At 30.5% G+C, this 60,810-nt stretch overlaps 5 protein-coding genes across 8 annotated transcripts in view; 2 read left to right on the forward strand and 3 right to left on the reverse strand.

The window, feature by feature from the left end:
- The window catches only part of LOC109325568 (protein SCAR2-like), an 18,269-nt gene extending 17,109 nt beyond the window's left edge, over nt 1-1,160 (reverse strand). For all 4 annotated transcript variants that reach the window (XM_019557997.1, XM_019558000.1, XM_019557999.1 and 1 more), the window contains exon 1: nt 858-1,160. In XM_019557997.1, coding sequence (XP_019413542.1) covers nt 858-1,012 — 155 coding nt within the window. In that variant the 5' untranslated portion in view covers nt 1,013-1,160. The remainder of the gene's footprint in view (nt 1-857) is intronic.
- Nucleotides 13,935-16,350, forward strand: LOC109363409 (short-chain dehydrogenase reductase 2a-like). Its single transcript, XM_019609664.1, has 3 exons — nt 13,935-14,098; nt 14,634-15,152; nt 15,933-16,350. Exons 1-3 carry the CDS (start codon nt 14,010-14,012, stop codon nt 16,243-16,245), a joined length of 921 nt encoding a protein of 306 aa, XP_019465209.1. The 5' UTR covers nt 13,935-14,009; the 3' UTR covers nt 16,246-16,350.
- LOC109325684 (wound-induced protein 1) lies at nt 27,559-28,209 on the forward strand. The gene has a single exon (XM_019558186.1). The coding sequence runs from the start codon at nt 27,645-27,647 to the stop codon at nt 28,110-28,112; it is 468 nt and encodes a 155-aa protein (XP_019413731.1). The 5' UTR covers nt 27,559-27,644; the 3' UTR covers nt 28,113-28,209.
- On the reverse strand, nt 29,878-38,361 carry LOC109325683. Its single transcript, XM_019558184.1, has 24 exons — nt 37,917-38,361; nt 37,456-37,527; nt 37,320-37,363; nt 36,803-36,914; nt 36,644-36,715; nt 36,161-36,223; nt 35,959-36,036; nt 35,767-35,859; nt 35,495-35,614; nt 35,164-35,250; nt 34,795-35,004; nt 34,638-34,685; nt 34,150-34,404; nt 33,927-34,033; nt 33,234-33,478; nt 32,712-32,780; nt 32,554-32,618; nt 32,271-32,443; nt 32,056-32,134; nt 31,377-31,632; nt 30,872-30,917; nt 30,615-30,723; nt 30,183-30,245; nt 29,878-30,009 (listed from the first exon to the last, which is right to left on the reverse strand). Exons 1-24 carry the CDS (start codon nt 38,220-38,222, stop codon nt 29,929-29,931), a joined length of 2,853 nt encoding a protein of 950 aa, XP_019413729.1. The 5' UTR covers nt 38,223-38,361; the 3' UTR covers nt 29,878-29,928.
- On the reverse strand, nt 55,097-60,228 carry LOC109325430 (alpha-soluble NSF attachment protein-like). The gene is made up of 11 exons (XM_019557811.1): nt 59,953-60,228; nt 59,188-59,237; nt 59,016-59,088; nt 58,625-58,704; nt 58,287-58,438; nt 57,680-57,839; nt 57,550-57,597; nt 57,172-57,252; nt 55,980-56,106; nt 55,413-55,435; nt 55,097-55,275 (listed from the first exon to the last, which is right to left on the reverse strand). The coding sequence occupies exons 1-9, from the start codon at nt 60,113-60,115 to the stop codon at nt 56,026-56,028; spliced, it is 888 nt and encodes a 295-aa protein (XP_019413356.1). The 5' UTR covers nt 60,116-60,228; the 3' UTR covers nt 55,097-55,275; nt 55,413-55,435; nt 55,980-56,025.

Genomic DNA, 60,810 nt, shown 5'->3' on the forward strand with positions numbered 1-60,810 from the left:
ATATATATATATAAAAAAAAGCAAGTGCAACGGGAGAATCAAAGGAGACTACCCTGAAAAGGGACATGATTAAAATCAATTCAAAATTAAAATAATTATAGAATCAGTTTCAATTATTAAATTGCACGATACAAATTTTATAAAATAAAATAAAGTAATCAGAATATTATGAAAAGCTCAACTTAACCACCAAATTAGAAAGCCAATATCTTCTAACTCTAAATTCAATTAAAAAATCAATAATCAGTGAAATGACTTGAACTGCAAAATTACGATCATGCAATAACAAGACACAAGTTTTGGAGAGAAGAATAAGAACACGAACTGAACAAGGTAGTCTTTAAATACCAAAATTACCCCCAACAAAAAATATCTCAAATTTTTATTGAAAAATCACAATTATCTATCAAATTAGTCAATTTCACAACCAATTTTTGAGACATTGTTTCAAATGCAACACTCATTTCTTTATTTCTTTTCAAGGAACTCAACACCAATTTCAAATCATCCAAATCACACAAAAAAATTTGTTCATGAGAAATGAAAATTACTATTTAGGTAGGAAAAATATTCATAAGTACCAATTTAGTTAACGAAAATAAGGAAAAGCTAGAATTAAAATTTCGTCTTCACAAAAGTGTCCCAAAAAAGTTAACCAGCTAAAAATGACTAATTTGTCCCAAACTTAATACTTTTGATTTTCTATGTTAGGGACTAAATTGTCACAAACAAAAAAAATTGAGGCTTCATTCTTCACTCCAAACAAAAACTGAAACAGAGAGCACAAACACTTGAAGTTTTAGAAAGAGAAGAGAAATTTGGAGAGAGAGAAAATGAAGAATGAGAAGAAGAGTAACTGAGCAAGATCACCAAGCTGGCGCAAAAATCCGACGAGTGCAGCCATTGAAACACCTTCAAGTAGAGTTTCAGGAACATCGTATTCGGTTCCACGATATAGTTCTGGATCAGCAAGACCATACTCGCTTCGAATTTGGTATCTTGAAATCGGCATTCTTCAATTTCATGCAATTCACAAAACGGAACCCTAATTTTGAGTCTCTTTCTTTTTCCGGCGACGCTGCGTTTTACACCAGTGGAAGAAGTGTGAAAGAGAGAGAAAGAAAGAAGAGAGAGTTATTTGTGTTTATGGAAAAAATTGAAAATGGAATAATTAATTTGTACGTAATATATATAGAAGTGGAGATAGATAATATCTTGGCCTAATATTTTATAAAAATTCTACTATTGAAAATGAATGGTAGATTATGTGTCGATAATGTTTAAAACTCTTATATTGTCGATGTATATATCTTTTCTCTTCTAATATTAATTATTTGTTTGTATTATTTATATGGAGTTAATATATATACATTGACAATGTTAACTATTATTGACTCTTAAACAAAATAATATAAATCAATGGTGGATGATGTTTTCTGAATGTAAAAACTTTACACTCACGCTCCACAAGTATTAAACTCTAATTATATTTTAAAGTTAATAATAATCCAATATAAAGACTAAGAGAAAAAAATATATGGACCTAGTGTATGAATTTTATATATTGTCATTGAATTGTCCATTATTGATATTTAATCGTCACTGATTTTTTAGAGTGTATATATATAAATCTTTATACTGAACAATATATAGATTTATACTAAACAGTAATTAGTAAAAACTAATATGACACTGGGTGAATTTATTCAATTTTTGTTGGGTGACTAGAATAGAAAAAGGATAAGGATACATGTATTTGATATGATATATAGATTAAAGGTAAATTAAATATTAAAGGTAAATTAAATCAATAATGGAATACTAAATTTTTCTAGTTTAATATTAATTTCTCTAAAAAAAAATTATATAATCAATATATTATATATCGATTTATCTAAACTTTTACTAGTAATGGTTAATTAACTTTTACAATGTTATTACATAAATTTTATACTCTTAATTCAATACAAATTAAAATAGGAGAATAGATGATTTTGAATGTTTGAAGGACACACCTTATGGCGTTTATAATGTGGTATAGATGGCAAAACAAGTAAAGCTCACGAGTAGGACATACAAAATTTATTTTTTACATGTTTCATCCGACTCGTTTCACCTGCCATGCCTGTGAGCTTTTTTGTGGGCAATGTAGGCGGCCCGTGGACTTTACGTAATAAAAAATGAAAAAAATTTTAAATAAATTATGATGTAATGTGATTTAATGTCTCAAAAATTTTGTAATGTAATATGGTTTGTTCAACTTCATATAAAATATCAAAGTTTCCTTTTTAAAATTATCTTAAACTACTTTATTTAATTATTTCTTTTATCGTATTAAATTTTCTTTCATATTTCTTATCAATACCCTCATTCTCATTAGCCCGTTTTGAAAAGGGTCGGACATGTAATTTTTTTGTTAAGACACGGCAAAACGGACCGGATGGCTAGTTTTGCCATCTAGGTGGTATGGGATAAGGTTACTTTACTACTTTTGGAATTGGTGATAACAAATTAATAATAAACTAATTAGAGTATTACTATAATTTAACACAAAAATAATCTAAGCTCTAATAACTCCAATCTACCAAAACCCAACTTCAATTTAATATTCAATAACCTAATATTTCAAGTTTATATTCAACTCATGAACATGGCATAACTTTTTCCATTTTTATAAAGAACATAACATGACAATTATGCTTTTAGGAATTGGTAATTTTTAAATAATTCACCATCTAGCTTTTTCATTGTCAAGTGTCAACTAAGACTACTCTTGACTTAATGGGTAGTTCCATCATCAATTCTTATACACGCCTACACTAATTAATTCCCAATATTGATTTAGGTTTCACACACAAACATATTTAGTATAATATTTATTTGCATATCTTGAACCAAAATCTTAAGGCATTAGTTTCATGAGTCTTTCCTTGAATAGTCATAAGTGAGACACAACGTCTTGAACCAAAATTTTAAGGCATTAGTTCCATGGGCCACTCCTCCCCGTATATCCAATGTGAGACTTCACACTTGAATAAACCCAACACCATAAACATTCATCATTGTTCCCATTTTTTCAGGAAAACCTATGATCTTAAGATACATAAGCTTGTATATAATTTAAGCTATATTCATTAGTAAATCCCATGCATTAACCAGAAAATTAATAATAGCACGCATACTAATAATATTCTCACAAAGCAAAACACTGAACGTTGAGCTAAAGCTATAGATCATGCATGAAAACAGTTACATAATAGTATAATACAACCACATTAAGTGAAAATCAATGACATAAAATTTTATAAAAATTGAAATAAAATTTTATAAGCATGTGAATATTTAAGAAAGTTATAGTGTATTCAACATAAAAAAAGAGATAGAATAATTTGTCATATTCTATTGTATATTCAGCATGATAAAATAGAGTTGTCATATTTGCCTATCCTATCTTGTTCAAGACATAATAATAATAATAATATATCATGCCAACTTATTTTATTTTGGTCCTTATATTATATTATTTTTATCCTATATTAACTATAAAACCTTAAGAACTTTTGGGGTATGATGAGACAATGTGAGGGTATGAGAAATTCACCCATTGAAATTGTTTCCATTTAAAGTTGTTATTGTTAACAAAGTGCATTAATATATTACATTGTTTAAGGATTTAAGACACAAATCTTTACATTGAAAATCACAATATTTGGATTTTTAAGATATTAAATATATCATTTTTCCCTTTTTAGTCTAAATTATAAGTATCATCTATTAATGAGAGATAAGCTTGTTCTGAATAAGACTGTCTCTCATGAAAAATACATATGGTTAGAAATTTTTTATTATTATTATTATTATTATTATTTATATTTCATGAATCCTTTTTCTGGGGGATAAACTAAGATAATAAAAGATTAGTAAATAATAATTATCACATAATCTTTTATTAGCATTGCAACGGTTACAATGTAGGCATTTAATTACAAATAGTGATTATTGAAAAGGTTTTTACAATTTTTTTATAAAAAATGTATTAATTAATGAATAATAAGAAAAGAGAACTTAATTATAAAACGGAACCCAGGTATCCAACAAACGTAGGGTTCATCCATCTAACTAGTTAATTACAAGTAGTTTTGATAGACACAATTTTATTCTAATTAATTAAGTAAAACCATTATTTATAATAAATCTCTCCCCACATAATATTTAATACAACTTCATTCATAGACACTCAAAGCCAAAACTTTTACTTTAAGATATAAAAAAAATCCTCACCCTCTTGCAATTGAAAAGCGTTTGTTAAGGAATAACTATTGATAATGTCCTTTGATCTTAACTTGGATTTAAAAGCCATTGTGGAGCCTACAATTATTACAGACTATATCCGATGTTCCACTTTTTGTTCCACTCTATATACCATTAATTCTGATTGATTAAAAAAAATTATTTAAGTTAAAATTGTAATTATTAAATATTCTTCTGATCAATCATACTTCCTGACACATGAAATGGTACAAAACTGTATGACATCAAATATAATTCCTAATTCTTAAAGATGGGCATAAGACATGGAAATCTCTTCTTCTTTTTAGGTATATACATTTCCAATGAAAGATGGATAATTTGATTAAATTAATGGTTGATTTTATGAGATTCACAATGTTCTTATTATAATATAGATGGTTTATATGACTATAGTTTATGACTTATTATATGTATATAAATACAAGTATTCATTTAAATGTTTATACTTAGAGGTAATATTGTCAATTTCTAAGGGATAAGAAAGTTATATGTGAGATATACAATTGTTGCTTTAGTAAAATTCAATCTACTTCTTGAAGTGACGATTACATCTTAAATAATTCTTTTATTTTAGTGAATACATTAAATACTTCATTTATTATTTTATAAATGATGTTCTACATCTTTTACATAAATTAAGGAAATAATTGAAATCGGCAATCTTTAATAAATTTGTTATTGTTTTCCACTCCATGTACTTTATTTCACAATCATTATTTTTTCTTTCTCCACAATAATTTTTATAAAAAATAGTTATTAATTATTCTTTATACTCTAAGAAAGACAGTTAAAATTTAAAAATGAAAAAACTTAACTAAACAAATATGAAAACTAATAATTAATACACCCTTGTATATAATAAATATGATTATAAACATGAACACAAATTTCTCTAGAATGCTTCCTACATTTAAGTGATCGATACAGAATATTTTCCTTGCATTTTGTGGAAAAATATTTGCCTACCTTTTAAAGTTTCTCTTATTATCATTGAACTATTGAAATTCACACAGAAAGGAACAAAAGGGTAGGTTTTATTAGGTACATGTGAAATTAACATTGAGAAGCCCTTCCCAACACTATGAGTGGAATGTTTTTTTGTTTCCCACATGTATCTTCGCACTGGAGGTAATCCTGTCCGAGCCGGGAACATACACAGGTAAGTGGGGCTAACTCTCCCAACGGACATTTTTTCCATCCACAAGACTCGAACCCGAGTTCTTACTTAAGGGAAATCAAACATGTATTACTTGAACCAACACCCGTTGGTACTCTATGAGTGGAATGTGGACCTACCTTTTTGTTACCTTCACTTTTCCATTTTTCAATACCCTATCTCTCTCTTTTCTAAATTTTCCATCACATAAATTAAAGCTTATACACATCTAGTAAATATTAATAATAGAAAATCATTAATTGTTTCATTTGGTGTAAAGTGCAAGTGTTAGTTTGATCGGTTATGAATGTATGATTTTATCTTAAAATAAGAAAGGGGAGATAGCTTCCATTGTAACCTTTTGTAGTAGAAAAAATAATATATACAATTATACTGTAAAAGATTTTTACGATATTGTTGTATCATCTGTCATCAATATTTAATTATTATTGACTTTTAAATATAAGTATGCAAGTGAATAATATATAATATACTGATTATATATAAATCTTTAATTATCAATCCATAGTTATACAATTTCAAGTAATCTATCAAAATATTCGGCCTTTAATAATAGGTTTAATAATAGGTTAGGAGTAGCCTTAATCACGGGACAAAAGTTGCGTGCCCCATTTTTTTAAAGATAAAATTAAGCACCATAACTCAACATAATAAAAAAGATATATAATCAATGCATGGACCACCCTATTTGTCTTTTGATACTATACCCTCTCAATCAAAACATTTCCGAATAACGAGAGTTGATTCAAGTGGTACATGTTTGATTCTCTTTAAGTAGGGTCTCGGATTTGAGTCTTGTAGATAAGAAAAATGTCCGCTGAGAGAGTTAGCCCCACATACCTGTGAATGTTCCCAATTCAGATAGGATTGCCTCCAGTGCGAGGATACATGTGGGAAACAAAAAAATCAAAACATTTCCTAACATATATCATGTACTTAGGAGTGAAACTATTAAAATAATAGAGTTTAACTTCACTTTATAAAAGAACTAGCTAAGAGGGAAGGATACAAAAATGGACAACTTTAAAAGATAGTAGAGTATTTATGTGCATTTATTCTAAATTTCTAATATGGTATGAACATTTATTTTGATGTTGGACCACTAGTATACTTTCAATAAGGGTTGTGTTAAGTGATGATGTTGGGTCCAATAAACATTTAATATACCGTCTACTTGAAGTATTAAAGTTTAGTAATAATTTGTTACTATCACATTCATGTGTTTCTATAGAACCTTCTTGTAACCCTTTATATTTGTGGTACTATTTTAATTTAATCAATTTATTTTCTGATTAAAAAAGTATAAGTGATGTTGGAGTAACAAAATAATTTATAATGATTTGGATAGAATCAAATGAAATTTAATCAATAGACACATCATTTTAATTTATACACAGTCAGCGTAAGTCAGTATATTATCCACTATTTATTTGTGTTATTTTTTGAAGAGTTAATGATAATGGAAAATAAATGATGGATAATAGACTGACAGTATATAAAACTCTTATACTATCAGTATATATATTTTTTTCTCGTAAATAATTTGGTTGGTTAATTTGCAATCAACTAATACCATGTTTCACACGTTAGCCTAAAGGATTTTAATTTAATCACATTCAAGCACACAATTATAATTTCTATTTTTTTCTTCTAAAATATGAAAAATAAAATGATGTTTCTTTATGGTTGGTTTATATAAGCGTGTATAAAATGCATACAATGATGTAAACTTTGCTTGAAAGCTTTTTGGGAATTGCTTTTGGAAGTGGTGGTAAGTAATAGAGAAACATTTTTCAATTCTCAACAATATCAAGATCATTCACAACAAACTTTGTAAGCACTAACTAGGTAGACAACAATAAGTTAGTTGAATACTAATCAGAAAAAAAAATGTACGCATCGACAATGTAAGAGTTTGATATACTATCATTGCATTATCTATCAGCATATTTAATCGTCATTGATTTTTCTAAAAAAATAATTCAAATAAATGGTAAATAATAATATATTAACTTTGTATAAATCTTTATAAACAGTCTGTATATGTGGAAGTGGAGTTCCAAAAATCTTTGGTAGGTGGCCTTAAATATGTTATTTTCACCTGCCTAGGACTAGGTTTGGTATTTTTGGACCCACCATATGAACTATTTTACCTGTGTGTTATTTAGGATTTGGATTCATGTTCATATTATTTAATTTAAAATTCAATAAATATTTGGATCGTTCTATTTTTTTATGTACCACATGTCAATAATTCTATTGAGTACTCGTTAGTACTAGAGATGATCTCTAACTCAATTAAATTGTAATTGTAATTATAATGTATATTAATTTTCCAATAACATAAGGTTATAACTTATAATGATTGTGGTGTAGCCCGATGTTGAAATTGGAGTAAAGATCATCTACATTAATGAAGAGATAATAAATACTATTAAAAACAGAGAATATAATAACTTAGTAACACATTTTTATTTATTTATATATAATAGAATAATATCTTTGTCATTAAAAACATAAATAAAAGTCAGAAGCCCAAAAACAGGTTAAGCTTATTTAAACTTGGGAACAAGAAAAGACAAATATAAGTTGATGACTTTGATATTAATTTGAAGTCAACACCAAAAGATTTATTATAGCTACCATCAAAGCTTTAATTTAGTGGTGTAAGACTTCACTTTATCCTTAGGATGATTAAAAGATTAATGGTTTAATTCTTGTGAACAATACTTATTGGGAATGACAGTCACATATCTTGAAATAGATTAGTTCCTTACAAAAAAAGTGAGGAGATACGTAGTATAAAAAAAGAGCTTCTTATACCTTAGCCATTATTATAACTATACTGAATAGAGGATAAATGATCGGATACATAATTATTCTTCCTAATTATAAAGCATGAGAAGTTGAATAAGTAACAAGTCTTTCTTCAATTTCACTCTTCAATATAGCTTCATAAAAAAGGAAAAAATTACTTAACTTGTAATTAGTACAAATGAGAAAACTATAACCTGCTCGAGAAAAGCATGTACTTAAAAATTAATGAAAGTCCTTATCAACATGCACACCCTTTCATCTTATATATAAAACAAACAAAAAAGAATGTTTATATCATTATTTTTGAAAAAAAAACTATGTATAGGTAGAATCTTTAATTAACAAAAAATAAATAGAGAGTTTACTTTGATGCACTATTTCATTAAAAAACACAAGGGAATGGTTCATCCCATTACCAATAATACACACTCTTAATATGTTTCCATTGTATATGAAAGCTATCAAGTATTAACATAATATTAGAGGTGCTCATGATTTTAAAAATGTGTTATTGCTCTAAGTAGCAAATAGAATTGGAATTTCCATCCTTAAAATAAATATAATATGGTGACTATGGTTTGTGTTTGATTTAATTACACTCAATACTTATCTTATTTTTAAAATGTTACATTAATCTTCTTTTGAGATTTGGTGGTTATGACACCTACTTCTCCAAAGGAATGATTATAGTAACAATATTAATGGAAGAATTTTGAGAGCATCCACAATGGTAATCGAATTTTTATTGATTGAGTTTTAACTCTCAACCCATCATAAATATCAATGTTAAAGACCACATTTTCATTCCGACCCGACCGTAGCATTTCAGCTTTGACATGCGACCTTCCAGACCCATGAATATGTTGAGCATGTCACCGGTAACACTTTAGTCCTGACATGTGACCTCCACGGCCCATGAATACGCTGAGCGTATCACCCACCAGCTTAAATACTTCATGCAGTATTTTATTTCCCACAAAGGAGAGCCTCCCACAACTCGAACTCATCGACAAACAGTTATTAATTTTATGAGTGGCTACCATCATTTTTTGTTACTAGAGAGCAAAATAAATGGGATACGTGGATGCTTGGTGAGATCACTCTAGCTTTTCTTTCCTAGTTTTTTGAACTCCTTTTTGGTTTATGGGCTGCCTTTGTTTTAAAGCCCACTTTCTTGTTTTTCCTTTTTATTTCTCGCTTTGGGCTATTGAATAACTTGAGCCCAATACTTGTTAGTTACTCCTCTTTGAATGCATGTGAATATCATTGAATGCATGTGAAGAGCCAATTTAATATCAATTGAAATACTAATTTAATGTAATAATACATTTAATGATTAGGGATGACAGAAAAATCCATACCCGCATGTAAAATCTATGCAGATATGCGCATGAGTCACAAACGAGCACCTGTAGGTTTTACAACTAGGTTTTTAAAAATACGCATAATACATACAAGTGAATATGGGTATATGATACCTGTGTCAATTGGTACCCGCTATATATGTGCTATAAGTGAGCATGTACCCATAAACACAACCCATACCTATATGAACAGTTGAATTGTCATTAACACTTTTCAATATTAAAAAGAGTTGTTGAATTTGAATTATTGAATTTATGTGTAGAAAAATATAAACTTTTCTTGTAGCATACCACTGTAGTAAATTAGTCTTTTTTAAAGGAGTACAACATCATTATATGCAGAAACTTTCATATCTTGCAAAAAGCTTTACTAAAAAATCACCCGATTGGAGACACAAAATTATATTGAGGTGTATATAGCCAAGTAAGTCTTGAACCAACTATTGTTGTTATATAAATATATGGATAATTTCTAGAATGATTTGTTAAGAAAAATTAATTTTAAGATTTAAAGATATTAAGGCTATGTATATAAAGTAAAAAAAATGACACTTTAGGGTCTATTTAATTTTAAGAAATATTTCCTATTTTAAATTTCAACCTTATGAAAACATATTCGTCGTGATATTTTTTATTTTTAAAACCTTTGACTCTAACTCTTCACATCTTCACAAATGATGTTAGAGTGAAAATCATAATATGTAAAAGTGTTAACTAGGGGTGAGCATAGGTGGAGCAGGTTAAGGTGTGTCCCTTATCCGATCTTAAATGTTGGTTATGTCATTTTTTAAACTCATACTTGACCATATATCCGAAGCTAAACCGACTCTAAATATCGTGTGAATCAACTTTTAAACCTGAACCTAGACCCTAAATATCGAGTAGGTCAACATTTATTCTCAATATTATTTATTATTATGAATATATAATTTGACATATATAGTGATATATGTATATATACTATTAATCATATATGTATGATAAAAAAAATTAAAGAATCAATAATACTTTCAACCGAAAATGTGTCATTACTCTCTACACATTGGAATAAAGATACATACAAACATGATTGACCATGAGACGGGTCGGACAGGTCATGCTTGGTCCCTGCCCAGCCCTAGACTCATTAAAACCTGACCATATTAAAGCCCAATCTACTCACCCCTAGTACTAACTACTCATCATCTCAACCTAAAACGAGGAATTGAGATTTTCTCAGCAAGATAATTGTACAAAATTTTAAATTATTTAATTTAAAATAAAGTAAATATTTGGATTCTCAAAAAAACTTGTTTGAAATGTGTCATGAGTCAAAGTGAGTGACCCATTTTGTGCTCTATTTGTTTTCTTCCAAATTGGAGCAATTCCACATCCTAAAGATGACACAAAGTGGGTTACTCATATATAGGACTAACACCTTGGCACAAAATCAGCAAAAATGACAAACACATAAATATAGTAATTAATTAGCATGCAACATTTATCAATAAAGCTTCCCTATATAAAGTGTCTTGTTGTTGAGAGAGAAAGAAAGATATAAAATAGTATCATGATTCATGGGTTTGGCTTTTTTCTTATCGGTGGAGAGACAAATTTTGGGTTTGGTGTTTTGTGAAAAGAGTTTTGGAAAATAATACAAGTGTTAAAACTTCAAAATTGTCACCATCTTATTCTTGAAAATGTTGAAATGTTATTTTATCATTTTCAGAAATGAGGCTTTCACATCTTCTGAAATATAAAATGAGAATAAATCTCTAAACACTTTTCATCCTTATTTATCATTTCCAATGAAAATGGTAAATAGAAAATTGTCAAACCTATAGACCCTTAAGTTTTATATTTTCTTATGAACCATATTAAAATATACATAATATTATATATAAAATTTGTTGATAAATGAAAATCACTTAAATATTCTCTATACATCTTATAAAATTATTTTTCCGTTTTCCACACCTCTTTGTTAGACAAATATATAGATATAATATTACTCAAAAGAGATACTTATAAGGGTGAATATCAAATACTTTTTACGGTAAACATATTTTTTAATATGACCAACTGTATTCTTATATTTTGGGTAATAAATTAATCTCTTTTGAGATGTGTGATTGTCCATTCTAATAAAATTTGATTCATTTCAATTCATAATAAGAATTTAAATCATATCTTATACGGACATGAGTTGGAATCATGCTACAATTATGAGGAAATTATTGTTAAAATGTTAGATAATTTATAAGTACATACTTAACCCCTCAAACACTAAGGTATACCCTAATTCTGTTTAGCCCCAAAATCTGACTCACATAAACTTTTATTTACAATTCAAGAAGAATAAAAACTAGACTTAAAATTATTATTCATTTTTAAGTTACTATTTATATCTTTTAAAAAAACTATTCATTTCCTATCTATATATTATATTCTTTATACTTTATAATAGTAGTTAATTATTAAAAGAATAAAATATAATAATTTTTTATTTTATTAATAATATCTGTACACAATTAGTATATCATTTATCATTCATTTGTATTAACTTTATGTAAAAGTCAATAATAATTAAAAATGAATAGTACACATTTTTAAAAATAATATAGTAAAAAATCATTTCACATTTACTCTCACAAATACCCTCAATAAAAAAACATTTATTAGCTTTGTGTCACGAGTCCTCCTTGCATTGTGTCTCTTTTTTTTCCATGTGTCCTCTTATCTCTTATGATTTGAAATTTGTACATTAAAATTGTAACAAAAGATTAATTTATATGTACTAACAGTAAAAAGAAAATTACACTATCGATCCATTATTTACACTTCATATGCTAATACTACTTAAAAATAAACCGATCATATAAAAAATTTATACCGAGAATATATAAATAATAAATTCAGTAAAAAAAACAGAATTTTCCCAATGTGGATATTAATTCATATCAACTGAATTTCACATACCCAAAAAAATAAGGGAAAATTTACAGATGTGGTGCACCTTTTCGAAAAATTACAAAACTAGTGCATAAATCGGCAATGAGATTGTTGATTTCTGTAATTGCCGATTTACGTATTTTTTTCTCTCTCCTCCCCAAAATCGGCACTGGGGAGGGAGTTTTATTATAATATAATTTTTTTTAAACTCCCCCCTAAATCGTCAATGGGGGGAGTTTTATACTTTTTATTTTTTTTCTATCCCCTAAATCGGCAACCAGAGAGTTTTTGATTTTTTTTAACTTGTGGGAGTTATATTATTAGTTTTTGCGTTTAATTTTTCAAACACAAATCCTAACAACACATAACATAATAAATTTTGTCAACCCTAACCCTAATAACATAACACAGTAATGAAAAACACATAATATTTTTATGTGTGTTTTTCATAAACACATAATATTTTTATGTGTGTTTTTCATTATTGTGTTCTGTTATTAGGGTTGAGGTTGACAAAATTTATTATGTTGTGTGTTGTTAGAATTTGTGTTTGAAAAACTAAACCCTAAAACTAATAATATAACTCCCACAAGTTAAAAAAAAATCAAAAACTCTCCGGTTGCCGATTTAGGGGATAGAAAAAAAATAAAAATAAAATAAAAAGTATAAAACTCCCCCCACATTGACGATTTAGGGGGGAGTTGAAAAAAAAAATTATATTATAATAAAACTCCCTCCCCAGTGCCGATTTTGGGGGAGGAGAGAGAAAAAAATTACAGAAATCGGCAATCCCATTGCCAATTATACAAAGCTACATTGTAATTTTTCTAAAAGGTACACCAAAACCGTAAATTTTCGGTCAAGGTGCACCACATCTGTAAATTCCACTAGGATATGGACATGCATGAACAAAGTATCACTTCACTATAGTTGGTTCAAGTGGTACATGTTTGATTCCCTTTAAGCAAGAACCCGAGTTCGAGTCTTATGAATGGAAAAAATGCCCGTTGGGAGAGTTAGCTCCACGTACCTGTGGATGTTCCCGACTCGGACAGGATTGTCTCTTGTGCGAGGATATATGTGGGAAACAAAAAAAACATCAAAATAGAAACTGAATTATAAGTAATTAAATAAAAATATTGTTTTTAAAATTAAATTAAAGCTTTTCCAAGCAATAATTTTTACCTAAAAGTTTCACATTTATAAATGCAAAAGTCATAGCATAATCTTCTATATATGAAAAAGTTTCATCTCATCATTTTATGATATTACCATTTTTACATCTAAATCTGAATCATTTGTCATTTTCCTATATAAATGGATCTGGTTTTGCACTTGTTACACTCCAATCTTCAAATCTCTCTACTTTCTCTTTCTCTTTCTCTCTTTTTCTCTTATCTTTCTCAACAATGTTTGCAACTGAAGTAATCCCTGATAAACACCTTCAAAGAGTTCCTCTTCACTCATCAGAATCTACCTTTTCTTCTTCACCTAAAAGGTACTAACAATTTCTATACAATATCAATTATAACTCCAAAATCTTCAATATGTTCTTCCAAGTGGAGCATCTATAGAGCAAAAAAATGTCACCTTTTATATCTTTATAAAATTTAAAATGTCATATTTTATATGCATGCTCTATTTAGATATATGAGATTAAAGTATAATATTTATACACTGTCAATATAAATATTTATACACAGACAATACATCTATTATTCATTTATATATTTTTTTATATAGAGACAATTGTAGATAGTATAGTGACAATATATATCGGTGTATACATTTTTTTCTCATGACAATAATCATGCTAGATTATGCCAATAAACCAATATAAAGAATTGTGATTATTTTAAGTTCTTATGTGATATGTGATATTTGATTTTGTTATAGGTTAGAGCTCCTAACAATCCAAAAAGCCATATTTATATGTTTTTTTTTTCTTTACCATGTACTTATAAATTGGAAAAAAATTTATCAAATGCAAAAAAAAATTTATGTTCTTAAGAATGATTGATATATTATTATAGGTTGGAAGGAAAAATTGCAATTGTAACTGGTGGTGCTAGAGGCATAGGTGAAGCAACAGTAAGAGTTTTTGTGAAGAATGGTGCAAAAGTAGTAATTGCTGATATTAATGATGAAGAAGGAACTAAACTTGTAAATTCACTATCTCCTTCAGCAACTTATTTCCATTGTAATGTTAGTTCAGAAGAAGATATTGAGAATCTAATAAGTTTCACAATTTCTCATTATGGAAAACTTGACATAATGTTCAACAATGCTGGGGTGCTTGGAAATCAATCAAAGAATAAAAGCATAGTAAACTTTGACCCTATTGAGTTTGATAAAGTTATGAGTGTGAATGTGAAGGGTATGGCTTTAGGGATCAAACATGCAGCTAGGGTTATGATACCTAGAGAAGTTGGGTCAATTATATCAACATCTAGTGTAGCTGGTGTTATGGGAGGGCTTGGTCCTCATGCTTATACAGCTTCAAAGCATGCCATTGTTGGGATTACAAAGAACACAGCTTGTGAGTTGGGAAGGTATATATCCTTATAATATTGCTTGAAATCCTTTTTTTTTTTAGAGTAGAGATCTATTTAGGTTCCTTAAAGTTTTGTGTGGAGCAACTGATTTATGAAAAATTGAAAAACTCAAAATGGTCTAAAAAAATCAAGAGAATAAAGTATCTTTTTGTATCATGAGATAACGTATCTCCTTAAATTTATTTAGGGTTAGTTTGAGAGTTTGATTTTGGAGGGGAAGGAAGGGAAAGAGAAGGCTTGAGAGCCATTAAATACACTTGTGAGATGACTCACAAACCTTCCCTTTCTCTTACTTATCCTCCAAAATCCAACTCCCAAACAAGCCCGTGGTGTTTGACATGTGTCTTATTTTTCTTTTTATAATATATTTTTAAATAAAAATTGTTGAAGGAAGGGAAATAAGACACATGTCAAACACTAAATGAATTTAAGGAGATAACTTATCTTCTGGTATGAGAATATACTTTATTCTCAAAAATCAAATGTATGTGAGTCAAATTATCATTTAGCATATTTTATGACCCTGATAAGGACTATTGTAATTCACATTTTCGATCTTTGAGTACTAATATCGATTTTCACTTTTCTAGAAATTAAAGTAGTCCACTAGAAAATTTATAAGAATCAAATTGGTTATTCAAACACACACTTCTTAATTTTATTGGATTATTTTGAAAATTGAAGTTTGTTTTATTACTTTTGGTCCATAAGTCTATGATTTCAAGAGTTTGCTATGCAAATTAATTTCATTGATCTAACATTTTTCTCTCTCAAAAGGTATGGAATAAGAGTGAATTGCATTTCTCCATTTGGGGTGGCTACATCTATGCTTGTAAATGCATGGAGAACTAAAAATGAAGCACAAGATGATGAAGAATGTAACAATTTTAGGGTACCTTTCCAAGAAGAAATGGAGAAAATGGAGGAGTTTGTGAGAGAGATGGCTAACTTAAGAGGAACAACTTTAAGGCCTAAAGATATTGCTGAGGCTGCACTTTATCTTGCTAGTGATGAATCCAAGTATGTTAGTGGCCATAATCTTGTTGTGGATGGTGGTGTTACATCCTCAAGAAATTGTGTTGGCTTGTAAATTTTGTATTGTTCATGTTCCTTATTCTTCTTTATGACTTTCTATAAGTGTAGGATCAAACTTGTATAATGATTTTCTATCTATATAGTTGCAATAATTTTTTAATCACAAGTTGGAGATAATTTAGTTTAATAATATTGTATGTAATAAATTTGACCAATCTTCAATATTTATGAGTTTGTAATATCAAAGGTATACCCTCACCTTTTGAGTAAGTAACTAATCTTTTTCGGGGTTCGTGACTACCCCTCACAACAAGTGTTAATCCTTGGAATTGAACCATCGATCTTGGGGATCTAGTAAAACTTTACACCAGTAAACCAATACATTGTTGGTGCAGGTGGAAGCACACAAAAATAGATATAGAATATAAAAAATGTAAGTAAAATATGCGAGTTGCATTATTTAATTTGGGTATGAACTTCTACATTTATTATTATCTACTAATACTTATATTAATGACCGTATTAATCTTATATATTGATATATTTTATATAATAATAGTAGTAATAACATAGGATAGAGAATTTAGGGTCATTGTCTGGTTGAATTGTAGAAGAATATTATTTTATTCATTGAGTCTTGATATTGTTAATACGCACTTCATGGGAAACTACATTTGTTTGGACTCACGATGGCATACACGCTGTAATGGATCAGAAAAGATATATATGTCAATTATAAAGAATTTATTATTTTTCATATTATATGTGATGCTTGGAAGTTCAATAATATTATTAATTGATATTTTTAAAATCCTTCCATATTTTATATTCATGTAAGTAGTACGAAAAATAGAATTAATGATTGCACAATATATCCGTTTGGGAGTGTGAGTCGATGACAAATCAAATATTTATAGACATTAATAAAATTATCTGTGATAAAAATAAAGTTAATAAACATAATTATTGTGTTTCTTTATAGACATATATTTTTGTTCAATGCCTAGATATAAATAAGGAGGAACACGTATGATAGTAGGTTATGTATGAGAAGTGGATAGAATCACCCGTCCCAAATTGTGTTTCACTTCATGTCCCAAGCTAATTAGAGTGCTCAATTTTATTACTTTTTGCTTTTAAAATTTTTCTTTTATCCACGTGTCAATATATGATTAGTTTAAGACAGGAAATGAGACATTGGAGACAAATAATCTTCATTAGACAATGTCAATATTGTAAACAAATGAAGATCGTTGTGTATAAACTCAACCATATTTGCTCGAAGCCCAATATACTTGTAATTTTTTTATTATGACCTAAATTTGTTAAGTTTAAATTATAGAAATAGCTTTTCTATTTTTAGGATGAGACTATCTATATCCATTTTCTTCAGATTCTATAAGTTGGAACCTTACACATTAAATCGATCTTTTATTAAATTTAAGTTCGCCTTGTCTTTAAATAAAAAAGTGATTTTTTGTGATTTAGTGGATCTATCAACTTAACAACAAATTAAGGACATTTTAAAAATATTGTGAATAAAAAACAATAAATTTGAATGTATTGAGTTGTGAGCTTTCAAACAAATAAAGAACTAGTTATGCTTCAAGTTGAAAGGAATAGAATATTACCAAATTTGTCTGGGTAAAGGAGCTTTCCTTTGAATTTGAAGTGGGATATCACTACTCTAGTTTGGATTTAGGTCCTATTCGGTACCGGACAGTCGAGTACTGGATAAGATTATGACACGCGATAAAATTTAATTTTTAACGGACATGATTTTAAGTTATTTTTTAATAAAACAAAATTTTCTTACTCCTAATTTTAGTTTTGAATGATATATGTTTCCAAAAAGAGTGAATTAGTATATATATATATATGCAAATCAGAGTTTTTCTAATGTATGTGTTTTAGATGCATCTTATTTTATACTTACTTTTTTGAAGGAAAATAATAATTTGTGGCATAACTATGTTAATGATATATTTATCATAGGATTTCATCTAGTCTTTTATGATGTCATAAAGCTAGGATTTATCTTATTATGCACTACTATGTCACAATACTCTAAACACAATAAAAATATTATATTTTTATTTATATTTCTTTCTAGCTTGTACCCTTTCCTCAATAAAGCACTCCTCACATAACTCTTCTATTATGGATGAAAAAAATCCAAAAAAATACATTAATATAAGCTGTCATTGTTATTTTCTTCTCTTTTATATAAGGTTTGTGTTGTTGACCTTATGAATTCCATGGGAATCATAATTTGAAGTCAAATTAAATAGTAAGAGAAGGACAGCTAGGAAAGGGTGGACATAACATATAGGGCATTGAGGTATTTTAAAACTTGTTAAGCTCAATAATAATTCATAAATATAGGGCATTGGATCCTCTACACACCCACTAACTCCTTAAGTTCAAATTTGGTAATGATTTGGCAGTTCTAGAGGGTTTTTTAGGGTGCATATATAACATAGGTATAGATAGGAGGGAATGCTAATAAATGTCATGAAAATATTGTTTAAAAAGAAAAAAATTTAATTTCATAGAAACTTATTTTTGAACACATTGATGAGCATTTTTTTTATAAGCAAATATATTAGAATCAGGTACAAGAGGTGCCAACCCAATTACAACTTACAAATAAGATCAATACAAGAGTAAGGATCAATACACCATTGGGTAAAAGTGTATAACTGGTGGTGTTACATCCTCAAGAAATTGTGTTGGCTTGTAAATTTTGTATTGTTCATGTTCCTTATTCTTCTTTATGACTTTCTATAAGTGTAGGATCAAACTTGTATAATGATTTTCTATCTATATAGTTGCAATAATTTTTTAATCACAAGTTGGAGATAATTTAGTTTAATAATATTGTATGTAATAAATTTGACCAATCTTCAATATTTATGAGTTTGTAATATCAAAGGTATACCCTCACCTTTTGAGTAAGTAACTAATCTTTTTCGGGGTTCGTGACTACCCCTCACAACAAGTGTTAATCCTTGGAATTGAACCATCGATCTTGGGGATCTAGTAAAACTTTACACCAGTAAACCAATACATTGTTGGTGCAGGTGGAAGCACACAAAAATAGATATAGAATATAAAAAATGTAAGTAAAATATGCGAGTTGCATTATTTAATTTGGGTATGAACTTCTACATTTATTATTATCTACTAATACTTATATTAATGACCGTATTAATCTTATATATTGATATATTTTATATAATAATAGTAGTAATAACATAGGATAGAGAATTTAGGGTCATTGTCTGGTTGAATTGTAGAAGAATATTATTTTATTCATTGAGTCTTGATATTGTTAATACGCACTTCATGGGAAACTACATTTGTTTGGACTCACGATGGCATACACGCTGTAATGGATCAGAAAAGATATATATGTCAATTATAAAGAATTTATTATTTTTCATATTATATGTGATGCTTGGAAGTTCAATAATATTATTAATTGATATTTTTAAAATCCTTCCATATTTTATATTCATGTAAGTAGTACGAAAAATAGAATTAATGATTGCACAATATATCCGTTTGGGAGTGTGAGTCGATGACAAATCAAATATTTATAGACATTAATAAAATTATCTGTGATAAAAATAAAGTTAATAAACATAATTATTGTGTTTCTTTATAGACATATATTTTTGTTCAATGCCTAGATATAAATAAGGAGGAACACGTATGATAGTAGGTTATGTATGAGAAGTGGATAGAATCACCCGTCCCAAATTGTGTTTCACTTCATGTCCCAAGCTAATTAGAGTGCTCAATTTTATTACTTTTTGCTTTTAAAATTTTTCTTTTATCCACGTGTCAATATATGATTAGTTTAAGACAGGAAATGAGACATTGGAGACAAATAATCTTCATTAGACAATGTCAATATTGTAAACAAATGAAGATCGTTGTGTATAAACTCAACCATATTTGCTCGAAGCCCAATATACTTGTAATTTTTTTATTATGACCTAAATTTGTTAAGTTTAAATTATAGAAATAGCTTTTCTATTTTTAGGATGAGACTATCTATATCCATTTTCTTCAGATTCTATAAGTTGGAACCTTACACATTAAATCGATCTTTTATTAAATTTAAGTTCGCCTTGTCTTTAAATAAAAAAGTGATTTTTTGTGATTTAGTGGATCTATCAACTTAACAACAAATTAAGGACATTTTAAAAATATTGTGAATAAAAAACAATAAATTTGAATGTATTGAGTTGTGAGCTTTCAAACAAATAAAGAACTAGTTATGCTTCAAGTTGAAAGGAATAGAATATTACCAAATTTGTCTGGGTAAAGGAGCTTTCCTTTGAATTTGAAGTGGGATATCACTACTCTAGTTTGGATTTAGGTCCTATTCGGTACCGGACAGTCGAGTACTGGATAAGATTATGACACGCGATAAAATTTAATTTTTAACGGACATGATTTTAAGTTATTTTTTAATAAAACAAAATTTTCTTACTCCTAATTTTAGTTTTGAATGATATATGTTTCCAAAAAGAGTGAATTAGTATATATATATATATGCAAATCAGAGTTTTTCTAATGTATGTGTTTTAGATGCATCTTATTTTATACTTACTTTTTTGAAGGAAAATAATAATTTGTGGCATAACTATGTTAATGATATATTTATCATAGGATTTCATCTAGTCTTTTATGATGTCATAAAGCTAGGATTTATCTTATTATGCACTACTATGTCACAATACTCTAAACACAATAAAAATATTATATTTTTATTTATATTTCTTTCTAGCTTGTACCCTTTCCTCAATAAAGCACTCCTCACATAACTCTTCTATTATGGATGAAAAAAATCCAAAAAAATACATTAATATAAGCTGTCATTGTTATTTTCTTCTCTTTTATATAAGGTTTGTGTTGTTGACCTTATGAATTCCATGGGAATCATAATTTGAAGTCAAATTAAATAGTAAGAGAAGGACAGCTAGGAAAGGGTGGACATAACATATAGGGCATTGAGGTATTTTAAAACTTGTTAAGCTCAATAATAATTCATAAATATAGGGCATTGGATCCTCTACACACCCACTAACTCCTTAAGTTCAAATTTGGTAATGATTTGGCAGTTCTAGAGGGTTTTTTAGGGTGCATATATAACATAGGTATAGATAGGAGGGAATGCTAATAAATGTCATGAAAATATTGTTTAAAAAGAAAAAAATTTAATTTCATAGAAACTTATTTTTGAACACATTGATGAGCATTTTTTTTATAAGCAAATATATTAGAATCAGGTACAAGAGGTGCCAACCCAATTACAACTTACAAATAAGATCAATACAAGAGTAAGGATCAATACACCATTGGGTAAAAGTGTATAACTTAGATCCTATATTTTTAGAAATCCACAACCAAGATCTAATTTGAATCGAATCCATAATCTGTGTAAAACTAACTTTGTCCCCCCTAAAAATAATATCATTTCTTAACTTCCAAATCGACCAAATAACAGCAAATCATAACATTCTCCACATCGATTTCCCTTTACTAATCTTACAGAGGGAATCATGCGTCTTTAGCGATTCCACAATCGAATCCGACAAGGTAATTTGAACCTATGGATAGGTATAAAGTTGTATAACCCATGTCAAGTTAAGAAATCACAACCTCAAGGATTGGTGGTAAGGGATGAAAAATAAGTGGAATGAAATGAAAGTTTATGTAATTATTTTAGGTCACTACATTCCATTCCAAGTTTCCATATTGTTGCCCATGTCCAAGTTTGCCAGTTTTTTAATGTTAGAGATTGATTTCATGTTCCTTTTAATGGCTAAGCTAATAATGATGTAAGTTAATTTGACACACATTTTGACCTATAAGCTTAAAATATTTAGGTTTATGAGTAATTTATTTATATGTTGCTCAACTTATCTAATTCTTCATGATTCCTTATTTCCTATTTAAGACATACCTCTCTTGTTTAATTTTCCACATTTCTTACCAATATTTAAACTTATAGAATACATGTTAAATATTAAAAATACTCCAACATTAAAACAAAAACCCTTTAACAGCCATCTTATCATAAATACTGCATTTTTTATTAAATGATTAATATTTATAAAAACATTTTAATAAACGAAATACACACACAAAAATTGTATTTTAATGTGGTCATATCCATGTTTGCTAGTACTAGCAGTTGGTAGCATAAGCATAAATGTACTCGAACCACACAAGCATAAGCAATATCTTAACGTAGAAAAATGAAAAATGCTTATATACAATACTTTAAAAGTAAATAATAGTTTTGTAATACTTTAGTGGCTTAAAAAATTAAAAAATTGAAGTTTTCATGGAAAGATAGTATATAGTTTATATCAAATTAAATGATATTTTATTTTAAATAATGCATAATTATTTGATATGATGCTTTCTTCGATAAGTCTTATTTTTTTAAATATTTTTTATGAGTAAATTTATATCCTCTTGAAAAATAAGTTTAAAAATTCTTCTAATCATAAAAAATTATGTGTATCATTTAATAAACTTCCTATACACAGAGAGTAACATTTGTCACGTTCCTATAATTAAAAAAGTTGTAGACATATTTTTTAGGAGAAAAAGTGTATACAGTATGAGTTCTATATATTGTCACTATATTATCCATCATTTATATTTATTTAGTATCATAAAAAATAATACATATGAATGGTGGATGAAGTAATAATTATGTAGAAATATTTATATTAACAATACATAAATATTACATTTGTAAAAGATTTTCCATTTTTTTTTAATTTTCTAGTAAAATAGTACCTTAGAATTTGGGACAGTATATGATGGTATAATCAATGTCAATTCTCAAATCTAAAATCTTAACTGGTGCCGCTCGAATGGAAAACAACTAACCACCAAACTTATGGAACCCTACATTAATGCCAAGGTCCTACAAATTTCGAGCACAAATAATTCTACACGAAACTTTCCTTTCAATTATTTCAATATTTCACTTAATTAATCGATCTAGAGTTGAATATAAAGTTATAAACAATAAAATCCATAATGATCATTTATTACGGACTAAAGAAATACAAATGTATGTACCAAAAAGAAATACAAATGTAATATCCTTAGTAACGAATTATACATGTAAAATTTATCCGAAAAAAGTATATTTAGTTAATTTGAATATAAAATACTTAGGTACTTTTTAATTTTTAATAGTTTATCATTAATGATTATAAAATATGAAAAGTGATTGAGGAAATTATTATTCTTCTTAAATTATGAATGCCAAGAATTTGACATTAAATTCCATCATTCTCTTATATACAACCAAGTTTTTCTGGATTGAAAGCGATCCTTCTACTAACAATTTTGGCTCCTCAATCATTGAGTTAGCTAGCTAGGGTTTATGGACCAATAATGGATCTACTAGACATATGCAATAGCTAGCCATTAATGCATTTATGTCACACATTTTCTCCAAAAATCAACTCATTAATTTGTAGAATTTTTTAGTACTACCAAAGGTAACATAAAATGTGATCATCTACTTCAAACTTTGATAACGTATAGTACGATTTTCTTATCTCAAGCTAAAAACTTTGCCTATAAAAATATTCCATGCATTATCTATTATTTTCCATATTTTATAGACAAAAAATGCATTCGTTGGCAATTACAAATTTTATATATTGTCATTATATCATTCACTATTCATATGTAATTATCATTGACTTTTTAAAAAAAGTAATACAAATGAATGGTAGATGATATATTAAATATGTATACATTTTTACATGACAATATATATATATATATATATATATATATATATATATATTACACTTTATTTCATATCAATTCTTAGTATGGCCAAATAAAATTAATGTAGTCTTTGCAATGTTGGGAAGAGGATAATACATAAAGATTGGTTCTCAATTCTCATCCATGAATGTGCATTGCTGTTATGTCAATTATATTTCATTGTTTGTGTGGGCTATGCTTTATATTATAATTGAGAATGAGAATGTCCAAACTATGTGTACACGAGGCTTTTTGTATTATCTTTTCATGAAATTTTTGTACACCATAAGATTATTTAAATAGAAAGGTACACAAAAATTGCAATCATGATTCCACAAATTTTGATTAAAGTTCCATTAGTTTTTTACTTTTAATTTTTTATGAGTAAAAGATATATTGAAATGTGTATTATAGATGCTATCTTACATCATCATATTCAGATAATTTAAAGGGGGTATACACCAAAAAAATGAAACATGAACATTAGCAAATACACAAACCAATGTCAAGAGACCATATTTTAATTAATCATCTTATACAAACATAATATTGCCCTTCTAGTTATTTCTATAATCATATTATCTCATAGTTGTAATAGGAATCCAAATATTACTGATGTGATTTTGTTAAATCATATTACCGTTACTTTCAACCTCATTGTCATTATATCTAACCACAATGGACTTGAAAGTTATTTTTCGGGAACAAAAGTTGTTGCACTAGAATGCAGTGTTGTAAAAACCGGTTCGTGCTGGTCAGTTCAACCAGTAAATTGATCCAATACCAGTACGGTATAATAATTATATCGGTCATGCAATTATACCGATCAAAATTGTTCAAAATCGATTATACCAGTCGGTTTTTAATTCAATCGTACGGCTCATAATGATCGGTTTTATTTAAAATTAATTTTTTAATGAAAATAAAAAAATTATTGGTTTTTTTATTGATTTTTCAATATTAATGTTAATATATTATATATGCATAACTAATTTCGCGGTATACGGTTTAATTAGTGAACTACCACTTAAATCATTATACCACTGTACCCTAATTGATTCTGTTGACCAATACGGTATTAATAACAATGCTACTATGATCACAATACTTTACAAGAATAATATTAGAATCACAACTATAATTGTTGGACCATTCTTAAGGGGGAGCGGACTGGAAAGTGACTTGAGGGGGAGATTGTTGGGTTTATTCAAGTGTGAATTCCCACATTGGATATGTAGGGAGGAGTGAAAGAGTTTATAAGAAGGAAAGACCCATGAAACTAATGCCTTAAAGTTTTGGTTCAAGACGTGGTGTCTCCCTTGTGACTCTTCACTCTTCCCATACCCATGTAACAATGGAACTCCCCGGTAGTTGGAGGCTTCCCGATCGCAGTCTTGTCCAACAATAATAACCACTACAATTTACAACCATGAGTGAAACCATATTTAAAACCTTATATCTAACCTTATAATATGTTTCTGAAAATGAATTCGGTTAGTAAAGTTGTTAGACATTAGACATAAAAATGCATACACAAAAAATGTAACCTTGTAATATGAGAACATTTATATGATAGAGTCCAGTCCCTTTATACAAGGCTGTATCCAACTGTTGCCCTTTATTATTATAGCCAAGGTGCATGCATGATGTATCATACAATCATGAATCATTGTCCTTTTATCTATTTTTGTTCTTCTTTATAATAAAAAAATATAGAGATAAGATTCTTAGTTCCACCAATAAAGTGTTGGTCTGGTGGTATAAGGTCTCATTAGATTCCCAAGATTGAGGGTTCGATTTTTATGAACGACATTTGTTGGGAGTGGCAACCATGAACCCTAAAAGAGATTAATTATTTACTAAAAAATATGAAGATATATTCTTGTTAATACAAAAAAATATCACCCCAAACTCAAAATGATAAATTGCATCTCTCCATGACATTTAACAATTCTCAACTCTTAATATTAATAAAGTAAAAAAAACCGACAAAATCAAAGGTTTTGATTTTTTTTAAAATCACATTATTTACGTTTAGATGTATTTTTCCTAATTAATTTTTATTATTGGGAATTATTCTCTTTATTTATTTTTTTCACTCAAATTTTGTAGAGACTCATTTTTCTTCTTTTTCCACTTAAAAGGTCCTATAAAGGATTAGAGTGACTAATTCTTAATCAACATTATACACAATGTATATGCAATAATTAAATTACTAATATTTTGTTACCTAATAAGCTCTTGAATCTTGGGATCAGAGCAAAATAGGGATCAAGTTATCCATTTGTGAACTCTCTGATTTTATTTAGATGGAATTAAAAACCATTGATAACATTAAAATATATGATTTAATATATATATACTAGTAGTATAAGTGTTTTTTAACTGTCAGTAAATTATCCACTATTTATATATTAACTATTATTAATTCTCAAACAAAATTAATACAAATCAATGATAGTTGATGTATTGATTGTGTAAAAAACTTGATACTGAATCTACTACATAGTTACATCTTACAATATTAAAACCTATAAAAATTAATCTTTTTTGTTCCCCTTGTGGTTTAATAATATAATCTGATTAATGTAACTATGAAATTTGTCTCTAACTCAACTTTCAAACCTTAAGAAAAGTGAGTATAATTTTCCTTTGAATTCACCTAAAAGGTTCAAAGAAATTAATCACTCCTTGAACATGACTATCAAATTAACATCCCTATTAATGATTGGCTCTATCTCATTCTAAAAGTTCACATCCTTATATCCTAATGATTATTATTATTATTACTAATGTTATGTGTAATAAAAAAAAGTTATATGGTGTTTTGATGATTAAGGTGAAAGATTAGAGTGAAGGGGGTTAATGATTCGAGTCTCAATCACAACAAAATACTAACATGTTAATATTTGCCGATAAAAAAAATTGGTTTATATGTCTAACCTCTATCTCAACCATTTTTGGGAGAAAAAAATGAAAAAAAAATGCGAATGTATTTTTTGTTAAGTTTAATTCTTCTCAAAATAAATTGATAATAAGACAAGTAATTCAAAATATATTAAAACTGCATTTTAGAGAATGAAACATGAAACTCTCCTCATAAGCTTAATAAACTAGATGATTAGCTTTTTTTTAGAAAGGCCAAGAAATTGAGTATGATACAAGATTAAATATTTATCTTAAAACCAATTGATAATTGACTTTAGTGATTGAACAAGTATATACACCACACAATGGAGAATGAAATGGACAAAATGAGATGTACTTTTCAATATTTATTTTTCCCCAACATTATAAGTGTAGGTGTTAAATTAGATTTATAAACTAGTTGTACAAATAGTATTTCTCAATTATTATGTATATTAGGATATGAGAGATTTTGTCATTTTAAATGTGCAGCATTAACCCAATTTATGAAGGAGCTTATCTACACCCTCCATTCCACAATATCATAAACCAATCAATCATAACCTTCTAAATATTCATCAATAAATAATAATGCACCAAAAAAACTTAGGCATACCTACCTTCAAATCAAGGCCTATAAAAATCACCAAGCCCCTCATGCCATAATTCAAAAACACAAGGTAGTTGAACTTTTCATAAGTACAATTTCCTTAAAATTTCAAAGACATGGAATCTATTATGGTAATGGAAATGAAAAACAAAACAATAGTTGAAATGCTCTACAAGGCACTATTGGGTCAATTTGGCACAACAATGGACATGGTGTCAAAATTGCTAGCAAGTGACCTTGAGTGGTGGTTCCATGGCCCTCCACATTGCCAACATATGATGAGGGTCCTCACAGGACAAACATCACTCAACAAAGGGTTCAGGTTCGAGTCGAGGAGGGTGACCGCCATCGGCGATCGCGTGATCTCCGAGGGGTGGGAAGGTCAAGCCTATTGGGTGCATGTTTGGACATTGAAAAATGGTATGATCACTCAATTTAGAGAATACTTCAACACATGGCTTGTGGTGAGGGATTTGAGTCCACCAAGGTGGGAAGATGATAGACAACATAGTTTGCCTTTGTGGCAAAGCCAGCCTCATGACCTTAATCATAGGTCACTTCCAGGACTAGTGTTGGCCATTTAATTTGCACCTAAGGGTATGTCATGTGACAAAAAAATGTTGTTTAGAGTGATCTTATATGTAAAATTAGTAAATACAAGTTTGTTCATATTTGATTGAATTGTATAGTGATCTTAATTCACTAATGATTTCTATGTATATATTATGCAATTTTGATCTTTCAATTTTTCTTCATGTAGGAAATTTGTCTATCAATTTTTTTGAACTCTTTTGTTCTTAAACCTTTTGGGTATGCAATGTTAGCCCTTTCATCAAGCTTCTATCTAAAAAATAATGAATTGATAGAGAGACTAATGTTGTATAACAAAAAAGTTTAAGGACCTAAATTGCTAAAGAGAAAAGTTAAGAGACAAATAAGTGTATTTAAACCTACATTTATTGGTTTTAGGATTTGGCACCACCTATCTATTTAGTCCATGATATATATTTTTTTTTGGGAACAAATCCATGATATATATTATGAAAAAGCAAATTGAATCATTGACTTTCATAATCCATAATCAATTTAATTCTTATACTTTTACTCCAACACACCCTATTATAGTAATTATAAATGATGATTTCAAATTCAATTTTTTTTATATTATCAATCATATCTTTCAACTATTTTGGGTAAGGAACTAATTAATCTCTTTCGGGTTGCATGGCTGCCTCTCTGAGAAATCGAACTATGACCCTTTGGTGATTCTGATGTTCTAGCGAAACCCTACACAACTAGACCAACAATTAATTTTTAAGTATAACACTCAACAAAAAATTTAATCTATATATTCAAACAAGGTAAACGAAATACAGAATAGAATGGTCCTAATGATTATATTAAACATGTAGTTCCATAACTTTTTTGGTACTATCAAAAATATACTCTTACCCAAAAGGGTAAGGAACTAACTTCTTCAGGGTATGTGATTCATTTTCCAACAAATGTTTTACCTTTTAGTCATCCTGAATATCTAACGGAATCTTATACCATTAAATCAACACTTTATTAGTCTTTGGTACATAATTTGGCTTGTATGGACACAGTTTAAGTATAAAATGATTATCAAATTGAAATGAAAGGAATAAAAAAATGGAATATAAGTATATTATTACTTGATCAATATCCTTGCTATGTTTCTTAGTACTTATGGCCTATTCTTTCTTGTAAATTTAATGACTTTGGAAGGACCCTCAAAATGAAAGGGACACCAAGAGTTCTAAATTATTGGCATGGTTAAGGACATTATCAAAACACATCATCTTGTTGAGTGGTCATAATCTTAGAGAATTCCAAACAAAACTTGAAAATGGTGACTAAATTCTACTATGTATATAGGGGTTATTATCAATTATTTGGTCCTATATATTACCATTTTTGAAGAGTCACCTACATTTATTTATTAACAAAGGTTGATATCATGTTCTCTGCATTATTTCTAGAAAATTCCATTGAATTATCACCATTATTTTCTAAGCACATTTTAATTTCCTCCATGTCTCTCTTATAAGTTATAACACTTGCATTAAATTGTTTGAAGATATTAAGTATTACAAGTTAACAATATAATAATAAGATCCATTTATAATAGAGTGAATTATTCTAAGTTAAATCATACCCACTTACATTATAAGATCTTGAACTTCAGATATAAAGATAAAAGTCTAAATTTTTCTACTACAGCATCCATAAGTACATCTAATATCACTCCATATATCACTTATTGTGACCGGTTGAAAAAATATATTAATTATTTTTAATATAATAATTTAATATATTAAATATTTAATTATGCTTAAAAATAATTTTTTAAGCATAATTAAATTATTTTAAGCAGATTTACATGTTCCTCTCATGTGCCAAATCAAGAAGTGTACGGAAGAACTGATGAGGATACAATGGTGGTTTTTCTGCTAGTGCCTGAGATATATACACATGACCATATAACAAGTTAGATTCATGTGTCAATGTTCATGGTTTTAACTTCGTTTTAAGATTAATTTGATGCATTGTTGATATAAAGTTCTACGATTTTTACACTGTCAACAAGTCATACGTTACGTTTGATGCGATATATTATCATAGGAATTTACCTGATGAATCAGAACAGTAGAAGGTGTCATTCCAGGCACAGTATTTACCTCTATAATCAAAACCTACAAGTATTGAAATATCAAGGAATAAGATGACAATAAGTGATTAAAACACAACTTTTGTATGAGAAAAAGTGTGATTGTTTTCATTTTAGTTAACTAAGAACTTCTCTTAGGTAGCATTTGGTGCACGGACAAAACGGGATGGAACATGATATTATGTTCGACTTTTTAGTTTCATCCTTTTAGTCGAACCAAACATTACCTTAAGAATACATGTTATGCTCTATTCCGACATGTCTATCAAACATTACCTTAAGAATATACGTCTTACACTATCGGTTATGCTTATGCCGGATGTTAAAGTGAAAATGGAGCGTGATAGAACATAGAAATTTTAAAAAACAAGGCTCAACAAGGAAATCAACAAACCTCTCCACTGTCAACATTGACAAATGCATCAATGCGCGAAAATCCTTCTAATTGTAGTGTGTTTGCAATGAGTTCGATGTTTTGTTTACATATCTCCAAAGCTTTAGCACTGTAACCAACAATAATATGAATCTTTAAGTGCAAAAGATAAAGGATCTACATGTCAATGATTAAGAATGTAGTAAAAATCTCAGAATAAGATACACAAAGCCATGAAGAATCTTTAGATACTAGGATGTGGAATTTCCTTAACATACCTCATAATTGATGAGGGTGGAGGAGTTAGATTGATGCCGGTCCCGCCTGCATGAAATATAGAAAGTATAAGGTAAAGATGAGTTGTTGTGAACTGTTGCAAGAACAAATCGACTACGGTCAAGCCTTTATCCGATATTTGGGATCAATGACGCATTTGGATAAACAACTTAATCAAGCGCTAATTCAATAGTTCTTTGAAATAAGCTAAAAGAGCTTATAGGAGGGTCATAAGTTATTTTAATAAGTTTGTCTAATAAGCTTATCGAAATAAGCTGTTCTCATAAGCCCAAATAAGCTCTCGATAAGCTTTTTCATACGCCGTCTAGATACATCGATCAATTGACACCATCGAAATCTAACAAAACACCAAAGCATTTCTCTATAATTTCAGTTTAGAATTTCCTTCTTGGATTCCTAAAACTTGCTTACTAATTTCTTGCATTATGCAATCATACTTCTACCAAAGACTATAATTAACTTCTACGAAAATCTGTAAAGACAAACCTTGGAACTTTTCCTCAAGTGACAAAATATCACCAGTTTCCTTGACAGTTACACTAGGACTTAATGATTGCATTGATCCGAGTTTTCCGACGACGCCGACTGTTATTTCCACCCATCTATTGTGCCCTTTCCAGGTGAGGCCATGGCCATTCCCATTCTTAAATTTCGATGTCACAATTATTTCATCTGTTTCTATGAAAGGTTCAAATATCACAAGCTCCGGTGGAGGGTTTGGCATCTCAATCATTCCATGTGCCTGTATATCAATCAAAAGAATGATACAAATTGTGATAAAATCAAAATTTTGACAAAATTGACTGATTAGAAAAGTATTGACCGTAATGCGACATAAGGTAGTCTTTGATGCTTGGACAGAACAGAAGCGAACAAAACTAAACTCGATGTTCTGTTCTAATTGGTTCCGCCCTTCATTAGAACCAAAATGTACTACTCAGTTTGTTTATATAATACACCATACACAATATAAACAATGTTTTATTACGTTATGTTCTGACATATCTATCAAATACTACCGAAAGAACGATATTATAAATACATATTAAGGCCATATCATTTATACGCATTTTTTAGAAGCAGAAAAAGAAACTCTCCCTCTGTCTCATATACAGTATTCTTCAAGACATGAAATCTTTATGACTATATATCCGTTATCCTATACCTTCGATAAACTATTTGGAGGAATCCTCAGTAGACAGTCCTCTAGAGCTTTTACATATATTGCAAGGTCCTTCGAACAGCTGCACGAAAATAGAATAAGCAAGTCGTAAAAAAAACAATTCCTTTATAAGCATGGTAACGAAATCAAATATCCGATAACGTTTACATCATTGATAACATGAGAAGGAGATATGGTAACAAAGCCATAAATGTTACCATAGTCTTGCAACTCCAGTGGAGCATCCATCTTTCGATGGTTTGACGCATAATGTTTCACATTGTAGCTTCTGGGTTAGTTCATGCCATATATCATCATTTATCAGCTTATTAACAAGATCATCTTTTCTCCTGACATCCTTATTTATAGTAAGAACACCCGAGTTTGCAAGCTATCAAGATATTATTAGAACGTATCGTCAGTGAAACATGTCAATTCGAGAATGTAAGGAAGGTCCTCTTTACCCTTTAGGGAAAACATTTTGGAATTGAGGAAACATACATGCTTTAAAGCAACAGAAGTTGCAACTTTGTCCATACAAAGCTTTGATGCCATTGAACCAGGACCTTCAAAAGAAGATAAAAAAGTTGAACCCGAGTATAGTAGTGGATACCGTCATACCTAATAGACCTGTATATAAAGTGTTTATCGAAACAAACCCGTATAAGGAACTCCTTCAGCATCCAACAAAGATTGAAGTGTACCATCTTCTCCAATGCCTCCATGCACTATAAGTAACAAACATAGAACCTTGTAAGGGTATACACAATCAATTTCATAAACCTTCATTGTATTCCTTGAAAGTTGAACTACACATTTAAACCATCAAAAAACTGTTTCAAGCATGCATCCTATGTTCATCAGTATTAATATTTAAGCAAATAATGAGATCCTTTTAAACAACTTTAAATAGGTCATCTTCATGATTATTATTCACTTTACCACATGGCCATACCGAACCATTTTTGGTTCTACCTCAAGATTTTTATATAAAAGACAAGTAATTGTGATTGCATTGAAATTTCATATTTGTTGAGATAATGCATGAAGCAAACTCCATGTTGACACTAGTAGCGAAAAATGCTTCCTTAATAATATATAAACGATGAACATGAAATTCTTTTTATCTTGTATTTACAAAGAAATTGAGGTTAGAAATTTAATCGTTAGAGAACACATACCTGCAAGAAAAACTGTTGCCTGGACTTCCTTTGCTAGCTTGATCCACTGCTCCAATGAAAATCTCATAGGAACTTCGTCAACAACATCGAACCCTTTAAACCAATTGTGATCTTTCAAACCCTCCATGAGATCATTCATTACTTTCTTCCGTAGGTCGGATGTTAGCACAGCCCGGTCTGGCTCAATTGCTTCTACGCATGCATCAAGTACCTCCTCGGTAGTATGTCTTAGGACAAGAGAATAACTGTACAAAGAGTTACCATTGAATCATTTCATTTTAACTACATTATGTTGGGTGTCACATGCTGGAATCATGCTCAACTCATATATTACTGATCAGGGATTGACTACCTGTGTCGAGATATTAAATAAACGCTCGATTTTATACTGGAACTTGAAAATAATTGGATATGTTTCTGAATCGTAGAAGCTAACTTTAGAACCTCATTGAACCAAAATGAAGATTTAACTTAACCTTGGTGCTAAAATTTGGGTGGCAGTGATCGAATATGACCATATAGTCATTGAGGCTCTGATACTGCACAACGGTACAACTCTCCTAAAAGCTTTAGAAGTGGTTTCATATCTCTAACAACTCTGAAATAAGCGGGTTTTCCATATGCATATTTAAAAAACAAGAACAAGGATATGATATATTCTTTTGTACTGAGAGAAAAAGGATCAGTACTTACGGCAATGACCAAACTGTTCTACTCCTTACATCATCAGGATCCTTTCCAGCATCCACACTAGATGCATATTCACTTGTCGGGGAAAGCAAACATGGAATTACCTCAAGCTGCAAGAACAATGATTTTACTATTTAAGTTTTTGACATGTCATACATAATGAACTTCGATAAAAAATTAATCATTTCAGGTAGAAAATGGACAAGCAAACTGGACAGTAGCTTACATCATCGAAAGCTTGCAGATTGAGCCAGACGTTTGTACCACTCATAAGAGATACTTGCCGTTCTGATGTGTCACCTCCAAAAATGACAAAAACTTTTCGAGCTCCTTTACGGTGAGGAAATGACTTGTTAAGTTTTGAGGATTTTGATCTGCTTGGAACCAGACCTGGTAGGCCACTAACTGATGCGATATTTGGAAATCGCAAGCAAGCATGGTGAATGATGCTCCTAAGAATATTTGTATGAGAAAAACCAACCTGAATAACATACAAAGTTTTTTTCGTGCATTGAGTAAAAACAACTATCTACATATCCATAAGAAAACAATCAATTTTATAATATAAAAGTTCTTTAAGTGGTTATTTAACATAAAGTATGAAAATGCGCACAGACATGACAATGATCTAGCGATTTCTTCGGAAAAGAATAAAGAATTATGAATATTCAATACAAGAAATGTGATGCATTCAAAAGTCAAAACCACAAGTACCTTAGATGCTTGCTGAAATAGAAAACTGGTTTGTTCCATACCACTGATCTGAAACATGCAATGAATTTAACATTGAGCATTGATGAACAACCAACTTAAGTAGTAAAACTACTAAAGATATTACCCGGATTTGTTGGAAGGAAGAAAATCATCTCACCAGGTTAATGTCAGTGAATAATATAGTACCGGACTCAGTGCTTCCAAAATCACTTTCTGAAGATGATAATGTACAACTTGAATTAGGCAAAAACCATCCGTCAATTCGGGCAAAATCTCGCAGGCCAAGCTGCTGGAATAACACAGATGCCCCTTTGCGAATATTCTCGATTGCATCCAAAGGAAAACGAGGTGGAGTGTGGTACGCAACCTGTTCAGAATATATTCTTCATATGCTTAGAAAGACTCTAGCTGGCATCGGCGTAGAAATAATACTTATTATACTGAGATGAAAAACCAATCATTTCATGCACCACTTTGAACATCAGCAAGCATGTGCAGGATATCATGTGTGCAAATCGAACAATACCTGTGAGGTTGGAAGGTACTTCCTACGGTAATTAAATATTGCATCATTCTCTTTCAGATCATTTGCACCACAGAATTGAAGCTCCACCTGTTCATATAAATTGCATGAATACTCTTAAGTATGGAATAATCATTAGTCAATAGGTTTGGATCTGATTTTTTCAGTTTCGGTTTTTCTGGACTGATTTTCGGTTTCTTTTTTGGGTCGGTCTGAATCTAAAACTCTCTACTTTCTGCGTGCTTTCCGGTTTCAGATACTTTTCCATCCAGTGTGATATAAGAATTGCAGTGAAAGAACAAGAAATCTTATGGATTAAAAGACAAAACCATACCTCAGTTGGAAGTAGTACAACAGGACGATGATCTGAACCAGTTCCTACATCGAGCACAATGGCCGTAAACTCACTACCTCCTTCAAGAAACATTTCTATTAGCACTCTATTGTCAATTCCCTATCACATTCAACATCCATGACAAACACCAAAAGTTAACATATATTATGAGAAAAAGGTTTACACATAATTCCTCAATTTTCTTTGTAATCATACTCCTCAATTTGTGTATATATTCATTTATGATCAAGTTTCAAATAGACTAAAATTACCTCGGATATAATTTCCTCAGCTTTTACAATTGAATCGGCCACGCCATATGCAACTCTAACACCGATACTTGACCCTCCTATTGTTGGTTTTATCTGAGATATCATATTTTGAAACATCAATGAGCATAACAAACTGATTTACAATTAGAAAACAATGAATCTCTAATGACTGAACTAAATCAAGTTCCTTACCACTACTTTCCCCGAGTCAGGGTCCAGTTGGTGTCTATTAAACCATTCGGATAGTTCTGATTTGCTTGTTCCATAGTCCTAATCATTCATGTTACAAAGTCCCATAGTACAAATTAAGAATCCCATGTAACACATAACTAATCATCCTCATTGTCTAATTACAAGGCGAAACAATAAAATTGTCGAAAAACTTTTTTCATACCTGAACTAAGAAATTAGGTACTGTTATGAATCCAAGCTTGCTGAGTTCCAATGATGCTTTATACTGCAAATAATTTTAAGGGGAAAACATTGGTTTTCGAAAGATTAGTAAAGATGTTAAAGATGATCATCTTGATATATGGAAAGTAAATTGAGGATTCATGATAAACCGTTATGACATTATTTGACTCATGTAGCCGATCCCACCTAGTGCAATTCATGCTTGATTGTTGTTATTGCCGCTGTTTTCTCATCAACCACAGTTTTCATCAAGATTTTTGTCCGACAAAAGTTAACAGGCTTGCTGAATATAAATACTACTGAGACATTCAAGCGTATTTGAGGATATAATTTAACACTTGAGATCATTTAATCCTTAGTAAATGATGGTCATGAATATATAGAGTAACAGAACCTAAACTAACTACGGTGTGTAATAATACATTAACCAAACATAAGAGAACAAAACATGCATGTCATGTACCTTGTCAAATGCTTGATGACATTCGTTTGATCCTGTCCCAACAAATGGAACATTATACCTTTCCAGTAATTCCTAAAATATTTATCACAGAGAAAACATCATTCATAAGTGCACAAGTCCTTATAACCTATATAAGAAATACTTGTATATATACTGCACCTGAATGTCACCATCTTCGCCGAATTTACCGTGTATAACTGGAAACACTATGTCCACAGCTGTAGCCAGATGCTCAGCCAAATCAGCCAAAGTCTGGAAACTTTGGGCAAGGCTGCAAAATCCACAATTTGCCATCTTTAAACTTTGTATGACTATTTATTCTATACTTTGAAGGGAAAGTGTTACTTTACGAATAATTAGCCGCAGAAGTAATTTATTAAGGGCGTGTTTGGGTAAACAACTTAAATAAGTGCTTATTCAATAAGCTTCTTTTGAAATAAGCTAAAATGAGTTTATTTCATAAGCTTATCATTGAAATGAGCTGTAAAGAACTTAATCATAAGCTATTTTCATAAGTTTATTTTTGTTATTCTCATAAGCTCATATAAGTGCTTCAAAACACCCCCTAATTCAATTGAACATCACCAACCAATTTTGTAGTGAGTTGATACAAAATTAGAAGCATTTTAACTAAGAACTCATTGTAATTTTTCCTAATCTAAAAGGGTTTACTAACCTTTCAAGTTTATAATCAAAATCTGCAGGGGTGTTGGAATAAACCTGGGAAAAAGACATCGAAATAAGCAAAAATCGGTTAGATAAGAGAAACAATTTTCCAAATGTTGTTTCCGAATTTTCACTTTGCAACTAACCTGAGCAGAAGATATTGCATATGCATTAAGATTGCAATCAATGTAATAGCAACTTACTTGTAAATCATCTCCCTGAAATATAATATATTAATTAACAAATATGATAAAAATAAAGATAATAGAGAAAAACCTCTTTTTACTTTAAAACTAGTACTAACCCTAAATAGAATCTCATGTTGCAACTACAAAAAGAAAACAGAAAGGAAAAACAAAAGATAGATTAATTTCTTAAAAACTCACAACCACACAATTTAATCCTTATACTACTAAAATTAAATAAGGTTATTGATTAGTAACTATGATATCACGGTTTCAAATATCGGAAATAGCCTCTCCACTAGTAGGGTAAGGCTGCTTACATCTACCCTTCCTAGAACCCCTAAGTCGGAGCCTCGTGGCACTGAGCCGCACTTATATATATATATATATATATATAGAGAGAGAGAGAGAGAGAGAGATACCTGTATGTGATGAAGGAGTGATCTAGCTGAATTGAGAGAAATGCCACGTTCAGAAGAAGGACCACCACAAATAATACCAACCCTTAATACCCTTTTTCCTTCTTCATCTTCCTTATATACAACTCCATCACCAACCACTTCACAAGTAGAATCAGGAACACTATAACTACAACTTATTCTCACCTTTTTCTTATTCTTCTTATTGGTATTATGCAAATTCAAGAGTTTGAATGATTTCCCATATAAGAGTTCTACACTAGAAGCACAAGTTCCTATATAAGGGTGGTGAATTGTTGATGAAGCCATGGAATATAGGAAAGTGAGAATTGAAGTGAGAAGTTTTAATGATGTTAAAGTTATATTAAAGAACAAGAGTGGTTTAGAAGTGGAACAACATTTGGTGATGAAAACAGTGGTTGTTTTGTTTAAGGTATTAGAATATGGTTTTTGGTACAGCACAATGAATGAAGACAAAACTAGTGCACATTATAATATAATTAGTTCTAATTCAATAAGGTGTTCGTTCGATTAGTAGGAATGACGTTGATTGGAAGGACAATCACAAAGTTCGACACAATGAATGAAGATAACCTTTGTTGTTTTTACATTTGTATTAATTAATAAGTAAAAATGTGATATTGTTATATTTTAAGGGATAAAAATATTTTGACATTTATTATAAAATTTGAGTAGTGAGAAAACTTTTTATTATTTGTTAAAATTTTATTGGATGGAACATAATTAAATATCATCTCACTACTTTAACTTTATTGTTCAATTTAATTATTATTATTATTATTTATTACCAATAGTATTTACTTACTTTTTTGGTAATGAACTAATTTCTTTCGGGTTGTGATTGCCCCTCCCAACAAGTGTCACTCCCAATAATCGAATTCTCAATTTTGGGGATCCAGTGAAACTTTATAACACTAGACTAACGTCTTGTTGATATTATTATTATTCTCTTTTAACTTAATTTATCTACTTTGGTGCTACTTCAAGTAATTTAATTTCCTAATTTGATTAAATTGGACATAGTAACTCCATTTCGTTTTATAAGATACTTTTCAAGTTTTTTTATTTATTTTATCTATTTTGTTCAAAGTGTTAGGTAAATTAATTGATATTGTTATAAAATTTCCTTACACTAATTAATTGAATAGAGAAAATCATTAATTAATTAACTGTGAATGGTGAGAAAAGCTGAATGATATTATTGATGAAAGACCATATTTTAGAAACTACATATAGTTATTGATAGATTAAATAATACTAACTATATTCCTTAATTAGTGTAAAACAAACTAAAAAATAGGAGATTGAGTATTTTCAAAATGCAGTGAAAATACTCAAAATGGAGAAGGAGATGTATATCTATTTAATAAATGCTTAATTGTGTACTTGATTATACTTGCTAAAAAAATTGTTGGTCGTTAGTTAATTTTTTTATATAGGCAAGGGTATCATCTTACCATTTTGAGTAAGAAACTAATTTCTTTCGGGTATATAGTTGTCTTTTCCAATAAATATCGAAATAAATCTTTGACATTTTGGTTATCCTGATGGCAAAATTATACCAATAGTTGTTGGTGGTCATTAGTTATTTTGTTTAGTCTCTATTTGTTACTTTATGAATTAAATGATTAACATCAAAACTAATCATGCTATCAATTATTAGGCCCATGACAATGATGATATTACACACGTCTTCACATAATTGATTACAGTATGTAGAATCAAAATTTTAAAATATTTAATGATCATTGGATAAACCAATATTAGATTCTATTCATATGAATAGTTTAGCAAAGTTTGTATTTCATTGATTATTAAATAGTATATGAACATTGAAGTATTTGAAATATTCACCATTAGTTTAATGATAATAATATCCTTGCCGGTTGCTGCCACTAATTAATGTTCTCAAAATTTTAGTTACTTCTTTCAGTTATATACTTAAGGTTTGTTTGATGGTTTGATTTTGGAGGAGAAGAAATGAAAGGCTTGAAAGTCATCTTATAAGTATATTTCATGATTCTCAAACCTTCCATTTTTCCTCCAAAATCCAACTCCCAAACCAACCAAAATACAATAACAATTTTATTAAAGACAAAAATCAATGATTTGTTTAGTTTGTGTAAAATAACTAAAAGCTAAAACAATACATATAATATAATAATGGAATGAGTAATACTTTTAGAAAATTATTTTACACTATGCGTTTTAAACTTGGACCAATCATTTTCTTAGGAAGATTTACTTTGCTAAAAAAACTTGTATAGAAAGGCATGTAACATTCATATTTAAAACAAATATATTTTATGATGTTTCATGATATCATTTAAGATTAAATTTAATTAGAATTAAAATATTAATGTATTATCAATATCTTATTGATTGTCTCGATATGGTTTCGTCTCCACACAAGTCTTTCTCTTACTTGGTAACCACTAAATGAAACAAAGATCCTCTCCATTAATGGAGATACAATTACTTGATTTTACATGTGTTTTTAACAACAAAAGTGTTATTACATTATATATAAAAGAATAAAAATATCATACCAAATTATTGTTTTCTTTGTTTTTTTGTAGTACTTGCCTCTCCGTTAATGGAAAGAATCGTTACTGCACTAAATGTTTGGAGGTGCAATATACCTTTTTTTTCTTCTCAAACTTACTTGGTGGGCTCACATAATTTTTTGTCTATAAAAATACAAAAGTGTGAGAAATAAAAAATATATAGTTACATTTTCTACCAGATTAATTTAATGCATATAATTTTCTAATACATATAAGAATCTCAATCTCAAAATTGTGTTAATATGATAAAGTATAAAAATTGAGAGAAATGAGAAGTGAAACTGAAAGAAGATGGGAGAAATTAAAAAAAGGAGGCTTTTAATAAATAGAAAATGGAGGCTATTAAGAAATTAAAAAAATGCAAGAAATTAGTGAAGAAAAAAAATGTAAATAACTTTATAGTGGTACTCATTTTTCTTACAAAGCACTTGATGAGTTTTCTAAATTTCTAAGACATAAATGTAAATAACAACAATATCAACCAATGAGCTAATAACTCAAATCCATGTGATTCATATCTTATGTGCTAACTTTGATGTCATTGATTCATTCTTGTCTCTTTTACACCTCAAGAGATAACGAGTGTCACTGCATGTGCCATAAATTATGATTGATTAGAAAAATATTTAAAAATTAAATTTTAATTTAAATATATTTTTTCAACTAATCACAAACTCATCCGTTTGGAAGAAAACTTTTGCCGATTTCTGGGCATTTACAAACATAATGCATCAAAGATGAGGAAAATGAAGTTGTATTATTCTGTAAATCCTTATAGTTTTACTAAATTTACAATTAGATCCCTATAGTTTAATTATTTTAACAAGATCCCTACACTTCTAAGTGATGGATGTTTAAATATTTCATGTTGTGTTTGCTCATACTAATTTTAGGACTATATTGTCAAACTTCATAATTAGAGGGTAAGTCGCGATGTAAAGATAATTGTCATTTGATCCGATCATAGGTTCAAATCATGTTAAATAATATCTCGGTTGGTAAAGGTGATACTATATATATCTACCTTTCCCCAGACCCCCCACCAAGTGGTCAGGAGAGTGTTTTCGCACTAGGCTGACAATTTTACCATAAAATTTTGTACTAAGAACCTAATTGGAGACTCAACTTGATTAAACTTAAAGCTTAAAGGACCTATTTGTAAACTTAATTTTTTAGAAGTATAGGGACCTATTTGACAATTCAGTGAAACTATAGGACCTGTAATTTTTTATCCATAGGACAAGTACTTACAAAGTTGAAAATAACTCCAATGGTTGAAGATTCAATTGTGATTGGTTCATGTTAAGTCATCCTCTTCCATTTCTTTTGCTTTCAAAGCATCTTTTACTTTCAATAACAGGGTTGACTTCCAAGAATCCTACATAGAAAAGGTTAAGAAACATGCAACTTATGAAACATGGACAATTTCATATGATCATAGGAACAAAGTCTCATAACAACATTGTAGAAATAGTTACACTTACACATAATGCTGTCAAAAGTTGTATGCAAATAAAGGAGGAGAAGATGCACCTTGATACTATCATGTTATTAACCAATCTCTATGAAACCAAGAAGGAAGAGCATATACAAAAAAAGATTTAGAGTAAATACCGATTTTAGTCCATCGTATTTTTCGACCTTACCAGTTTAGTCATTCAAAAAAGAAAAGACCTAAAATGGTCCCCAAAAATTTTAAATGTGGGTCAAATTAGTCATTTTTAGCATGTTTTACGACACTTGGTAGGGACTAATTTGACATCAAAAGGACTAATTTGATCTACATTTGAAATTATTGAAAGACTAAACTGGTAACGTCGAAAAATATGAAGGACTAAAATTGGTATTTACTCAAAGATTTTATATAAAATTTTAGTCCCTATGATTTCTCACTATTTTCTTTTTTGGTTCCTATAGTTTAAAAGCTTAGTTTTGAGTTCTTATAATTTCAAAATTCATAGAGGTATTGGTCACAACTAGGATCCATGTGAATGAATCCAAGAAGTTGGGATTGTGGAATAAGGTTTACCAAGGTTGTAATAAGCATTTTTTACAGGTAATGGGGCCTAACTCCGCCCCGGAAGCTAGATCTTAGAGGACGGTTGCCGAAGTTATTATAAATAGTTCTTCCTACATATACTTAACCAATGTGAGACTTTTAACACTTAACATACACCCCTCACGCCTCGGACTAGACATCTAGAGTGTGAAGTTTGCATGGCCGATCTACATATGACCCAACATCGATCTAAATAAGCTGCGATAGCATATTCCTAACTCCTAAAAGCTAACTCATGGAGGAAGATAGTCTAAGGCACTGTAAATGATGTATCGGCCGTGTATTCAGCCGATGCGGATTTTAACACTTAACAGGGAAAAAAGGCCATATGAAACTATATAATTTTTTTATTCTTTTTCTTATTTGGAAATCATGGTGGGTGTCAATCACCAAAGACATGAAACTTGGAAACCACCCATCGATATACTCCAATCAAGATTTTCCTCATGGAAAATGAACTAGACTTCCTTAGTTGGATGGGTCATCTTAATTAATGTTGTCTTATATGTTCTTCCTATACCCCTCTAACTGTAGTTCAATCTACCCAAAAAGTTCAAAGGGATTTTCTATTGAAGGGACTGATAGAAAAAGGTGACTAATTGGGTTAAATGAGAAAATGTATGCAAAGGTAAGTCTGAGGGAGGGTTAGGTATTAAAGATATCTACTATTCAATATTTCTCTTGTAGGAAAATGAAAATGATGTCTACTTATTGAGAGAGATAGTTTTTGGTGTAGAGTGTTGAGATCTAAATATGGGTTAAATATCTCTAATCCTTTAGGGGTTAGGAAGAGAACCTCTCCTTTTAAAAAAAAAATCTCATTGGCTAAGGAATCTTGGTAATATTCAAATCCAGGGTTCAGATAACACTCATTGGTTTTAGAATGATGTTATCCATAGAGTAGGAGATGATCCTACTACTAGTTTTTGGCATGATAAATGACTTGAGTATATAAACTTATTTTCTAGGTTTATGAGACTCTAAATCTTAGTTTGGTTAGGTATGCGCGTATTAATGAGTATGGAATGGAATTTAACCTACAGAAGACAACTTTTTACTTGAGAACTTAAACTAACTGATGGATAGTTACTACATTTGAATGGAGACTTTTATAGGACAAACTATCAACAAAGGAAGCACTACTAAGGAGAGGAATATCTCTAACCCAAGGAATTTAGAATATACTCAACACCTATTCTCTTATATACATCTTACGTATTCACTACACACATGGACATGGTGAATCAGAGGAAATGCTAGAAACTCTAAAATATCATTTGGTTAACAATAATATGGGTTATTTGGTTATCTAGAAATGATATTATTTTTAACTCAATATACCCTTCTCTTCAGCGAATCTTAGAATCAGTGAGAGTAAAATTTCGGCTATGGGTCAATGGGCAAAGGGGCACTACCCCAATATCTTATCCAGACTGGGTCATGCTAACTTGGAAATTGGCGAATTAAATTATCAAATTGGATTATCACAAATAAGTATAAAATATTGTCAAATTCACAAGGATTTGATTGACACTAAGTCGTTCAACTAACAATTGTCATTCTCATTAGATTTTGAAGTGAGTTTGATTGGTTTGATTATGAAAATAAACTAGCTAGATGATTTAATAAACTATTGGAATAAAGATGTTGGTATTAGACTTTAGTATCTATATACACTTGATTTAACAACATTTATTTATCAACTATGATTCTTTCATGTCTTAGTAAATTCAATAAGTTATAAATAAAGCTTTATGTCTAGCAACTCTACTCACATGATAAAGAATTATGATCCACATATATACTTCTATGCTTCACAATTATGCTTGTGAAATTGAGATTTTAGTGTAACACCTCAATGGTACTAATCATGAATGTCTTAGTCATATTAGTATCACATTAATATAGTTCTATGTCTAGCAAATATATTAATTATATGAAGATTTATAGTCCATTAATACACATCTATGTCTAGCAACACATCTATGGGCGTATGTGATTGGTTGGGTGAATTCATATGAAAAGGTGCAACAAATTAAACCGCACTCAACGTAATGGTTGCGCTGAGCGCAACATCCAAGTTCTGTGATTTTTGCTCAACGCAACTCCTGCGCTGCTCTATCAAATCCGTTCGACATGCCTTTTGTGTTCGGCTTATGCTGCTTTTGTTCGAAAAGTTGATATTTTGCATTATTTCCTCCGATTTTGGCTTGCATAAACACTCTAAAAGATAAATTTTGACAATTCACATAATATATTATGTTCAAGAGCAATTTGTCGATTTTTTGTACTAGTTCATGAGTTAAAGTGTGCAAAATATGATGTTTAAAGTGTGGTTTTTTTGGCACTTATCAAGTCACGAATCCTTTACGGTGTCTTTCATAATTATTTTGTATTTGTTTTTTATTTACCATCACAGTCTTGTACCATCTTTACATTTTTAGTGTGACTATTAATATTATTACTTGTGCCGAAAAAAATAAAATGAGCTAAACCTATGTCCGAATTTAGAACATTGTTTCTCAATTATTGGATAAATGTATTTTATAAGCTGATTTGTAAAATATCCCTTAATTTTTCATCCTTTCAGTTCTAGATACATGAGTTTGGGTACATTATGTGTGTTTCATTTTATAAACACTGATTAATCTTAAAGTGACATTCATCTCAAAGTAATTACATTATCATAATTAATTTTGCCGATCTAAAAGAAACATGATAAACATCGTGCGCATAAGTGGAAAAAAAAATTGTACGCTAACATTGCAAAATACTAGTTTTATAATGTACGAGTAAATTTTAATTTTACACAATGCACAAACCTCGTTAACCATGCACCTAAATGAAAAAAAGAACTACCAAAACATTGCAAAAAAACAATTTTATATGATAAGAATATATATATATGAACAATATTTTAGTTATGTGCATTACTATGTCATCAAAATTTAATATATTTTAAACACTTCTTATCTCATTTCAAATTAAATATGACATCATAGTAATCAACAATAATAACTTGCAAATACTTTTGTCAACAATTGAACATGTAAAATAATATGATTTTGAAATATACGATAAATCCGTGCATCATACGGCGCCTAATACCTACTATAAATAAATATTTCCTTGGCTATTAAGTATTATTTTAGGTAACTTTTGGATATTACGAAAGTATCATAACTTATAAATACGGGAATATGCATTTGGGATAACCTAATGAAGATGTTTGAAAACATGAATAAACAATTTTGATGCATCTAACTAAGATTTCGTATTCTATTGGTTAAAATAATGTCATAATCTAGAGAAGAAACTTTTTAAATTAATATCCAATTGCGTCATTGTTATTTTTATCCATACAAAATAATTTATTTTGTGCCCTCTTGCTTCCTAGATTAGCCATATACATCTTTCGAATTATGATTCATTGAATTTCTTTAATATGTTTTTTTATTGTTCAAGGGTCCAAGTCTATAAATAGAATGAACAACATCGATATGTTTCCACCATTATCTCCTTGTTAGTTAATTTTCTTTACCAATGAGTAATAGTATGTTAAACTCAAAGGGGTTTCTTTTTTTCGGCCTTCTCCTTTTTGTTTTCCTATCTTTCCAAGTCTTGGCTCATCATGAAGAGAACAATGCTAATCATTTGAGTGGGTTACTTTCTTTTTTAGCTTATTTCATGCCTAAAAATAGTTATGGTTTTCACGTTTTTTCCAATACACACAAAATATGAACAAAATATTTGACCTAATTTAGGTTTTTGTTAATGGATCTTACACATTGTTATCCCATGATCAACTCCACTTTGTTTTCTTTTGCTAATTAGTGTGTAGATCTTTGGTTGTACATTTTAGGTTCTTTGTGATTGTTGCACTTGTTTCTTTGTTCTTCTTGGGTTAGCACCCCTTATGCGTTTATCCAATTTCTTGCTTATAAAAAAATAATATTGATATTGGGTCTAGCGTTAGTTAGCACATATATGAGCATAACATGACCATATGTTAACCTTTTCCAGATTTTAGGTAGATATAATGTATCACGTTTATTATTTTTTTATCGGCAATAAAGTTTATTAACAAAAAGAAAGAAAATTCATAGAACAAGTGATACTTTCATTCATATATAGTTTTTAGATAACTAATAGAAATTAAAGATAGTTTGAACCCATTATGTCATTTTATGCATACAACAATATCAAACTTAATGACATTTTTAAAATATAGTTATAATATCATTTTATTTTCAGGATTTTAATTAGTGTACAACAAAAATTAATTTTATATGTTATTCTAGATTGATGCTACCTTGTTTTAGTCTATTTGAGATTTTAAGTATATGGCTTATATTGTTCCATGTTTATCATTAGATAGATGATGATTATGATTATCATTGTGCTGATGAGCAATAACATTGATGATAAATATAGTGACAGTGTCATTTCACCTAAATTATGTTCAACATTGTTAATGGATATATATATCTTATGGATATTTTATATGTGACTTTTATAAATGGTATTTTATATTTTTGTGATCGGCAAATATAAATTTTATTAAAAAAATGTACCAATGGTATTAGAAGATTACAATTGATACAAAGAAAGAAAAAGAAAAAGGAGGAAAGAAGAATAGGAAGTATGCTTAAGACAATTCAATAGATTTACAAGCTAATCATCATAAATCATAGGTTTTTATGAGATTTTTCCATTGATTCAAAGTCATGTCTTTATCTTTGTAGACTTAAGAGTATCCTTGATAGAAGTCCATTGGGAGTTATAGTTGGAAATTAAAATTATAGTTTCATTTTATTTTATTTTAAATTAGTCTACAATTATAATAATATTTTGTTGGTAATGTTTTTGGGTACATCAATTATAATAAATATGTTTTATCTGTTTAACTTGCAATTATTATTCTAAATTAATCAAACTTTGTTTACATTTATTGCATATTATATAAATATACAGATGGATGAATATCACATCTTGCGGAAAAGTATACTACTATATATATTATTTCCAGTAATTAGTCAGAAAATCAATTAATTATTATACTTTTAACTTGATTAATTTTTTTTTGACGAACCATAGAAAATTGTAAATGAATTGATACAATTTTTGAGATAAATAATGTATTCCTTATTTATCTAACACATTTATTATATATTCTCTTACATAATAATGAATTAGATGATGATTGCAATTATGATTATGTTGATTATCATTTGAATAATTATTTAGGTATTGGTGGTCCAGATGATGACGATCCTAGAGATCATAATAGTCCCAATCTTCTAGTTTCACAAAAACACATACCTTCAATTGGATATGAATACAATTCTCAATCATCTATCCACAATCCATCAAAGTTTCATATCATGGGTGAGATGCATTAAATTTTGATTACAAATTTCAAATTAAATTATAATTTCATTTTATTTTCCTATTTTTAACTTAGTCTACAATCATAATGCACTATGTTATAGTGGTTGTACTTACAATCACTATTATTTGTTATTCGATATTTTCTGAATATAGTTATCTAACATATTGGTTATATAATTTCTTACTTCATTAAATGGATCATGATTACAATTATATTTGTGTTAATTATGATAACAATGATTGTTTAGATTGCAAGGATCTTAAAGATTGGGATAATCATGATAAATCATTTAGTAACAATCCATTACATTGGGGTCGAATTGGTGAGATATATCAAATTTTGACTAACTTTTCAAATTTACAATTTTCATTTTATTTTCTTGTTTTTAAATCACCTACAATTATAAGTCAATAGGTTATAATTGTTGCACTTACAACCATTATTATTTGTTTGAGCAAACATTGTTTTTATCTATTGCAGATTTTATCATATAGTTATCTAACACATTTTTTATATGTTTCTTAGATCATGAAATAGATGAAAATAAGAATTATTATTGTGGTTATTATCATAAAAATGGTCCAATTGATGACAAGGATCCTAGGGATGCGAATGCTCAATCAATTCAACAAAACCCATCAATGTTTCGTCGCAATCGGTGAGATATATTAGAATTTGAAACTTATGTGTTGAATCCCCAAACTATAATTAAAACTTTATATGGCTATTATTTAAAATCAGACCGATTATTTACTTAGTTAGAATACTTGGTTAATGAATTATTGGTCGGACTATTTGATTATTGGTTAGACTGATTTATTCGGTTTAAATTAAAAAAAATTAAAAATTATAATATCAATTAACATTATTTAGTAAATTTATATATCAAATATAAAAACATTATTATATATAAATATAAAAACATTATTATTGTAGAAGTGCACAATTAAACAACAAACAATGAAGGTTTCAATACAACAAGTTTTCACAAATAAGTTGAAAATATCATCAAACAACATAGGTTTTACATTTTAATCACAACAGGATCAAATAAATAAATTTAAAACAATTAAAAAACTAATATGTTGTTATAACATAAGGTAATAAGTAACAAACATAACTAAATAATGATAAATTAAACATAATTACAAATAAGTTGAAAGTAAAGATTTTTCATCTCAAAAGTTTTGACATTTTTTTTAAAATGATTGAACTACTGGAATCAACTGGTACAATTAGTATAGTCGCTAGTTTTATGCTTAAACCAATAAAGCTGAACTGGTTCATATCGATTTCTATACATGGTCGATCAGATAAACAACTTGGACCGATCTGGTACCCATTTATCGGTTGCGCAGGTTGAATTAGTCCATCCGAGTTAAGTTTAACAATTATGGTTCTATCATCCTTCCCTCAAATTAATTAAGTAGATTGATGTTTAGGATGAAACTCATTATTGATGGATTTTATCTTTAATACTTCCCAAGTTTTCACAGAATATGAAGTTTTCCTTTCACTTTAAATTTATATTTTAATTATTAATTTTTTGACATGTGTTTGATTGTGATTCTGGTAAAAAAATATAATGCAGAGCTAGAAAGCCATGATAGCACAAAGGCTACAAAAAATGATAGGAAGACTTCGTCAGCATTCATGATGAAAATTACTCCTACGACGAAGAAGGGTGAAAATTAAGTAATAATAATCCATTAGATATAAGTTATAATAATCCCATATATAAGGAAGGGAACACTTGTGCTGATAAATTAGCTTCTTTTGCAATTTGTTCTAGAATGTATACTTGGTGGGATGCTTTGCCTAGTTTCCTTTTGATTGAGTTCAATAGGAATAGGTTGTTTCTTCCTAACTATAGATTTAGGAACATGTAACCTCTTCTTCTTCAATATATTGGGGTGTTCCACCCAGCTTTAAAAAAAAAAAAGTTATAATAATCCCTGAATGGAAGACATTAGTGTGCAAATGATATAATATGAAGTACTACACATGGAAACTACTACATAAATAATTTGGTGTGCATTATTATTAGTGTTGTAAAAAAATATATAAATTAATAATTTGGTTATGTTACTAATTCCATATGTTGTGTTACAAGCAACATTAGGGTGTGTATACCATACTTATGTTATATATATTTTTCTGAACATTCTTGGAAGCACAATGATGAAACTTGGATCCCCACGAAATGCACAAAATCCAGTTATACCTTGGTCTTGTTTGGCTAACCTGGAAGAAGCTGGCCAGGCTGAGGCTCCCAAGGCTAAAGACCCAGCTCCAACTTTCTCGGAAGTGCATAAGACTAAGTCCTTTGCTCAAGCTCTCAAAGCAACGTGTGACATCTCAATCTCCCAACTACCTCAGCCGTGTATCAAGGGAGATGCCATTGCTATAAAGATACCTGAGGAGGAGTACCAAGCTGGTCTTCAAAGGTGCAAGTCTCACCTTCATGGCAGACTCATCCTATCCAAGGGGGATTCGCCCCTTAGGTTCACTGAGCTCAGAACGAAGCTTCAAGCTCTTTGGAAAATGATTGGATCATGGAGCATGATCTCTCTGGGTAAGGGATACTATGAGTTTTCATTTGCCTCAGTGGATGATATGAGGTCGATCTGTGCAGTTGGGTCTTGGAGTTTAAAGCCAGGCTTTCTTAGGCTATCTCTATGGTCCCCTGATTTCAATCCTAGCCTTCAGAAGGTGTCTCACTCGCAGTGTTGGGTTAGGATCCTAGGTCTCCCGCTGGAATATTGGAGTCCTAGAATTTTGTTCTCTATTGCTGGAGGTTTGGGGGTTCCAATCTCCCTGGATGATGCAACTTCAAGTAGATCCTTTGGACACTTTGCAAGAATTTTGATAGATATTGATCTAAAGGGATCTCTGCCTAGTCAAATTTTGGTTGAAAGAGAGGGCTTTGCTTTCTTTGTGCACATTGAATACGAGAATCTCCCTGATTTCTGCTCAGGGTGCCAATCTATTGGTCATCTCCTCTCAGTTTGTAGAAGAAATAAGGAGGTTGGAGTGGGGATTCCAAGACCTAAGAAAGATACAATGGGGAAAAACCCTAAGTCTATGAATGACAGGGGCCCTGCTGCAAACATTGTTACCAGCAAGAGCCCTGAAATTGACAAGAATAAGGAGGTGGCCAAGGATGCAATGGAGAATGATTTGGTTATAGAATTGGAGTTTGAGAATAATGTCAACCTTCAATCTGATCAGGTCAAGAAGGTAGGCCCTCATTGCCCAAATGAGGAGGCCTTTGATCCTCAGAACTCTTCTGATGAGGATGACACTAGGGACACAACAGTGGAGGAGACTCAGGAGAATGAAGCCATTCAACTAATGCAAGAAGAGAGATTTATAGTCCAACAGCATGGCCAGATGGCTAATGTCTTGGCTGCAAAAGAAACAAGAATTGTTGGGAGGTTATGGGCTGATGCAGAGGAGGATAACAGTGAGGAATTGGAGGAGAATAACATAACAAATGTGGAGGGGGAATACACTAAAGTTCTGTCTAAGTCTCAAAAGAAAAAGCTTAGACAAAAGCAAAGCCTGGAAAAAGTTCATTTTACCCGAAGGGGTGGCTATCCAAATGTTTCCAAATGAGGGTGATCTATTGGAATAGTAGAGGTATGGGTAATCCCAAAACTAGATTAGTTCTTAAAAAGCTCTGTTCTATAAACAAGCCTGATGTTATTTTCATTTCTGAACCCATGGTTCCTCTGAATAAAATCAGTCCTATGTACTGGTCTGCCTTAAAGCTCAAGCCTTTCATTGAGAATGATAGGGGTAGCTTGCTCCCTAATTTATGGGGGGCCTGTCGTGATGGGATCAATCCTCAAATCATCTCCAACACAGCTCAGCAAATCTCCATCTCTCTGATGCAGGACAATAAGTTGGCTTTCATTTGTGCAGTTTATGCTCACACCAATTACATGATGAGAAGGACCCTTTGGAACGACATCCTGTCTCTAATCTCTAATAATAAAGGGCCTTGGTGTTGCCTTGGGGATTTTAATTCTGTCTTAGGTGCCAATGAGTGCAAAGGTTCTTACTTGCCTAACAGGCTAGCTTGTGAGGATTTTCAGAGATTCTCTGAAGATGGTAGGCTGCATCATATTCTTACTAGGGGAGCTGAATTCACTTGGACAAATAGAAGAAGAGGCTTAGCTCACACAGAAAAAAGGTTGGATAGATCTCTGTGTAATGAGAGCTGGATGGATATTTGGCATCAAAGCTATTGTTGTACTCTGCCTAGATCTGCTTCTGATCACCACCCTATTATGTTTGGTTTCTGCAATGATCAAACTAGACTTCATCCTCAGTTCAGGTTTCACAGAATGTGGTTGAAGCATGAGGGTCTCAGAGGAGTGGTTGAGGCTCATTGGGCTAATAGGGTGGTTGGGTGCCCCATGTTCATCTTGACCAGCAAGCTTAAGGGCCTCAAAAGCATCCTTAAGGTTTGGAATAAGGAGGTTTTTGGAAATATTCATATAAGGGTCAAAGAGGCTTTCAAGAACCTTGAGGATTTGCAGCTTAGAATCACAAATGAGGGTCAATCTGACACTCTAATGAATCAAGAGGATCAGGCTCAACAAAACCTGTTAGGAGCTTTAATTGCTGAGGAGGAGTTTTGGAAAGAGAAGTCTAGGCTGCAGTGGCAAATCAGTGGTGATAGGAATACTGCCTTTTTCCATAACATTGCCAAGATAAGGTATGCAACTAAGTCTATGTGTATCCTTAGACAGGGTGATGAAACTCTGCTCCATACACAGGAGATTGACAACCATGTCTTAAGTTACTTCACAAATTTGTATGCTTCTGAGAATATAACTCAGCCTAGTAACCTCATTGATTGTGTGATTCCTAAGCTGGTTACTCAGGATGACAACAATATGCTGTCCAGGATCCCCTTGGATGATGAGATCAGGGCTGCTGTGTTTGCTATGAATGGAGAGGGTGCCCCTGGTCCTGATGGGTTTGGTGGTTGTTTTTTTCAAGAGTTTTGGGACATAGTTGGGCCTGATGTGTGTCTCTCTGTGACCCAGTTCTTCACTCAAGGTTGGATTCTCCCTAATCTTAACTCCAACAACCTGATTCTTATTCCAAAATTCCCTTCAGCTGACAAAATTGAGGATTTCAGGCCAATAGCCTTAGCAAATTTCCAGTTCAAAATCATCACAAAAGTCCTAGCTGACAGGTTGGCTAAAATTGCTCCTAAGATTATTTCCCAGCATCAAAGAGGCTTCATCAAAGACAGGCACATACATGATTGCATCTGTATAGCATCTGAGGCAGTAAATCTCCTTGATCACAAGACTCTTGGTGGAAACTTAGCCCTCAAGCTGGATGTCAAGAAGGCTTTTGATACAATTGATTGGAAGTTCCTTATGGACACTCTCAAGGCTTTTGGGTTTCACAACTCCTTCATTCATTGGATTGAAGTGATCCTTAATTCTGCTAAGCTCTCCATCTCTGTGAATGGTCATAATGTGGGGTATTTCAGCTGCAAAAGAGGTGTTAGGCAGGGGGACCCTCTATCCCCTTTGCTCTTCTGTTTGGCTGAGGAGGTGATGAGCAGAGGTTTGACAAATTTGCTGGAGAATGGAAAATTTAGATCCATTGCTGGTCCTAAAATTGCAACACCTAGTCATGTCCTATATGCTGATGACATTCTGGTTTTTTGCAGAGGTATCAAGAGAGACCTGCTAGCAATCAAGGATCTTTTCAATGATTATGCAAATGCTTCTGGCCAACACTTAAACCTCTCTAAGTGTAAGTTCTACTCTACTAAGGCCAATGCTAGAAAGATTGGGAAGTTAACCTCCTGGCTGGGTTTTGGTGCTGGAAGTGTGCCTTTCAACTATCTTGGGGTGCCTGTGTTCCAAGGCAAACCAAAAGCTATACATTTGCAGCCAATAGCTGATAGAATCATCACCAAGCTGGCCAAGTGGAAAGGTTGTTGCCTCTCAATTATGGGCAGGGTGGAGCTTGTCAAGTCCATAGTTCAGAGTATGCTGGTATATAGCTTTCATATATATACTTGGCCTGTGAATTTGCTGAGGAAAATGGACTCTGGCATAAGGAATTTCATTTGGTCTGGGGATACCAAGGTCAAGAAGTTGGTAACAGTTGCTTGGCACAAAGTTTGTTGTCCAACCAAGGAAGGGGGGCTTGGGCTAAGATCCATTAGGCTGCTAAATGAAGCAGCTATGCTAAAGCTGGCTTGGGACATGAACTCTTCTCAGCAGGAATGGGCTATCTACTACCAGAACAGATTTTGTAGGAACAAAGAGCCCAAATCCTCCTACATAAAGTCTTCAATTTGGCCTGGCATAAGAAAACACTGGCAGGTCATCCTGGACAACTCCATCTGGATCTTTGGCAATGGGTATAACATCAGATTTTGGAAGGATAATTGGCTAGGCAAGACCTTAGTTGACCTGCTTGGCATTCCTAATCAAATCTCCTCTGCTCTTCTGGCTAGAATCACTGACTTCATCCATAATTCTGCTTGGACTATTCCTTCATGGCTTCCTAGGATCAACCCTGAGGTTTGCCAGAGTATTCTCAGAACCCCCATTCCTGCTTCTCATCTTCCTGATAAGATGGCATGGATGCACACGAATGATGGAATTCTTAGCTCAAAAGAGGCTTACAAATTCTCTAAATCCCCTCAGTAGCTTGACATCCTGTGTAATGATCTTTGGTCCTCATCCATCCCTCCTTCCAGGTCCTTTGTGGCTTGAAGGCTTCATCAAAACATTTTTTTGTAGTACTTACCTCTCCGTTAATGGAAAGAATCGTTACTGCACTAAATGTTTGGAGGTGCAATATACCTTTTTTTTCTTCTCAAACTTACTTGGTGGGCTCACATAATTTTTTGTCTATAAAAATACAAAAGTGTGAGAAATAAAAAATATATAGTTACATTTTCTACCAGATTAATTTAATGCATATAATTTTCTAATACATATAAGAATCTCAATCTCAAAATTGTGTTAATATGATAAAGTATAAAAATTGAGAGAAATGAGAAGTGAAACTGAAAGAAGATGGGAGAAATTAAAAAAAGGAGGCTTTTAATAAATAGAAAATGGAGGCTATTAAGAAATTAAAAAAATGCAAGAAATTAGTGAAGAAAAAAAATGTAAATAACTTTATAGTGGTACTCATTTTTCTTACAAAGCACTTGATGAGTTTTCTAAATTTCTAAGACATAAATGTAAATAACAACAATATCAACCAATGAGCTAATAACTCAAATCCATGTGATTCATATCTTATGTGCTAACTTTGATGTCATTGATTCATTCTTGTCTCTTTTACACCTCAAGAGATAACGAGTGTCACTGCATGTGCCATAAATTATGATTGATTAGAAAAATATTTAAAAATTAAATTTTAATTTAAATATATTTTTTCAACTAATCACAAACTCATCCGTTTGGAAGAAAACTTTTGCCGATTTCTGGGCATTTACAAACATAATGCATCAAAGATGAGGAAAATGAAGTTGTATTATTCTGTAAATCCTTATAGTTTTACTAAATTTACAATTAGATCCCTATAGTTTAATTATTTTAACAAGATCCCTACACTTCTAAGTGATGGATGTTTAAATATTTCATGTTGTGTTTGCTCATACTAATTTTAGGACTATATTGTCAAACTTCATAATTAGAGGGTAAGTCGCGATGTAAAGATAATTGTCATTTGATCCGATCATAGGTTCAAATCATGTTAAATAATATCTCGGTTGGTAAAGGTGATACTATATATATCTACCTTTCCCCAGACCCCCCACCAAGTGGTCAGGAGAGTGTTTTCGCACTAGGCTGACAATTTTACCATAAAATTTTGTACTAAGAACCTAATTGGAGACTCAACTTGATTAAACTTAAAGCTTAAAGGACCTATTTGTAAACTTAATTTTTTAGAAGTATAGGGACCTATTTGACAATTCAGTGAAACTATAGGACCTGTAATTTTTTATCCATAGGACAAGTACTTACAAAGTTGAAAATAACTCCAATGGTTGAAGATTCAATTGTGATTGGTTCATGTTAAGTCATCCTCTTCCATTTCTTTTGCTTTCAAAGCATCTTTTACTTTCAATAACAGGGTTGACTTCCAAGAATCCTACATAGAAAAGGTTAAGAAACATGCAACTTATGAAACATGGACAATTTCATATGATCATAGGAACAAAGTCTCATAACAACATTGTAGAAATAGTTACACTTACACATAATGCTGTCAAAAGTTGTATGCAAATAAAGGAGGAGAAGATGCACCTTGATACTATCATGTTATTAACCAATCTCTATGAAACCAAGAAGGAAGAGCATATACAAAAAAAGATTTAGAGTAAATACCGATTTTAGTCCATCGTATTTTTCGACCTTACCAGTTTAGTCATTCAAAAAAGAAAAGACCTAAAATGGTCCCCAAAAATTTTAAATGTGGGTCAAATTAGTCATTTTTAGCATGTTTTACGACACTTGGTAGGGACTAATTTGACATCAAAAGGACTAATTTGATCTACATTTGAAATTATTGAAAGACTAAACTGGTAACGTCGAAAAATATGAAGGACTAAAATTGGTATTTACTCAAAGATTTTATATAAAATTTTAGTCCCTATGATTTCTCACTATTTTCTTTTTTGGTTCCTATAGTTTAAAAGCTTAGTTTTGAGTTCTTATAATTTCAAAATTCATAGAGGTATTGGTCACAACTAGGATCCATGTGAATGAATCCAAGAAGTTGGGATTGTGGAATAAGGTTTACCAAGGTTGTAATAAGCATTTTTTACAGGTAATGGGGCCTAACTCCGCCCCGGAAGCTAGATCTTAGAGGACGGTTGCCGAAGTTATTATAAATAGTTCTTCCTACATATACTTAACCAATGTGAGACTTTTAACACTTAACATACACCCCTCACGCCTCGGACTAGACATCTAGAGTGTGAAGTTTGCATGGCCGATCTACATATGACCCAACATCGATCTAAATAAGCTGCGATAGCATATTCCTAACTCCTAAAAGCTAACTCATGGAGGAAGATAGTCTAAGGCACTGTAAATGATGTATCGGCCGTGTATTCAGCCGATGCGGATTTTAACACTTAACAGGGAAAAAAGGCCATAATAATCATGTACTTTTCACATAAATAAGAAGAGGATTCAATTTCGACAAATATACCAGTGGCGTAATTTTATTGAATTCATTCACTACTCTAGTAAACTTTGCAACATCTTCCTCATCAATTGAAGCAGCCAAATCCTGAAATTTGACAAATACCTTTAAATCAATGAAAGTAAATAATGATCATGAAAACTGAGACCATTTTTCTTATAAGGAGTTATTCCAAACAAACCAAATTGCAGAGCCAACGCTGCGCATATTCGGGTATACAACTTTATTAAGCTCTTATTCAATAAGTTAAAAAGAGCTTATTTTCAAAAGCTTTTATGGTAAGCTTATTGAAATACACTAAAAAGAGCTTATAGGAAGGTCAAAAGCTAATGGAAATAAATATTTCTCAGTATTCGAAATAGGCTTTTCCGAGTTCAAACTCACGGCCAAAAATTTGTATTCATGAGTTCTGGAGAAAGTTGGATCCAAGTCCTACATGATCAAAGGAAATGTGTTAAAAAATATGAGTGTTAAAGGTAAAGTTTCAATATCAAAAGATACACAAAAAAAGAACCTGATAATGCTCCAAGGCATTGAAAGTTGCAACAATATCCCCTATACAAAGTTGACATATGCCAGAATTAAGAAGATATCCTCTAACTCCATACTTCAGTAAGTTAATTTCCAGCGATTGTTTCGAGATATCTTCATAAATCTTAATCGCTTTCTGATATCTGGTATATACCAAATATATTAATATAGTCCATTTTTTTATGCTTATAATAAGTTATAACTAACTATATTCATAATTTTAGATAACGGAAAAAATCGATATGATGTAGGGAGGTTTGTGCAAAGGAAGTTCAGATGGTGTGTATTTCTCAATGCAATTACGGCATGTTTCGGTAAACAACTTAATTTCGTGTTTTCAATAAAGAATTGAAATAAGCTAAACAAAGTTTATAGGAAGGTCATGAATTAGTTTCATAACCTTATTTCTATAAGCTTCATAAATCGAAAATAGGCTGTTATATGCTCTTCCAAACATTCCTTAGCATTTTAAGGATATAAGTTGCATGGAATTCTAAAAGGTATGCAGGAAGATGGAAGTTAAACGAGTATAATTCAAAGCGAGTAACTAAGAAATTGCACCGAAGGGAAGATGAAGAAAAAAGACTCACTGTTGAAGTTGAGCCGAAAATTGTGCAACTTTCTGCTTGCACTGGATTGCCAATGTTGGACCATCTCCAAGTTCAAAATACTCGGCAGCCTTCTCAAAATATGATTTAGCATTCTCGAAGTCTTGATTGAGCTCATATAATTCGCCAATTTCCTAAATCCAGAAACAGAAATGTAACACCTATGCAAATTTTCATTGTTTTTGAAGGACTTAATCTTATCGGAACCTCAAACAATGAAAGTAGCGACAGCATGCACGAACAATGAGGGAAATAAGCTAACATAATACATTCAGGTATATATCGTCAAGCACTAGAAACTCCATAGAAACAAAAGGTACCTTGCAATGCTTTGCAGCTATATAATGTCTACCGATCTCCATGAAGATAGTTACTGCTTGTTTTAAGCATGAAATAGCTCCTTCAAACATCAAAAAGAGATGGAACAAAATTTAGCTAGGATATTGGAGTTTAACATTGGAAAACTAAATTCGATACTTCGAATTACTATATGATAAAACCTCATTTGTTAAGACAAAATTCCTTTTTCTCTTCTTAAAGAAAGCCCTTAAGACACTTATTAACAGTCTTCTGTGCTTAATCACCAAACCTTAGTGCAAGATCAATCAATACGACAGATCTAAATAGCGAGACGAGTGTTATTTTTGAATCAAATTTCTACGAGGTGTAGTTGTTAACACTCAAGAACTTTGGAAAGTAGGCGAAAAGCACCTTTTGTGGATACTTTCTTGTAACAATGAGCAGCATCTACATAAGCTTTTGCAGCTTCATACTTGCTATCGAACTACACATATCAGTGCAGAAGAATCATTTTCATTATATAAACACAACGGCACGAACTCACTTCTAAAGTCTGAAAATTTACGGCGCGTAGTGACACTACCTTCATATGACACTTAGATAACTTGATGAAGACTGACCCTGCTTTGTCCCCTAAACAAAAATATGGCACATACATCATTAACTCGTAAGTGAAAGTATTAAACACATAAACTCGGACCCTGATTTCCTTTAATAGTATGCCTCATTGCAGAGAAACTAATAACAAAGTGGAATCAAAGAAAACAGTCCAATATATCATTACAGAGAAAGTTTCATGCTTATCACAGCTTATGAAACAAAAAATGAAAAAAAAGAAGTAAAAGTGCCCAATGTTTTAAATATTGATTTTTGTTTGAAGCTTTTTATACTCTATGGGTGTATAAATAACCCCTCTCGGGTTACATGATTACCTCTTCTAGCAATTGTTTCTCACGATGATTGAACTTTGGCCTTTGGCCCTGTACTATATCTGGGATCTAGTGAGATCTTACACCACTCGACCAACTTATGTCTTGTCGGTACCAAAATTTCAAGCAATCAAGCAAGATATACATCATAAAGATGATATTGCATCAAGCCAACGTAAATAAATAAAATAAGAAAATTGCAGTGCCCAAAATATCAAATATTGGTTTTAAGGAATAACAGAACAAACCCAACATAGGAAAACAGATAAAGTTTGTATCTTTTCAACCAAAACATTAAATATTGAAATTGATCATTCAGAATCTAAAAAACCCAAAATTTATAGCAACGAAACAAATCACAACACATGATGATGAACATAAAAATAAAATAAAAAGTAAGAAATGAAAGAAAAATATACATGATTTGGCAAGTTTGAAAGAATTAGCAGATTTATGTAAGAATTGAGCAGCATCTTCATAATTGGAATTAGCATATGAAGGAACACAAGAACAAGTACAAATGAGTTTCTTCTGTGCTTTGTTAAGAAATTGTTGTCCTCTCACTTCATCTTCATTATCCATTTCCTTTGTTGTTGTTGTTTTTGTAAGAGGGAAAACAATGCAATGTTGTGTTTCTATTACACTTCACAACCACCATAACTAACCATTTCCAACTTCATTCATTCAAGTCAAATATAGTGTCGTTTTGCGTAAACGACCTTGCGTTTTTAGAGGTTTTTGGCTTTTTGCTGTGGAAAATCACTTGTGTAATACAATAAATTATAAAATAAAAAGTTGAAAATTGCATAGAAAATATGATTGTTAACTTAATTAAGGTGAGTGTAATATATCGGTATAAAAATTTGATAAATTATTTACTTTTTTTGTACAATGAAACGTTTCTCCTCACCTTTTTTTTGGTAAGAAACTCTTTCGGCTTGTGGCTGCTTCTTCCAACAAGTGTCGCTCCCAGAAATTGAACTATAAACCTTAGAATCTAATGAGACCTTACACCACTAGACTAATACATGGAGTGTGACACATTTTGTGGTACAGCAAATGTGCTCCCTTATTCTAGTGGCTAGATATCGGGTCAACATCTGCGAGTATGTCACTTCATATAACACTTTATATATAGTTAAGTTTAAAATTTAATAATAAAATATTTTTTTGGCCAATCAGAGAAAATAACATATAGACTGAACATACAGATGTGCTCCCGTTGTTATGAAACACTAATTAATTATTGAGTGTAAATTTAAAATCTATACACTGAT

Source organism: Lupinus angustifolius, chromosome LG13, assembly GCF_001865875.1.
Source record: "Lupinus angustifolius cultivar Tanjil chromosome LG13, LupAngTanjil_v1.0, whole genome shotgun sequence".
Taxonomy (NCBI): Eukaryota; Viridiplantae; Streptophyta; class Magnoliopsida; order Fabales; family Fabaceae; genus Lupinus; species Lupinus angustifolius.

What these genes read in the sequence shown, in the direction of transcription:
- LOC109325683 (XM_019558184.1), bottom strand. Translation starts at nt 38,222, where the DNA reads ATGGCTTCATCAACAATTCACCACCCTTATATAGGAACTTGTGCTTCT. An exon ending in TTTGATTATAAACTTGAAAG is followed by an intron (nt 36,915 to 37,319) that starts GTTAGTAAACCC and finishes TGGATTTTGCAG; the next exon opens with CCTTGCCCAAAGTTTCCAGA. An exon ending in GTCATCAAGCATTTGACAAG is followed by an intron (nt 36,224 to 36,643) that starts GTACATGACATG and finishes AATTATTTGCAG; the next exon opens with TATAAAGCATCATTGGAACT.
- LOC109363409 (XM_019609664.1), top strand. Translation starts at nt 14,010, where the DNA reads ATGTTTGCAACTGAAGTAATCCCTGATAAACACCTTCAAAGAGTTCCT. An exon ending in TTTTCTTCTTCACCTAAAAG is followed by an intron (nt 14,099 to 14,633) that starts GTACTAACAATT and finishes ATATTATTATAG; the next exon opens with GTTGGAAGGAAAAATTGCAA. An exon ending in ACAGCTTGTGAGTTGGGAAG is followed by an intron (nt 15,153 to 15,932) that starts GTATATATCCTT and finishes CTCTCTCAAAAG; the next exon opens with GTATGGAATAAGAGTGAATT.
- LOC109325430 (XM_019557811.1), bottom strand. Translation starts at nt 60,115, where the DNA reads ATGGATAATGAAGATGAAGTGAGAGGACAACAATTTCTTAACAAAGCA. An exon ending in TATCTAAGTGTCATATGAAG is followed by an intron (nt 59,089 to 59,187) that starts GTAGTGTCACTA and finishes TGATATGTGTAG; the next exon opens with TTCGATAGCAAGTATGAAGC. An exon ending in TCAATAAAATTACGCCACTG is followed by an intron (nt 56,107 to 57,171) that starts GTATATTTGTCG and finishes TTTTCTATGTAG; the next exon opens with GATTCTTGGAAGTCAACCCT.
- LOC109325684 (XM_019558186.1), top strand. Translation starts at nt 27,645, where the DNA reads ATGGAATCTATTATGGTAATGGAAATGAAAAACAAAACAATAGTTGAA.